We start from the raw sequence: 62,382 nt of genomic DNA on the forward strand, positions 1-62,382 counted from the left end.
AAAGTGTCCTATATAATAAACACTTAAGGTAACATATATCTGGTGGACAGCCTTTATTCCATCTCACAGAACACGCAAAGACACAAAAAAGGAGTTAATAGGAGTCTATAACCAATTGATATAGTTCCCTTTCTATCTCCAATACTTTTAATCCCAGAAACCATACCAGTCTTACACTTCTCCCCACTTCCTCAAAGGTAAATGAACTTGAGGTTGCCAGACAGCAACTTTACCTTCAGAGATGTGTCCAGAGACTTTACCTTCAGAGATGTGCCCAGGTCTATTCTCAGGTCTTGGATTCCCTTGGAAGGAAAATACACTTAGGGTTACTAGGTAAGCAACCCTTTCCTAGGATCTGCACTGTCAGTACAAATAAATCTTGATAATGGCCAAGAGCAAAGTTCCAATCTTTTGCTCACCATTTCAAGACTTAAACTCCTCTGCTGCGTCTCTAGCTTTGGGGATAACACATGTATACATCTACTCTTTCTAAGAGCCTGACATTGTTCAGGAACTTTCCTCTTTCTAGAAAGCTAGGGCTCAGAACTCTTGAATTTGGGATTAATAACAAGGCAATTGCACACTGACACTACTGAGGAACTTTTCCCCACATCTATCTAGAGGGTTGGGGTTCGGGAGCTTCCACCATTTGGGCCATGTAATTTCCCTTTTCTATGACTGACAGGTGGTTGAGAGTCTCTCTGGCCATTTGAGCCATGTAGTTTCCTTTTCCATGACTGACAGGTAGTTGAGAGTCACTCTGTCACTGTCTCTCTGGCGCTGATTACAGTGTTCTAAGTCCAATAACTCAGGATTCAGAAAGTCTAAATATTTCACCTTGACTGCTATCATATTGGAAAGGATAGTCAGTCAGTCCCTGAAGGGCCTATAACAAAGAGCAGGTGTCTCCCAACATGACCAAAGTACCCTCCATGGACCCTGGTCTCCAACCCCAGCTCAGAAAAGGGGAAAAGGCCAAAAAAAAAAAAAGGAATTATTACTTCCTATTATAGACTATCACAAAAGGCTAGTGGTACTTTCCAAAACAATACAAGCCAATCAAGTCATCCCAAGACTTATCTACTATGAGATGCCAAGGGGCATTAGGATGAAATAACTAAGGTCTAAACAAAATTCAGCTCTTTATAACATTACCAAGATAATCAAGGAACTCCCTCAATCAACTAGCTATGAGTGGTCTATCTAGATCACAGGATTCCTGGGTAATAACAGATCCATTTTGGGCAACTTTGGCAATGAGTCTTTAATGCTTTCCTCTTTTAAGGAAAAGATGAAAATTTCACTAGATCGCCCACATTTTCCTTTAGTTCCTATTCAATTGTGCCTCAATTACAGAACACGCACTGCCTGTGATATACACTATTGCAAGGCTAGTGGAGCTGTGAACTAATACAATCTCTTTGAAAAGCAATATGACATACCTTTTGAACCAGAGATACCACTACTAGGCTTATACTGGTGCTACAGGCAGCTAGAGGTCCAGAATCAGGATGACTTACGCTCAGATTTGGCCTTAGACACTTACTGTGTGAGCCTGGGAAAATAATTTAACCTCTGTTTATTTCAGTTTCCTCAACTATAAAATGGGGACAATAACAGCACCTGCATCCCAGAGTTGTTGTAAAGATCAAATGAGATAAAATTTGTAAAGCGCTTAATATTTGTAAAGTACCTGGAATGTGGCAGGTTCTTAGTAAAGAGTTTGTCTCCTTCCTTGTGCTCCAAAGAGATCAAAGAAAGAGTATATTTCCAAAAGTATTTAGAGTAAGTTTCCTTTCAGCAAAAACCTGAAACAAAGGAACTACCCATCAACTAGAGAATGGCAGAACGTATCAAAGTACGTGAATATCATGAAATATCACTGTACTGCAAAAAGTGACAAGGGATGGATACAGAGCACCAGGCGACCTAAGCAGAATCCAAAAACCCAATTTTTATAACTACAACATTATAAAGGAAAACAACTGTGAAAGCTGTAAGACCTATGATCAATGCAATGGTCAATCACAACTCCAGAAGAATGATGATGAATGATGTTTTTCTCTCTTAGCGGACAGGTGATGGACTAGTAGTATAGGATAAGTAATAAATAAAATTTTGGATAAAGTCAAAGTCATACTTTCTGCTAAAAGGAAGGATTTTTTTTAAGAGAGAGGAGTTACAAGAAGAGGTTTAGTACTATTGATAATTTTTAAAAAAGAAAGAAAAGAAAAAAGTATCAGTGAATCATTACAAGAATAAAGAGTTGGAAGTTGAGATGGAGAATATTCTAGGAAACAGTAGATGGAATGTACATAGTAAAGAGGAAAGAAAACGAGACCTTTTTGCAGATGATATACGATGTGCTATCTAGAGAACCTAGGTGTCTAGAAGCAAGATGGACTATTTGACAGAAACAGGGTAGTTAAAAATAGGGGCCAGTTGGACACATAGGTAAGATAGTAAGTTCCACTATGCCCAAAGGGCTATAAAAATGTGCATATCCTTTGACCCAGCAATACCACTTCTAGGGCTGTATCCCAAAGAGATCATACAAATGGGAAAAGGACCCACATGTACAAAAATATTTATCTCAGCTCTTTTTGTGGTGGCAAAGAATTAGAAGTTGAGGGGATACTCATCAGTTGGAAAATGGCTGAACAAGTTGTGGTATACGAATGTAATGGAATACTATCATTCTATAAGAAATGATGAGCAAGTGGATTTCAGAAAAACCTGGAAAGACTTACATGAACTGATGTTGAGTGAAGTGAGCAGAACCAAAAGAACATTGTACATAGTAACAGTAACACTGAGTGACGATCAACTATGGCAGACTTAGCTGTGCTCAGTAGTACAATGATCCAAGGACTAGTGATGGAAAATGCTATCCACATCCAGAGAAAGAACTATGGAGTCTGAATGCAGAAGGAAGCATACTATTTTCACATTTTTGTTGTTTCCATTTTCTCTTTCTTGTGGTTTTTCCCTTTTGTTCTGATTCTTCTTTCACAACATGACTAATGTGGAAATCTGTTTAACATGATTGTACATGTATAACCTATATCAGATTGCTTGCTGTCTTGGGGAGGGGGAAGGGAAAGGAGGGAAGGAGAAAAATGTGGAACTCAAAATCTTACAAAAATGAATGTTGAAACTATCTTTACATGTAACTGGAAACAATACTATTAAGTGCAAAAAAAAGATACTAAGTTCTATTTTGGACGTGGTAAAACATCAACAGGACCTCCACATTTCAAAATATCCAATACATAATGAGGAAATGAAACTTAGGATAGAGATTAGGACTAAATATATGATCTGAGAGTCATTTGCTTAGAGAGAATAGTCAAACTCACAGGAAATGATGTCACCAAGAGATAAAAAGAGAAGTGAAGGAAAAGAAGAAATCTTAGGCGAGAGCCTTGAGGTGCTTTGAGTTAGGGGGCAAGGCCTGGATGACAATCAAGCAAAGGAGATTGAGAATGAGCTTGCAAAAAGAAGCACAACTAAAATAAAGCAGTATCGCAAAATCTAAAAAGAAAGGAATATCCAGAGAGAGAAGGTGGTTTATAGTATCAAATGTTGCAGAAAGCTCAAGAAAAATAAGGACCACAAAAAGACCACTGGATTTGGCAATTAAGAGAACACTGGTAACTCTGAAAGGAGCAATGTCAGTTGCTGGATTAGATGAGAAGCCAGATTACATGGAACTGAGAATCAAGTGAGAGAAGTAGAGTATAGAGAGAATAAGTATAGATAACCTTTTCTAGGAGTTTCACTGTGAAAAGGAAGAGGAATATAAGATGATAATCTGAAGGCACAGTAAGTAGGGTCAAGTAAGGATGGGAAGACCTTGGCATGTTTCTAAGTAGCAGGGAAGGTGCCAGTAGATATAGAAAGAATGAACGTAAGAGGGGGTGGTTGGTTATGAGGGCAGTCTGCTAGAGGAGATGGAATAAAGGTATATATTGACAGATTTTGGAGAGGAGAACCATCTCTTTTTCAGAGGCTGGAGCAAAGGAAGAAAGAATAGGGAATTATGTCAAGGGGTTTTGAGATGTAAATTGGGAAGAAGAAAAAGCACCAGGTGAATGGATCCCATTTTCTTATTAAGGTATAAGTCAAGGTCCTAGACTAAGAGAGTGGGACAAGGAGTGCTCTGGGAGGTTTGAGGACAGAAGAGGTTTCTAAGGGTTGTTTTGGCAAATGTCAATGAAAATCAATTAGGGAAGAATAAAATGGTTACCTTGAGGCATTAAGGGTTCAACTGAGATTAGATAATAAATTTGCAGTGGACCTAGTCAGCATGGTTGTGTGACTTTCTCCAGAAACAGACCAGCAGAATCATAGAGAGAGATGGTAAGAAGAATCCAGATTTGGGGTTTAACAAGGCTTGAGAATTAAGAGAACACATACAGCTTTATCTCTGGCACATAGTAGGTGTTTAGTAAATATCTGCTGATTGATAGGACAAAAGACGACTTCAGAGGAAACTTATTAACTATCAAGTCAAAACTGGGAAGGAAAGTAAAGAAAGTATAGATATGGTGGCTTATGAAATCTCTGGGGTAGGGTGGAGGAAATGGAAGTCCTGGTTAGGATGAAGACCAGATTAGGATGTTATGGATGGATAGAGATATTTCAAAAGTCTTGATTATAAAAGTGGAACACCTGTAGATGGTGATGAGGTAAAAGATGTGACCATCACTTTGTATGGTTGAGGTTGAGTGAAGGTGTAGGTAATGGGAATATCAATATATATACTGAATGTATGTACTGAAGTTCTATTTTATAAGGTTAGGGATTGGCAAATTGGAACAAAAATGAAAAAGGAGAATTCAAAATAACTGAAGATGAAATAAGTTAAAGATGAAACTATGAGAAACTATTTTACCTAATATATATACCAACAAAACTGATAAATGAAATGGATGTTTACAAAAATATAAAATACCTAGATTAACATAACAAGAGAAATTGATTATTTAAATAACTCAATACCAGAAACAGAAACTGAACAAGACATAAATGAATTCCCAAATTCAAAAATCCCAGGGTTAGATGGATTTAGAAGTGAGCCCTATTATTCAAAGAACAATTAATTCCAATTATTACATAAACAGTTTGCAAAAATAGGAATGAAGCTGATCTTTCCAAACTCTATTATATAAATATGGCCTTGATAACTAAACCCAGGAGAGACAAAGCAGAGAAGGAAAATGATAGCCTAACATATCTAAAGAAAACTGTTGCAAACCATTTAAACTATTAGCAAAAAAGCTATGACAACATATTTAAAAAATTATATGCCATGACTAGGTTGGATTCATACCAGAAATAAAAGGGAGCTTCAACTCGTCATTCTATAAAAATAACAAACTATAAAAAACTTATAAACATAATAGGCTATATAAAACTATAAATATAATAGACTATGTAAATAGAAAAATAATTAAAATCATATGATTATACAAATAGATGCTAAAAATTTTAACAAAATGCAACATTCATTTCTATTGGAAAACACCACCACCATCACCAGAAACCATAAAAATAAATGGAACTTTGATTAATATGGTAAGTAATATCTATCTATCTAAAACCATTAGCACATGTTATACATACTGGAGAAAAGTTAGAGGCCTTGCCAATAAAATCAGGGGGAAGGCACAGCTATCCTTTGTAATTGCTACTATTTAACATAGTGCTAGAAATCCTAGCTGTAACACTAGGGCATGAAAAAGATCTAGAGAATAAACACAGGCAAAAAGGAAACAAAACTAGTGCTTTTTGCAGATGATTAGGTAGATTATCTATCTAAAGAACCTAAGAGTCAACTGAAAAATTAATGGAAACAATACCTTTAACAAAATTTCAGGACATAAAATAAATGCACACAAATAACCAGCATTCCTGTATATTAACAAAAAAATCCCAGCAGGAGGAGTTAGAAAGTAAAATTCATTCAAAATAACTATACAATATATAACATATCTAGGGGTCCATTTGCCAAGATATACAGAGAAATTATATGGGTACCTTCTTTATAGAAATAAAGTCAGGCCTAAATAATTGAAAAATATTAATTGCTCATGAGTTGACTATAGCAATATAATAAAATAACAATACTACTTAATTTAATTTATTTACCCAGTGCCATACTAATCAAACTACCAAAAGATTAGAGAGGTGGGAGAAAAAGACAAAAGTCATGTGAAAGAAACGAAAGGTCAAGAATCTCAAGAGAAATAGTAAAAAAAAGTTGGAAAGGGGTTGGGGGTTGGGGAGGTCATAGCAGTACCAGATCTCAAACTATTCTACCAAGCAGAAACTTTCAAGATGATTTGGTACTAAATAAAAAAAAAAAACCAATGAGGTTGATCAGTGGAACAGATTAGGTACACAACATACAGAAGCATGCAAACATAAGAGCATAGTGTTCTAAAAACCCAAAGATACAAGATACTAAGGAAAAGACTCATTACTTGACAAAAATTGCTAAGAAAACTCGTAGAAATTAGGTACAGACCAATATCTCATTCCACATTACACAATAAGCTTTAAATGGATATATGGTTTAGACATTAAAAGGTAATATCATAAATAAATTAAAGAAGCAATGTGTGTGTGTCTATGTCCTTCACAACTAGGGACAGAGGAAGAGTCCATGGCCAAACAAGAATAGGAGGGGATTAAAGAAGATAATTTTGATTACACAAAATTTAAAAGATTTTGTACAAACAAAATTAATGCAGTTAAAATTAGAAGGGAACAATTAAATGAGGTGAAAAAAATCCTTTCAAAAAATTTCTTTGACAAAGGTCTCATGTCTAAGACATAAGGAACTGATTCAAATGCATAAGAACAAGAGCCATTCACCAATAGATAAATGGCTGAAAGATATAAAGAAAGTTTTCAAAGGATATAATCTAAGCTATCAATAGCTACATGAAAAATGCTCTAAATCACTAATCAATAGAGAAATACAAATTAAAGCAACTCTGAGGTTCCATTTCACCCTCATCAGATCAGCAACCATGACAAAAAAAAAATGATAATTGTTGGAAGGGTTCTAAGAAACTGGGTACATACTACAAATTAATCTAGTCATTCCAGAAAGCAGTTTGGAATTCTGTCCCAAAGTTACTAAACTGTAGATATTCTTTGACCTATGCCCTAGGCCCTAAAAAGATGAAAGAAAAAGAGGTGCCCATGTTGACAAAAATATTTACATCACTTCATTTTTTATATAACAAAGAATCAATTGGAAAATGGCTGAAAAAATTAGTCATTTGCATGTAAAGAAATATTATTTTGCTATAAAAATGATGAAATATAAAATTTCAGAGAAAACTAGATAGACTTGTATGGATTAGTGCAGAGTTAAATGAGCAAATCTAGGAGAAAAATTTATATAAAGTCAACAACTTTGAAAGACTCTGATCGATGATATCATCAATTATGATTCCAAAGGATCCATGATAAAGCATGCTGCCCACCTCCTAACAGAGAGGTGATGGGCTCAAGAGGCAGAATAAGACATAAATTTTGAGATACAACTAATGTGAGAATTTGTTTTGAGTGACTATGCTTATTTGTTACCAAACACTTTGTTTTTTTCTTCTTTTAATTGAGGTGTTGCTAGAAGGCAATAAGGGTTAGCTATAGGATAGGGAAAAAAAGAAAGAAAACAGAATTATTGAAGTATTTTTTAATGCACAGAAGAGAACAGAAAGGCCAGAAACAATTACTGACATGCAGGACAGCTTGGAAAGATATTATGTTGAACTTATATATTTTAAAAATATATATATATGTATATATATAATGTTATATGTATAAAACATATTTTTAAAAGAAAAAAGTTATACATAATTCACTGTTTCAAATAGGTGGTGCAATAAATGGAGAGAGTGCTGGATGTGGAGTCAGGAAGATCTGAGTTCAGATTTAGCCTTGGACACTTCTTAGCTGTGTGTCCTTTAACAAGTCACTTAACCTCTATCTTGCCTGAGTTTCCTGTAAAATGGGCATAACAATAGCACCTACCCCTCTCCCCCAGTGTTGCTGTGAGGATGAAGTGAGATAACATTTGTAAAGTACTCTGCAAACCTTAAAGCACCATATAAATACTACCAATCATTATAATCGCTCTCTTCTACTGTATATGGAAATGTTCATTTTATTTGTGTTAAGTTCAGAATTTTTTTAAAAAAGGGTAGAGTTTGGATTGGAAAGAAAGACTGTGAGACAAGTACTAAAATCCTGGAAAGAATGACCTAGTGAGGAGTTGTCAAAAGGATTTGAATAAAGTGATAAGTGTGTTCAGAGTGAACTTCAAAGGTGATGAGGTTGTGGGATGATGCTGGCAGAGAACTAATCTTAAATCAGCAAAAGCGAGCGGGAGTATTCTTACTTCTGAACCATCCTGTTGTTGGAAGACACCTCAGGAACCATCCATTCCAACTGTCATTTGACAGATGAGGAAGTGGAGGCCTAGACAGAAATGACTCGTCCAAGGTCACCCAGGTAATAAAAATAATAAGTAGTATTTAAATAGTGTTTTAAGATTTGCAAAGAGAAAACTGGGAAGACTTGTATGGATTGATGTAAAGTGAGCGGAACAAGGAAAACTATACAAAGTTTGAGCCTCACAACAACCCTAGGGGGCAGGTGCTATTTTTTTCTATACCCACTTTACAGATGAAAAGGCTGAGGGAGGTGTTGTGATTTACCAAAAATCACAACAGCTACTAAATATCTGAGGCAAGATTTGAAATGAGGTCTACGTAAGTTTCAAATCCAACACTGTATTCACTGTGTCGATTTAGCCATCTATTAATTAAAGAGCAGTGCTGAGATTCGGACCCAATCCCTCTGATACTCAATCCAGGGCTTTCCACCAAATCACACTGTTCCAAAATAATAATAAGCCACACTTATATGGAGCTTTAAGTTCACCAATGACTTTATCCAGATTTTCACCTTTGATCCTTACAATAACACAGTGAGGTAGGTGCACATAAAGAGATGCAAAGTGAAGAAGGCAAAATCAGAACAATTCAGTCATTTGGTCATGTCTGACTCTTCGTGACCCCATGGACCATAGCACCTTCTATCCCCCATGATCTCCTGAAGTCTGTCCAGGCTCATGTTCGTGGCATCTAGGATACTATCTATTTATCTATCTCATCCTATGCCATCCCCTTTTCTTTTTACCTTCAATCTTTCCCAACATCAAGGTCTTTTCCAATGAGTCCTGTCTTCTCATTATGTGGCCAGAGTATCTAAGCTTCAGCTTCAATATTTGACCTTTCAATGAAATGCCTGAATTAGTTTCTTTAAGTATTGACTGATTTGATCTCCTTACTGTCCAAGAGACTCTCAAAAGTCCTGTTCAGCACTACAACTCAAAAGTGTAGATTCTGTGGTGCTCAGCTTCCCTTATAGTCCACCTTTTACACCCATACGTTGCTATGAAAAATCATAGCTTTGGATCTTTGTTGGCAAGGTGACGTCTTTGCTCTTTAGTATGCTGTCTTGATCTGCCGTAGCTTTCCTTCCAGGTAGCAAGCATCTTTTAATTTCATGGCTGCAGTTGCCGTCTGCTGTGATCTTTGAGCTCAAGAATATAAAGTCTGACACAGCTTCCATTTCTTCCCCTCTGTTTGCCGTGAAATGATGGGACCAATTGTTAAGATTTTAGTTTTTGTGTTTTTTATGTTAAACTTCATGCCAGCTTTTACATTCACCTCTTTCCCCTCATCAAGAGCCTTCTTAATTCCAATTCACTTTCTGCCATCAGAGTGGTATCATCTGCATATCTGAGATGATATTTTCCACAGCAACCTTAATTCCAGCTTTCGATTCCTCAAATCCAGCATTTCATATGATGTACTCTGCACATTAAGTTAAATAAATAAGGTAACAATACACAGTCTTATTGTGTTGCTTCACATTTGGTTCTAACCGCTGCTTCTTGACCTGAGTACAGGTAACTCAGGAGACAAGATGATCGGTACTCCCATCTCGTTGAGGACTTGCCACATTTTGTTGTGATCCACACAGTCAAAGGCTTAAGTGAAGTCAATGAAGCAGAAATAGATGTTTTTTCTGGAACTCCCTTGCTTTCTCCATAATCCAGTGAACGCTGGCAATTTGGTCTCTAGTTTCTCTGCCTCTTTGAAAATCTGCCTGTTCTTCTGGTGATTCTTGGTTCCCATACAACTGAAGCCTAGTCTGAAGAATCTCAAGCATAATCTTGCTGGGGTGTGAAATAGGCATAATTATTTGGTAATCTTAACATTCTGAACAACACAAACTGACTACAACTATCTGAAAATAACAACAGCAACAATAATAATTAACATTTATATAGTTTTTACTGAGTGCCAGGCACAGTGCTAAGTTAATTGCTATCTCATTTAATCCTCTCAACAGTGGGAGATAAAGTGCTAATGATGAGGATGGGATCTAGACCCCAAAAAAGAAACCCTGGACTTTCCCACATGGCCAAATCTCTGGCGTTCTCCTGAGGTTATAGTTCCATACCTTCCTATGGCCCCAGACCACTTCCCACCCTTAATCCATTCTCCCTTGGCCACCCCTGGAGTTCTATTACCTCATAGACTATTTGGCCACTCCTAGATCCCTCCCATAGTCTTTCTGTATATAAGGTCCATCTTTTCTCCATTAAGATGTTTAGATTCTTAAAATCTAGCCATTGCTCAGATTCTTATAATCTAGCCACAGCTTACTAATGTTCAGACTCCTTAAGAGTCTGCCCAATATGATGGATGATGGATGTTCTAATAAACCTTGTCTTTGGCTGAAAGGAGGCTTGGGTCGAATTCTTTCGGGCAGGAACCGTGTGTTGTGATGTTGGGGTCCCAGGACCCCTGAACCTCTAAATCGCATGTGGAAACTGAGGCAGGTAGCATTTAAATGACTTGCCCAGGGTCACTCAGCTAATATCTGAGGCCAGATTTGAACTCAGGTCCTCCTGACTCTAGGTCCAGTACTCTAGCCACTGTACTTTACCCACTTTCTAACACAGAAGAAAAATAGTTCAAAAGGGTATACTGCCACATCTCATAGGCCTCCTGGCCCTAGATCTAATCATTCAGCAAGCAGACCTCTCCTGTATGTATGTGCTGACTCTCTTAATGGGAATATAAGCTCTTGCAGGATGGATTTACATTCCCAGTGTTTAGCCCGGTGCTTTACACACAGTAAGGGGATATATACATAATAAAGTTTTTTCCATTGCATTCTATTTTATCTTGTTAAAATACGGTTTAAAGACCTATAAATAAAGAGTTTCACGTATGACTCTTGTCTTGCTGTTGATATATTTGAATGCTTTTTTTTCTTGATGGTTAATAAGTTTAAGATAGGATATATTCATTTCTCAGAGAAATATGTCCTTAATTTTAAGTTTAAGATAGGATATATTCATTTCCCAGAGAAATATGTCCTTAATTTTTTTTAAATAAAAATCCATGGAAAAATAAGATTTGGTGTATAAAAATCCACTTCACTGGCAATTTTAAAAGTGTTAACCCTGAGATAACTTTTTAAAAATACATACACACACATTTAAGGATGTAGCAAATCTTTTAAAAGCACGTATTTCAAAGTAACTTCAGAATACATTTTTTTATTATAGAAGATTAACAAAAAGTTTGCTGCGGTTATTTTTTACATTTGGCACATAACTAACAAAATCTCTGAACTGAAGCTGAGCTTTGGTCAAACCCTCTCTTCCTAATAATGCACAGAAGATAAACATTTTAATATCCCTGGGTTGTTTGGGGTTTTGAGCATTTTGTGGAGATCTAGGGATTTTAGAAATGGACTGATTGCCCTGGGCTATGGAGAAGGGAAATGCCTCCATTAAAAACCCAGCAGTAAGTATATATATATATTTGGCGGGTAATGGAGGAAAAGCCCAGAGCAGCTGAGGCTGGGCTTGGGGAAAGGTTAGAAGTCTTTCTACCTGGGAAGGAAAACAGGGACTAGAGACCCCATGAGACGGCAGCAAGGTATCCGTGTAAGGACGAAGCAAGTGGTCAAAGATCCAGGAGGCCCAGCCCTAAGCCAGGATACAGAAGCCAAAACAGAGGCCACAGCCAAGCATACAGCACAGTCCAGCGGACAATCCATGGGGAAGTCAGTCACCAGCTTCCTCTTCTTCAGCCTTTTCTTGAGGATAGGTGCTCTGGCCATGGCCAGTCAAGGAGACAGTCTTGGATGACAACAGTGGGTACCTGCCTTTTAGGTCAGGAACTGAAGCCAGAAAGGGCTCTCTCTCCTGGGAGGAATCTTGCCTGGAGCCTACCCAGTGCAGCAGTAATGGAAGCCTTAGGAGAACATATTTAATGAAATATACAGCACAACAGGACCTGAACATTCTGTAAAAAGTGGCTTCAGGTAACGTATGCTGAACGTGATCTATTAAAAACCAATCTGTCAGAGATTTTCGTGTGTCCTGGTCTCTACGGTGGAATTAAGCTACATAAAAGAGATTCTCCATTTGGAGGAGAGATAGGCTAATGAACAGGGTTCTTAACCTGGCTTCAGGGGGTAGATTTCAGGGAGTCCTTCAATTTAGGTGGGAGTGGGGGAATTACATTTTTATTCTCACCAATCTCTAAATGAAATGTAGCATTTCCTTCAACATGATTATGAGAAGGGGTCCAGAGAGGTTTCACCAGACCATCTTATAGGGATCCATGGCAGATAAAAGGGTTTAAGAACCCCTGGTCTAATGGGTAGAAGACTTCATGATATTGGATGTAATAGACATGGCCAGGTAGGATTAGGTTATTATATTGCTTTAAAAAATACTGTTTTAGATTACATATTTGTGTATTTTGTCTCACGTCAAAGGTTATGCATTTTCAGCATCACCATCACTCTAGTTAGCCTACAAACCGCATCCCTGGACTGATTTGGAAACATAAATTATATGCCCAGAACCCATCGAGTGAAAAATTAAATTGCCCGTTTAACTTTTTTTTTTTAAGGCACATACTTTACACAACAGCTATGCTCCTGAAAAAAGTGACTCGATAATGGTGTTCTTTTTTTTTTCTAGACTTAAACGTGGTAACTTTGGAAAGGGTCTCTCTTCTCTTTGAATGGTCCTCAAGCAGCCCGAGGCTCCTAATTATTTTTATTTATTTATTTATTTTTTTGCTTTATGTCTTCCTCCCCCCCACTCCCTCCCAGCCACTCAGCTCCACTAATCCAGGCCCTGTGTGCCCTGACCCTTTTTGAAAAGCAAATCATTTTTTTTCTTTTGCAAAGTCAAGAATTCCCCAATTCACCTCCACCCTCTCCCCTCCCATTTTATCTCTCCAGCCGTCTGCCATTTGGGATTTTCTACTGCCACCACCCTCCCCACCAGCCCCGCACATGGCCCAGGGACTTTGTTTCCAAGCTGGAGGGTGAAGGCGTCCTTGTAACTTTTTTATTTTTATTTCTTTTAAAAAAATCCAATCTCCTCACCTGGAACTGCCAAGATGAAGCTGACATTATCTAACACAATGTCCAATATGAATCAGTAACCAAGAAGTAGCCGGTTACATTCCCTTCCCTGCTTTCTTTAGTGACCTTGCATTGTGGATACAAGCCAGGCTGAGCGTGAATCAGCCAGCCAGCCGCTACGAAAGCGCTCAGAGAGTCTGGCCGGGCTTTCACTACTGGAGGGCGGGACTTGCGTGTCTTGTTTTCTCCTAAGTCTGGGCGCAGCTCTACAAGACTGTCCTCCTCCTTCCCCTCCCCCTCCCTTCCTCCCTTCCCTCCAGTAGCCTGTGGCTCCTAATTTTTTATTGCTCCTCCTTTCCCCCATCTCCCTCGCCTCGCCACCTCTCCCTTTCCTCCAGTAGCCAGTGGCTCCTAATTTTTTTTACTGTCCCTCCCTCTCCCCATTCCCCTCCCCCCCCTTCTTTTCCCCAGCCTCCCTACCTCCTCCCTCCTTCCCCTTCTAGACCTCCAGTTCTTTCAGCACGCCTGGATTTTTGCTTATTTCACCCCCACCAAGTAAGGCCGATGAAAAGAACTTTAGGGGCTGATGAAAAGAAAATCATCATTAAAAAACAGGTCAGGGAAGTAGATTTACCAGGAGGGGCCATAAAGATTCATTGCTTCAAGACACACCAAACCAAAAAAAGTAACTCCAGGAAGTTAAAGAACACGACACACACAATACAACAAAACAAAAAACCAACGGATCCTAATCTTATTTTTAAATCTTATTTTTTGTTTTCTTTTAAAAAAAGGTTTTGTAGTTTTCCATCCTAACACCAGAAATATCAAAGGAAACTGGTGAATTTTTTTTAAAAAAGAAACTGGGGTGGGGGGGAATCCTCCCCTCCACCCCCCCTCCCGGAAATCTGCCTGGGAGACGCCGGCAGCAGCGCAGCTGCAGAGGCTGCAGCAGCACATGGAGAGCCCTCCCCTGCAAGAGAGTGTGCGCCGCAGCCCCAGGCGCAGCCATTTAACAAACCAAGGAAGTACAGAATGTGCCACGTGAGGCCGGCCTTTCTCCGGTTACAACCATCTGAGCGCAAAGTTTCTCAAACAAAACCATTGGCTGTTCCGACAGGCCCCGGCCCTGTCTGGGCATTACAAGCACTGCATTCAGAGAGCGCTGTCTGGAAAAGGGCCGGGCCCCCGAGTTACTTAGTGCCACCCAGTGTTGGCAGGGAGAAAGGAGAAGGTTAAGTGCCGACGGCGAGCGCTGGCTCAGATCAACCCAGGAAAAATAGAATCTGGCTGTTGCTTACTGGGTCAGGGGTCAGTTGTTTGTGTTTGTGTGAGCTATTATTTCATGGAAGCTGATGCAGCATTAAAAAAACAAAAACCCAACAACACTTTCCACCAGCCAAGATGCCTTCTTACTTACCTGTGTTTCTTAAGTTCCTTAAAAAACAACCATTTATTTATCTTCTTCATCTTTTACCAAGAGTCCCCCGGGCTGTGATAAGTCCTTTTAGCAGTGCACGCCGGCAGTACTCTCAGGCTAGATGGGGAGTTCATTCCTCTCCTCCCTGCTCCACTCCCATCTCTCTAGTCTCCTTCATTTTGACATTCACAGATCTGCATAGAATACTATTATAAGAGTTATAGTTAGATGTCTGAGAATTCATGTCGGAGAAGTCTCACAGATAAACACCTATACGCCATTCTTCTCGGAGACTGAATCTTTTTAGCCTGAAGAAACCAACTCCTTTCAATTGGAAAACCCCCACCTGTTACATAAAGACTGTCATTAAAGAGGAAGGCCCTTTAAGAGTGTGTGTGGTTTTTTTTAACGTAACAACAGGAGTGTGTGTGAGTGTGTGTTTCAAGCTTAGATTAGGTGGGAGGTGAGGAAGAAGGTTACAATGTTTTGTATTACAAGGTTTTGTGACCTTAAGCTAGACATTATTTCACTTCTCACCCTCGGTTTTGCTCCATTGTAAAATGGAGTGTGGGGCCAAATGATCCTTGCAAAGCTGAAGGAGAAAGAGAATAAAACAGACCGGGGGTAACTCGAACAGGGGAGTCTGGAGAGGGAAACAGAGCTCTAGTAGTTAAGTAGCTAGACGCTCATAAGTAGGGGAGGAAAAAAGAAGTATACTCACTACCTTTTCTTTTTTTCTTGGTGAGGCAATTGGGGTTAAGTGGCTTGCCTGGAGTCACACAGCTAGCAAGTGTTATGTGTCTGAGGCCAGTTTTGAACTCAAGGTCCTCCTGACTCCAGGGCCAGTGTTCTATCCACTATACCACTTAGCTGCCCCCCACACCCACTACCTTGTCTGGAGGTGTGTAACCAAGCTCATGGAACTGGAGAATACAATTTGGCTTTTCTTCCTAATTTGTCCTGGAGACCCAAATTTGTCTTGCAGAAGAGATAGGAGGTCAGAAATGAGGACTGTACAGTTGAGCAGTGACCAGACAGGTGAACAGAAGTGATTTAGTCAGAAATTCTTATCAAATGGGTAAGAATCCTCTTATCTTCCGACTCTGTACCTAACCCTACTAGTGTTTACAGCTGGGTATAGCTAGAGGGGAAAGAGCTGTCATGGGTACACTACAGCTGGGGGTGGAGTATGGGGAAGGTACCCAGGGCACCACAGTTCCCTTTCTGGTCCAGGTGGCATTTCCTGGGAAACTGCCAACACATGGATAGCAAGGTATCTGAGTACTGTCTTCACTTAGGTCTGATACTTGTTCTGGACTGTCTGCGCCAAACTCCCCCCGCACTCCATCGGCCCCAAAGGCTGCCACAGCGCACTTACTGCTCACAGGAAAGCTACTAGCTACTTCTCATTGCTCCCAGGTGAGGCCCTGGAAGTTACAGAAGAGTTGGTGATCTGATCAATCCCAATGAAATGAAATCAGTCGCCTGTACCAATTAAAAAAAATTTTTTAAAAAAACAACTTAACAGTCTCTCTGTTCCTTCCAATTTCAATATAAATAACAATTGTTTAATTGTGTCCCAAGTAGAGGTATAGAGGAAAGTTGGGGAAGGTTTTTTTGTTTATAATACTTTACCCTAGATTGCTAAGCAGTTCCATAAGCAACTTGACTAGATGGTTTCATTTCATAGGTTCATAGGATTGAAGGGGGGCGGGGGGGGGGGGTGGCCCGGAATGGAGATGACAACGACACTTTCAGATGATCTAATCTGGTTCTCAAGCTTTTTAGTCTCAGGCAAGACTTCTTTATTTATTTATTTACTTTTAGTTTTCAACAATCATTTCTATAAACTTTTGAGTTTCAAAGTTTCTCCCCCTCCATTCCCACCTCCCTCCCCAAGACAGCATGCAATCTGATATAGGCTCTACTTATACATTCCTATTAAACATATTTTCATATTAGTCATGTTGTAAGGAAGAATTAGAACCAATAGTAGAAACCACAAGAATGAAGCAACAAAACAAAACAACAGAAGAATAGGAGAGCAAATAGTATGCTTCCATATGCATTCAAACTCCATAGTTCTTTCTCTGGGTGTGGATAGCATTTTCCATCATGAGACTTTTGGAGATGTCTTAGATCCCTGCATTGTTGAGAAGAGCTAAGTCTATCAAAGTCATCCCACATTGTAGCTGTTACTGTGTACAATGTTCTCCTGGTTCTGCTCACTTCACTCAGCATCAGTCCATACAAGTCTTTCCAGGTTTTTCTGAAGTCCACTTGCTCATCATTTCTTATAGCATAATAGTATTCCACTACATTTATATGCCCCAACTTGTTCAGCCATTCCCCAATTGATGGGCATCTCCTCAATTTCCAATTCTTTGCCACCACAGAAAGAGCTGCTATGAATATTTTTGTACATGTGGGTCCTTTTGTCATTTGTATGATCTCTTTGGGATACAGCCCTAGAAGTGGTATTGCAGGGTCAAAGGCTATGCACAGTTTTATAGCCCTTTGGGCATAGTTCCAAATTGCTCTTCAGGCAGGACTTCTTTACATTTACATTCTTTACATTACTGAGGACCCCAAAGAGTTTTTGTTTATGTGGATTATACCCATTGATTTTTAGTGTATTAAAAATTAAAATGGGTAAATTTTAAAAATGTTTATTCATTAAAAATAATACACCCCATTACATGTTAACATAAAATAGCATGTTTAAAAATTTTTTTTTCAAAACAAAAAATAGTAGTGTGACATTTTTTACACATTTTTACAAATCTCTTTTATGTCTGGCTTAATAGAGGACAGCTGGATTCTCATATCTGCTTCTGTGACAATCTGTTGCAATCTGTTGTTTTGGTTGAAGTATATGAAGAAAATCTGGCCTCACACAGACATGTAGTCGGAAAAGGGAGGTATATTTTAATGGACAAATAATGTCTTAATATTATTATGAAAATAGTTTTGACCTTGTGAACTCCCTGAAGGGCTCTTAGTGATCCCCAGGAGTCCACAGACCACACTTTGAGAATAGATGATCTAGTCTAATCCTCTCATTTTATAGAGGAGGTAATTGAAAGAGTGGTCACATAGCTAGTTAGTAGAAGGCATTCATTGAGTATTCAAATACTATTTATTCAGGCAGTGTAGTATAGTGGGGAGAAAGCTCAATTCCCAGTCAGAGGATCTAGATTCAAATCCCACCCTTGCTTCAAATCCTACTTGCATGAATTTGGGCAAGTCACAGACTCTCTGGGCCTCAGTTTCCTCATCTGTCAAATGAGGAAGCTAGACTAGATGACCCCTAAAGTAACTTCCAGCTCTAAATCTATGTCCTATGATTCTATGACCCACAGTGTCAAGGCACTGTGCTGTTCTATTGTGGCAAATAAAAGCCATAATCTCTGACTTCCTGGATCTTACTCTCCCTAGAAGAGATAAAGATACACAAAATATTCCATAAAGAAAGGCATGCTGAGAAAGTGCCATGCTGGGTGAGAATAAGCAAAGCTTTACTTCTGATTGGGGGCTATCTGGAAAGGCTTCATGGAGGAGGTGGTATCTGATCTAGGCACTGAAGGGAGAGAGGAAAATGAGCAGGTGGGTATGGGGAGTATGAAGGACATTCTAAGAGGAGGAAATAGATGGAACATAGAGGAAATATTTACTCACATTTAATAATAAAAAAAAGCTAATATCTATATAGCATTTACTATGTGCCAGGAACTGTGCTAAGCATTTTTACAATTATTATTTCATTTGGTCCTCACAATACACCTAGGAGGTAGGTACTATTAGTATCTTCATTTTTACAGATGAGGAAACTGAGGCAAACAGGTTAAGTGACTTGCCCAGGGTCACACAGCTAGTAAGTATCACAGGCCCCATTTGAACTCAGGTCTTCCTGACTCCAGGCCCAGCACTTTAGAGGACTTTTCTTATAATAAGCCTGTGAGATTGGTAGTGTGGGCACTATTTCTAGGCACACACACACACACACACACACACACACACACACAAGCTTTCATGAAGGAAATGACATTTGAGTTGGGCCTGAAGGAGTAGTAGAATTTTAACTGAGGAAAATCAGAGATCACCATGTTCTATGCATGTTCTATACCTCCCCTCCACCTGAAGTTCTTTCCAGGAAAATCGGAATTTGGCTTTTATATAGGTCACTATAAGAAAAGGAAAAAGGTCCTAAAGTTTCCCTGCAATGACTCAGTCTTACAAGAAAATGAATATAGAAGAAGTTTTATGTAGACAGACAAAAAATGCAGAGGACTTCCACCAGAGTCCCTAAACAGTTAAACACCTCTCCTTCCTTTTCTGGTGAACCCCTCTTCCCAAAGGACCTCTATAGTCCTCCCAGACCTAGAGTGCTGTCCTGAGAAGGCCCCTTAATCTCACCTTAGAAAGAAAGCATCCAAGCAACCTAACCATCTCTCTTTCGGGTGAGATTTTTCTAGCAGAGCTCTTAGTATTTTATTACAGTGCTCCTGTGTTATAATACTTACTACTATGGGACTGAGTCCTCCCCACAAAGGGCAAACCACCCAGGGCCATTAAAAAGCTGACTGCCTTCTCCTAGACCCAGTTCACAGTACCAGGGAACAGCAAGGCCAGGGTTTACTCCCTGGCTATCTCTGTTTTGCTGTTTCTTGGTTTTACCTCCCACTTGGTCCAGGAAATCCTCCACCGCTCAGCCTGGGCTGTTTATATTCTAACAGGTGCTGGCTTGGCTCCAGAGCTCTCCATTGCTCCATCTCTGCCCCTCTCTGCTCCCACCCCTACCCTGGGCCACAGGCTTCCTTGAAGCACAAGGTTGCCTCAGAGGGACCACATGAATCCGTGGAGGAGCCGTCTGAAGGTACAAGCTTCGTCTCCTGGGAGCCAATCTCTGTAATCCCTTTTCTCTCTGTCTCTTCCAATGGATCTCCAAGGGTATATACAAGGTGTATGAACTGGCCATCAATCAATCATCCCCTCTCAGTTTCCTCATCTGTAAAATGAGGGAGTGGAATTCGATTTCCAAGGTCCCTCCTAGTTTAAATTTTTTTTTTAAATTTAAGATTCTGTAACTCTCATTATGGTATTAAAGAGACAAAAGGAAGACCCAGGCCAGGGAAGGCCTCATCCTATCATAGAGCTAATTTTGTCATGGGAATTTTAACATCTCACTAAGAAAAAAATGAAAAGGATTCAAGTGGGTTTAACTAAGCATCTCCTGGGTATATTCCCTACAGTTAACTACAGAACCCTAGATAAACTGTACATATCTAGTGCGATTCCCCCTTATTTTACAGGTGAGGAATCTGAAGCTTAAGGAAGTTGGGTCCTTGCTTAAAGTCAGATTTCATCAACACTTTCCATCATCGCTCCTCAGACCCAGAGAACAGAGTTAGGACAGCAGTCACAGTGAGCCACCTGTGATCAGCTCTTTCCCTTCTACACTCAAAAAGGAACAGAGCCAAATGATATTTACAGCTATGTCAGTAATAGAGTGACAAGGAAAATAACCAGGTGTTTTGATCTGTTGACAGAGGATCTCCGAATCATGATCATATTCATGTTGGAACAGACTCAAGAGGCGATCTACCTTCTACAAGCCTTACAAAAATACCTCAAATATTTTACAGAATCCTAATACTTCTGAGTTAGAAAGGCCCTCAGACGTTGTCGAGTCTAACCCATTTCTGAACAGAAATTCTCTCTACATTCCTGACTCTGCTCATCCCCTAGAAGACCTATGTACTAAGTAGCCCACTCCTTCCCAGGCAACACATTCTACTTCTGTGAAATTCTAATAATAGGAAATTTTTCCTTGTATCAAGCCAAAATCTGCTTCTGGAACTTCCACCCTTTGCTTCTAGCTCCTTCTGCCCTCCAGGGCCGCATAGAACAAGTCTAATCTCTTGTCCATGTGACAGTCTTTCAAACACTTAACACAGCTATATCATCTCTCCCCTAAGTCTTTCTTTCCCCAGGCTAAATCTCCTCAGTTGCTGTGGTGATAGGGTGCTGACTCATAACAGATGCCAAAAATATGAATGACAGTTTTGCAGAGAGGGTCAAAGCACTTTACTGATCAGGCCAACATGTTTACTAGCTTACTCAGTGTTCATCAGCTACACACATACACACACCCACATACACACACACACACACACACACACACACACACACTCACCATAGCAGTGATGCATGGGAGGGCAGTCAGTGTTCCATGAATTCACTGGAAGCACAGTACCAGTGATGTACATCAAATCACAAATGTGCATTCAAATTTTTCTCTAACCATGGTCCAATTAATTTCAATCCCAGGCTAAATTCTTTCAGGTCCGGGACCTTTGGACTTCTGATAATTTGTTAACTAATAGGGTTAGGTTGCAGGTGAGTAGTTCTCACCCGCCCCCCCCCACACACACATAGGGGAGATTCATGGGTGGTCCTGGAGAAAATTGTGAAGGGCTTGTTGTGGGAAGGGATGATTTATTTTAGGCTTCTTCTAGGTCCTTTTTTTTAAAAAAATGGTTAGTGTTTTTATATTACAAAAGCAAAATATTGAAACAAATGACAAAATTGGGACATATCCATCTGAAACTATAGAATAATAAAAGTATTAGACATGTACAACATGGATAAAAATGATCATATCATATATACAAAGGCAAGCTCATACTTTGGGTAAATTGGTTAATATTTCATATCTGGAAACAAAAAGGGTCACAATGTTGTTCTTAAAGCATTGATATTTGAATTGCCATCTTGGTTTGAAATTAACTTTCAAGGGATCTTTTCAATCAAAATAACCCAGTAAATATTTGAACTATCATTTTCTGAGATATTCTTCCCTAGTACTTGTGAGTGAAAGCAGAATAATATGTCCAGATCAAATAACTGGGCACTGGTTGGTATGGCTTAAAATTTAAACTAATCTGGGGCAACGAGGTGGCACAGTGGACAAAGCTCTGGCCTTGGAGTCAGGAGGACCTGAGTTCAAATCCGGTCTCAGACACATGAAACTTACTAGCTGGGTGACCCTGGGCAAGTCACTTAACCCCAATTGCCTCACCAAAAAAAAAAAAAATTTAGACTAATCCAATGCCAACAAATAAATAAATAAAAGTTGGGCTTGGTTCATAAATGTCATGTTGTATTCTCTAAGTAAAACATAATCTGTTTGAGGGCAGCAGCTATCTCAATTCCATATTTGTACATATTCTGAGCACCTAGCAGAGTAAGTACTCATGACATTTAGCTGCTACTACTACCTATTAAATAGGTTTGCTTACAAAGACAGATATAACTTTAAAATAGATATTCCAACTTGAAGTATCACTTTAAAGGGTAGGGGAAAAAGCTACATTTGTTGTATTAAAATTCTTTATTATGACAATGATATCATACAATTTTTATGACCTTAGTCTTTCCTCCTTGCCTTTATACAAGGCCAGAAGGGAAACACTGGTGATTTTCACAACCTTGAATCGACTTCAGGAATGTCATCAACTGCATGACCTTTCACGATCAAACTTAGCAAACCAAACTTCATCATATGCCTTAATAAAATTTGGGAACAAAGGCATTGATATTTCTTTTTTGTAGTTCTTAATTAGCTGGACTTTGACACACTTCAAGATGGCAAAATTGGGTTGCTCACCTTTCATACCACCTTTTTCTAAAATAATCCCTTTTTCAAGGGATGCTGCTCCAAATAAATTGACCTTCAGGGCAGTGCCCAAATGGACTTTCTTTTACGGTCTGTCATGTCACTTTTGGTCTCTTTTGTTGCTGTAAACCTTTCTATATTTTGGTCTGTGTGTTGTCTCCCCTGTTAGATTATAAGCTCCTTGAGGGTAGGGACTGTCTTTTGCCTCTTTTTGTACTCCCAGCACTTGCTATGTGCCTGGCACTTAGTAGGTACTTAATACATGTTTATTGACTAAATCCTTATTTTTTTCTTATATTTAAATTTTTTTTTATTTGCACTCTTATTTATTTTTGTTTTCAACATTTACTTCCACAAGGTTTTGAGTTCCAAATTTTCACCCCATCTCGCCCGTCCCCCCACCCCAAGATGGCATGCATTCTAAATACCCCTTCCCCTAGTCTGCCTTCCCTTCTATCTCTCCCTCCCTTCTCTTATCCCCTTCCCCTTCAATTTTCCTGTAGGGCAGGATGGATTTCTGTACCCCATTTCCTATATTTCTTATTTCCCAGTTGCATGTGAAAACATTTTTTTTAAACATGTGTTTTTAAAACTTTGGATTCCAAATTTTCTCCCTTCCTCTCTCCCCACCCACCTTCATTGATAAGGCAAGCAACTAAATATAGGTTATATATGCGCAATTATGCAAAATACTTCCATAGTAGACTGTGAAATGCTGTGAAAAACTAACTCTATTTCCCTTAATCTTATCCCGCCCACCCATTTATTCTATTCTTTCTTTTGACCCTGACCCTCCTCAGAAGTATTTGCTTCTGATTACTCCCTTTCCCAATCTGCCCTCCTCTCTATCATTCCCCTACTCTCTTGTCCCCTTCCCCCCTATTTTCCTGTAGGGTAAGACAGATTTCCACACCCAATTGAGTGTGTATGTTATTCCCTCCTTAAGTCAAATCCTATGAGAATAAGATTCACTCATTCCCTCTCACCTTCCTCCCTCCACTGTAAGAGCCTTTTCTTTTCTGTTTCGTTTTGTTTTTGTGGGATAATTTACCCCATTCTACCTCTCCCTTTCTCCTTCTCCTAGTATATTCCTCTCTCACCTCTTAATTTTATTCTCCAGATATGACCCCTTCATTTTCAACTCACCCTGTGCCCTCTGTCTATCTATCTATATCTATATATATGTACATATAATTTTTTCCCCTCCAACTACCCTAATACTGACAAAGGTCTCATGAGTTACAAATATCATCTTTCCATGCAGGAATGTGAACAGTTCAACCTTAATAAGTCTCTTATGATTTTCTCTTTCCTGTTTACCTCTTCATGTTCCACTTGAGTCTTGTATTTGAAAATCAAATTTTCTATTCAACTCTGGTCTTTTCATCAAGAATGCTTGAAAGTCCTCTATTTCACTGAATGACCATTTTTTCCCATGCAGGATTATACTCAGTTTTGCTGGGTAGGTGATTCTTGGTTGTAATCCTATCTCCTTTGCCCTCCGGAATATTATATTCCATGCCCTGCAGTCCCTTAATATAGAAGCAGTTAAATCTTGTGTTATCCTGATTGTGTTTCCACAGTACTTGAATTGTTTCTTTCTGGCTGCTTGTAATATTTTCTCCTTGACCTGGGAACTCTGGAATTTGGCTACAATATTCCTAGGAGTTTTCCTTTGGGGATCTCTTTCAGGTGGTGATTGGTGGACTCTTTCAATTTCTATTTTGCCCTCTGGTTCTAAAATATCAGGGCAGTTTTCCTGGATAATTTCTTGAAAGATGATGTCTAGGCTCTTTTTTTGATCACGGCTTTCAGATAGTCCAATAATTTTTAAATTCTCTCTCCTGGATCTATTTTCCACGTCAGTTGCTTTTCCAATGAGATATTTCACATTGTTTTCTAATTTTTCATTCTTTTGGATTTGTTTTACAGTGTCTTGATTTCTCATAAAGTCACTAGCTTCCAATTGCTCTATTCTAATTTTTAAGGAAGTATTTTCTTCAGTAATCTTTTGGACTTCCTTTTCCATTTGGCCAATTTTGCTTTTTAGGGCATTCTTCTCCTCATTGGCTTTTTGGACCTCTTTTGCCATTTGGGTTAGGCTATTTTTTAAAGTGTTATTTTCTTCAGTATTTTTTTGGGTCTCCTTTAGCAAGCTGTTGACTCGTTTTTCATGATTTTCTTGTAACACTCTCAGTTTTTCCTCTACTTCTCTTACTTGCTTCTCAAAATCCCTTTTGAGCTCTTCCAAGACCTGGGACTGATTCATATTTTTCTTGGAGGCTTTGGATGTAGGAGCTTTGGCTTTATTGTCTTCTTCCGGTTGTATGTTTTGATCTTCTCTGTCACCAAAGTAAGATAATATAGTCTGACTCTTTTTGCGCTGCTTACTCATGATCCCGGCCAATTACTTGAGTTTTAAACTCTTTGTTGAGGTAAAAGTCTGCTTCCAATGTGGAGAATGTACTGTCCCAAGCTTTGGGGGTTTGTACAGCTGTTTTCAGAGGTACTTCTAGGGACCTGAAAATTTTCAGTTCTTCCAAGGTGCTATGATAAGGGGCGAGGTGTTTTCTCTCCACCACCACAACAAGCTCCACCACTCCAGCATTCCTCCTTGCCCCAGGACCACCCCTCAGAACTGTGACCCAGATCCAAGCACGGGCAAAGCAAGAGATTCCTGCCTCAGCACTGGCAAAGAGATCTCTGCAATCCGCCTCTGATCAGCCACTCGATTCCCCCTCAGTCTGTGGGCGGAAGCTCAGGAAAAAGCCGTGGCTCCGGGCCACACTCGAGACTTGCAGCTGAGACCTAGCTCCTCTCTCATCGCAGTCCAGACTTTTCCCACTGACCTTCTAAGTTGTCTTTGGCATTCAGGGGTTGAGAAGTCTGGAAACCGCCACAGCTGCCCGCCATTCAGTCCTCTGAGGCCTGCTCCAGGGTCTCTGCGGCCTGTGCGCCCACGCCAAACTGTGCTCCTCTCCCCTCCCGGAGCGATATACCTTTCTGATCAACCATCCAGGCTGTCTTTGGCTGGAACTTTGTTTCACTCTATCTTTTTGTGGGTTCTGCTGCTTTAGAATTTGTTTAGAGCCATTTTTAATTGGTATTTGGAGGGCTTTGGGAGAGAGCTCAAGACAGTCTCTGCTTTCCCTCCACCATCTTGGCTCCCTAGGTGACTAAATCATTATTGATTAGAGAATTGCAAATCAAAATAACTCTGAGGTACCACATCACACCTATCAGATTGGCTAACATGACAAAATGGGAAAATGATAAATGTTGGAGAAAATGTGGGAAAATTGGAACACTAATGCATTGTTGGTGGAGTTGTGAACTGATCCAACCATTTTGGAGAGCAATTTGGAACTATGTTCAAAGAGCGATAAAAATGTGCATACCCTTTGACCCAGCAATAGCACTTCTAGGGCTATATCCCAAAGAGATTATACAAATGGGAAAAGGACCACATGCACAAAAATATTTGTAGCAGCTCTTTCAGTGGTGGCAAAGAATTGGAAATTGAGGGGATGCCCATCAATTGGGAAATGGCTGAATAAGTTGTGGTATATGAGAATACTAGTATGCTATAAGAAATGATGAGCAAGTAGACTTCAGAAAAACCTAGAAAGACTTGTATGGATTGATGCTGACTGAAATGAGTAGAACCAGGAGAACACTGTACGCAGTAACAGCCACATGATACAATGACTAACGTTGATAGACTTAGCAAGGATCTAAGACATCTCCAAAAGTCTCATGATGGAAAATGCTGTCCACATCCAAAGAAAGAACTATGGAATTTGAATACAGATTGAAACATACTATCTGCCCTTTTTTTTTCTTCTGTTTTCTTTTGTTTCCTCTTTCTTGTGGTTCTTTCTATTGGCTCTAATTCCTCCTTACAACATGACTAATGTGAAAATATGTTTAATAGGAATGTATATGTAGAGCCTATATCAGATTGCATACTGTCTTGGGGAGGGAGATGGGGAGGGAGGGGGAGAAAAATTTGAAACTCAAAAGCTTATGGAAGGAGCAGCTAGGTGGTACAAGGGATAAAGCTTTGGCCTTGGAGTCAGGAGGACCTGAGTTCAAATCTGGCCTCAGACACTTAATACTTACTAGCTGTGTGACCTTGGGCAAGTCAACTTAACCCCAATCACCTCACCAAAAAGCAAAAAAAAAAAAAAAAGCAAAAAAGCTTATGGAAGTGATTGTTGATAAATCAAAATAAATTAATAAAAAAAAATAAATATCTATTGACTAAGTGACCATTGATTAGAGAAATGCAAACCAAAACAACTCTGAGGCACCACATCACACCTATCAGACTGGCCAACACGACAAAATGGGAAAATGATAAATGTTGGAGAAACTGTGGGAAAAATTAGAACACTAATGCATTGCTGGTGGAGTTGTGAACTGATCCAACCATTTTGGAGAGCAATTTGGAACTATGTTCAAAGGGCTATAAAAATGTGTATACCCTTTGACCCAGCAATAGCAGTTCTAGGGCTATATCCCAAAGAGATTATACAAATGGGAAAAGGACCACATGTACAAAAATATTTGTAGCAGCTCTTTCAGTGGTGGCAAAGAATTGGAAATTGAGGGGATGCCCATCAGTTGGGAAATGGCTGAACAAGTTGTGGTATATGAATGAATACTAGTGTGCTATAAGAAATGATGAACAAGTGGACTTCAGAAAAATCTGGAAAGACTTACATGAACTGATGCTGAGTGAAATGAGCAGAACCAGGAAAATGTTGTACACAGTGACAGCCACATTGTGGGATGACTTTGATAGACTTAGCTCTTCTCAGCAATGCAAGGATCTAAGATAACTCCAAAAGACTCAGGATGGAAAATGCTATTCACACCCAGAGAAAGAAATATGGAATCTGAATGCAGATGGAAGCATACTATTTGCTCTCTTTTTCTTTTGTTGTTTTGTTTTATTGCTTCATTCTTGTGGTTCCTCCCATCAGTTCTAATTCTTCTTTACATCATGACTAATGGGAAAATATGCTTAATATGAGTGTATAAGTAGAGCCTATATGAGATTGCATGCTGTCTTGGGGAGGTGGAAGGAGAGAGAGAGGGAGAAAATTTAAAACTCAAAATCTTATGGAAGTGAATGTTGAAAACTAAAAAAATTAATTATTTTTAAAAATGCTTATTGATTGATTGACAGTAAGACCATAGAACCTATCTGTGTTACCAAGAGAAAAAAAAAGCTTTATGTCCTTTTTAAATGCTTTTCTACTTTTGGCGCTCTCCCCAAAGTACATTTAGGGCTCTCATTCATCAGTCCCTACCCCAGCTATCTGACATGCTTTCTAATTTAGGTCTGTCAAACCCAGGGCAAAACACTCCTGAGTGGGCCAAAGTAGATTAAAATGTAATTGGGAAACATTTAACAAAATAAATGAAATACACTAGAACATAGAAAATGTTAATATAGAGTTTTATAAGTTAATTTGCTGCTTGTAGGGCTCTTTATGTACTGTTTAGTGGTCCCGTTTCTATTTGAATTTGACATTACTGCTGTATAGCAAGAGTCCCTAACTTTAGGTCTGAGGATTTGGTTTAAAAAAAAAATTGCCAACTGTATATGAACATCATTGATTTTCTTTCTAATTTAATGTATTTATTATATCTCAAAACATTTTTCTGAGAGGGGATCCATAGGCTTCACCAGATTGCCAAAGGAGTGAAGAACATAGAAAGTTAAAAACCCCTGCTCTAGACCTTTCCTGACTCCTCATCCACATATACAGAATAATCAAGAATCAGAGGTGGAGGAGAACTCAGAAGCTGTCTAGCCCAAATTGCACCTTAATAAGAATCTCCTCAAAGAGCTAGGGTCTCATAAGTAGTAAGTAGGACTTGATTTTGATTGATCTCTTCTAGAAGACCTCCAGCAAGGGGGAAGCCATACCCTCCCAAAAAGGCCATTCTGGTTTTTGATAGCTCTCATTTTCAGATTTTTCTTCCTATCTATCCAGAATCGGCCTCTCTGCAACTTTCTCCTATAGCCTCAAGCTCTGTCTTCTGGGACCAATCAGAACACATCCATTTCCTTTTTCACCAGCTAGCCCTTCAAATCCTTGTATAGTGAATATGTTCTGACCCATACTCCCAGAGCCAGACCTACTGCATCCCTTGCTCAAGGTCCTAAGGGTAGAGGGACTTTGGAAGCATCCATCTTTAATGCTATCAGCTCTAACCCTCCACTGGTGATATCCTTTTTCTCCACTGTTAGCTACCATTGCCTGGTGCCTCAGTTCCATATAACCACTTAACAACAATTAGCTTGTCCAAAGGGATATTTACTTCAGATACATAGCCATAACAAAAATACAAACACCGCCCCCCCAGCCCCTCAACAGGACATACTCCTTTATGTTACCTGGGTCTCTGGAGAGAGTGGGCTAATTCTTAGAAGTTTCTACATGACATTGGTCCTACCAAGGTCATGTCCAGATGAGGCACTGCTGCCTGACGAATCTTTGTCAAAGGTATTGCTGGGATAGTTCCTAAAGGTCACTCTCGAAGCTCACTCCTGGACTTTGGTACATCAAGATGCCTGGATGCTTGATCTCCTGACCTTTTACAATTCAGCCTGCAGATCTCTTTAACAAAAAAGCCAAGAGGGGCAGCTAGGTGGTACAGTGGATAGAGCACCAGCCCTGGATTCAGGAAGACCCAAGTTCAAATCCGGCCTCAGACGCATGACACTTACTAGCTGTGTGACCCTGGGCAAGTCACTTAACCCCCACTGCCCAACCCAAAACAAAAAGAAAAGGCAAGGCCTATTTTTCTGGGAGCCACAATTGTCTCTCACAGATTCTATCAGTGAAGGAGTGAAACCAAGAGACAGCAGCCAAAGAGAATGAGATGGGAGAGAAAATGGTAAAGGATCTAGTTATTATTGCTTTTTCTGGCTATGCAGCCAATCAAAAAGGTTTCTAACCATGCACTTGGCAGGCTGGAGTCTGTTACATAATATTTATGCATGCTCAGGGCTTTCCAAGGCCCTCTACAAAGCATCAGCAGGAACCTCCCAGAAAGAGACACCTCAGTCACCTCCACGTGGGGAGTACTCTGGTCAATGGTGTTTTCTGCAGGGCTGATTTCCCTTATATTTGAACATGGCTTTCAATTCTTGCTAAGTTCCTCACTTCTCCAGGCTAAATATTCTCATTACTTGTCCTGTGTCCCGTTCCCAGCTAATCTGGTAAACTAATCCATGCTAAAATGCCTGGTGGGTCCTCATGACTTAATAGATTACTCCTTCCTCATTTTTGCATTTTAACAGAGGCCTTCTGGAAAATAATCTCACGACTCTAATCATAGTGATTTCATACTGCTTTGAAAGCTGATGTGAGGAGAGATTTTCTGGCAGACTAGCCTTTTAGGATACCTTAAAAAAATCACACCACATCTCCTAGGTCATAGTAGAAAGACCACTGTATGGTGTGGGAACTGGGTTTGAGTTCCAGGTCTGCCATTAATTAACGGTGTGACCTCTCTGAACCTCAGTTCAATGTAAAGTAAAGGGGCTGGATTAGATAGAGATCCTTAAAGATCCTTCAAAACTCTAGGATTTTTCAGTGTGAGAAGCATGAAAATGCCTCAGCAAGTAGTGGGTTTCTTTCCTACTGGAAGGATTGGTAGATCTTGTTTTGGGAGGAGTCTCAGAGGCATTTCTAGTTTAATCTCATTTTGCAAAAGAGGAAACTGAGGCTCAGAGAGATTCAAAGTTTTGTTTCCAGGTAGTAAACATCAGAGGCAAAATTTGAACCCAAGTCCTCTAACTTGGGTGTCTGTGCTGCTTTTACTGTACTGAACTGAAATCTTCAAGGAAAGGCTGGATGACCGTTATTCTGGGAAGTCTTGTTCAGGTAGAGGCTGACTAGTCTGAGATCTTTTTGAACTCTGAGACCCTGGGACTCTAGAGTGGAAAGAGCATTGAGCTTGGAGTCAGAAAAACTGGATTTCTATCCTGGCTGTTAAATTAAGTATATGTCCCAGGCCTTTTTGAACTTCAGTTTTCCCATCTGTAAAATGAGGAGGGTTAGATTAGATGATGCCTAGGTGCCTTCTACCTCTTAACAGTCTATGATTCTGTGAGCTAGATGGCAAGTAGTGAAATTTCTAGGATGCTATATAGATTTATTTAGATGTTCTTTTTACTCACCTTCCTATTAGGAGTAGCTGGAGGCACTGTGGTGCCTAGAGCACTAGGTCTGGAGTTAGGAATACCCCCAAGTTCCCAATCGAGCCTCAGACACTTAACTAGCTGAGTGGCCCCAAGCCAGTCACTGTTTGCCTCAGTTTCTTCAACAGTAAAATGGAGATGATAACAGCACCTCCCTCCCAGGGCTGGTACGAGGATCAAATGAGATTCTTTTTGTAAAAAGCAAGTGGCACATAGTAGGCACCCTATAAAAGCCCTTCAGGCTTGGAACATGCTTTGATTTTGAAAACTCTTAAAAGAAAAGTCATTCCTCCAGTATCTCCATCTTCTCTTGCCTTTTTTCTTGCTTCCTACTGCTATAGATTGATACCTTTGGAATCCTATTGCCCTCTCTCAGTTGTTTGAGGGTTGATATTCCTAGAAGTGCTAATTTTGTGCAGCAGAGACCAGGCAGGTGGTGGGAAGAAGCTATTTGCCAATCACCTCTTCAGCAACCCAGGGACACTTTTCGATTGTTATCATTCAACACACTAGGGATGTTCAAGAGCAAAATATGGGGCCATGGGGTCAAAAGCCTATTGTTATTAATATGGTGGGAAAACCTGTACATTTTTCTGCCTCTCTCCTCTGAGCCTAAACAAGGATTTTACGAAGATAGAGAGCTGGAAGGAAGGGACCTCCAAAGTCAACTAATTCCACCCCATCCTTTTATAGATAAGGAAACAGAGGCCCAAAGGAGGAGAAATTACTTGCCCAGGGTCTCACAGGTAGTAAGTAGGACAGTGAGATTTGAACCACCATCCTCTGACTCCAAAGTTATTGTACCTTTCACTGGCGTTATATGTGATTTTAACAAACATGTTTTAGGTGCGTACTATGTGCAAGGCACTGTTGCTACAAAGATAAAACTAGAAAGTTCCTTCCCTTAAGGAGTTTACATTCTACTGGAAGGATACACTGATAAGTGCACAGATAAGTAAAAACAAGATAATTTGGGGAGAGAGAAAGCACTAAGAACTGGGGAAATCTGGAAAGGCTTCTGTTAGGTGGCAACAGGGCTGCTCTCTCCAGGAACAAAAAGATTACAAATATCTCTTTTATGACTGGGAGGTCCCTTCTAGCTCTGATATCCTGCTGAAGGAGCTGTCTACACTAAGACTGACCCAGAGGGACATGTACAAATTAATATAAAAGAACGATTTAAGGCAATCCTGGACACTATAGGGGAAACACTCTTTGACTCTAAGATTTTCCATGAGCTTCCTAGGCTCCTATCACACCTGTCTACTCTGCAATAATCTTCCTTTAAGGAGCTCAGAAAGGGGACAGACCCAATTAATGTCACACCCTTGCTCTGACAATGATTGGTATAATGAGTATAATCATCATAATAACAATTATTATTATGCATTAACTTAGAACTTTTAAGAAGCTCAAAACGCACTTTATAGATTTTATTTCATTTATTACCTAGCCTAATTGTTTGATTAGTGGGGGGCATAATGGTCAATGAACAGCTGTGTCAACTGAAGGGCTGCCTCATGCCTGTACCCTTGCTCCCTGGCATTATTGCTACCTCTGCAGCCAGAGCCACTGATAATTACTAACCGGGGAGGGTGGCTCCAACCAGCTTGGGCAGGTCTGTTTCTGCCTGGCTGGCCTCAAGCTCTTGAGCCTCAGGGTGCCTGCGTTAGAGTTACCTTTGTAGTCAATGTAAACCAAAGCCAGAACCACAGATAGTGAATGTTGCAGGGGAGGGAGCAGCCAATGAATGGCCTGAACAGAGGCCACAGAGTTGGAAAACACTGTGAAGTTACAAAGGCATTACAGTGGAAAAGTGAGCTGGGAGCCCCAGGAACAAATAAATGTAGCCTGGAATTTCTACAGGGCAGGCCCCAAATTTTTCAGTTTGGTACACTATGGTTATCATTTTCCAATTTTATGATAGAGGTTTATGAGAAAATAAGATTCATCTAACAGAAATTATATAATTTTCTGCAACACATCTATTTAATAAGTTAAAAAGTATACATATTTCTACCAGGTGGAAGGATCTTCTAAATATATACTTCTCAAGTTTTTTTGAAGGTGAGAAGGGGTGGTTTGGAGTCTAGTATCATTAGTATAGGGAATTCTTAGTTAGGAAGCTCTGTAATTTATGTCCTAGAAAGTTGTTTGAGACCCGGAGGGATCAAATCACTTGCCGAAGGTCAGTTACACAGCCAGTATATGTCAAAGACAGAATTTGAACCCAGGCTTTCCTAAATACCAAATTGGCTCTCTATCCACTATACCAAGTTGCCCTACTGAGTTTAGTGACAACCAAAGTATATCTCATTTTACAAATAGGGAGGCAGCCTAGTATTTTGAGAGGGCTTTGTAATAGGAATCAAGAGACCTAGGTTTCAATACTGTCTCTTCTGCTTATTAGTTATGTGACTTTGGGCAAACCACTTCTCTCTCTGGTCCTTAGTTTTCTCACTTGTAAATTGAGAGGGGTGGAATTGGTCCTTCCCAATTCTGCATCTTATGATCTTCAGTGGATACACTGCATTTACCACACTTTTCCACTAATCATAAATATTATTCATTGGGATGTTAGAGCCACCCTCAGGGCACAGCAGGGCAGCCATACAGCAATACTGCAGTACCAGCTGACAACAGGAAGTGAATTATTTCATTATAACTGCAGGGACAACTGAGATGGCCAGTTTGGGATTTAGGTAGGCATGGGCAGAAAAACAAAGGCCCTGAGCTCTGTTTGCTATGATTTTCTGCTACGTAAACATTTTCTCTTTTGAAAATGTCATCAAGTGTTTAAGGTTTTCACAGAGCTCAGAGAGCTGGGGTTTAAAATATTTATATATATTATACATTTGAATATATACAAGACATACATTTAAATATATATAAAATATACACATTCACATATATGCACATTTAAATAATTTTATATTTAGGTATATATACTACTACTACTTACTATCATTATTATAAATGATTTCATTTAAAATAACCTAACAGGCACCGTGCAGGTATGCAGATATTTTAACTTAGAAGAAAGAGGGGACAAAATATCAGCCTAGATGGATTCCAGGCAGCTCCCAACTAATGTTTTGACCACTAAGACACTCCTCCACTTCAGAAGCTGGCCAAGAGCAAAGATAAGAAAGCCGTGGGAAATTAAAATTGTTTTCTCTGAATGTGTGTTGAATTTGTCATTGCTTAAAGAATCTGGGGGCTGAGGCTACCCTAGTCATTTATTGGCCTATTAAGTGAGGAGAGAGTCTCTCTTTGAAGCTTTTATGTACCAAAAAAAAAAAAATCCAAACAACTCAACTCATTTTTGTAGAACTCAGTTTTTGTTTCCCCAGTGTAGCCACAATGTAGATTGTTAGTAAATGCTTGCTGAATTGAGCCGTATTAAATTAAATAAAGGGAATCAATCGATAGGTGCACGAGCATTTATTAAGGGCCTACAACGTGCTAGGTACTGACCTAGGCACTAGGGAGACAAAGAACGAAACAATTGCATCTCACTAGAAGCTTAGATACTAATACAAAAGCAGGACGACAATACACTGCCATTAATTTTATTCTTACATTAGTCAGGATTTAAGGACCACCCATTTTACCTTAAGTATGATTTGAAGTATATTGATGGACGATTTTGAAGCTAGCCCAATATCTACTATCAATCAATCAATCAACAAGTATTTATTAAGCGCCTACCTATGTACCGGGCACCGTGCATACAAACGCAAAGGATGAAACCATCTTTACTCCTTAGGAACCTATTCTACTAAGTTTCAGTTTTGGAGAGTTGCTTGGGGGTGTATGGAAAGGTTAAGCACCTAGGGTTACATGGCTTTTCTGGTAAAAAGGGCTTGAACCCCAGGCTTGCTGATTATTGGGATGGCTCTTTATCTACATGCTAGGGTGCCTAGGAAACAATACATTCTTGTTGATTCATTGCCTAATCACTTATTTAATACATGGTTGGCAATTTTTAAAAAAATGAATGAATGAATAAATGAATGAAAGCAGATTAAAAGGGGAATTTGGGATCAGAGAGTCCTACAAAGCCCAGCCAACATATAGGGATTACTTTCAGTGGCAGATTAATATATGAAGGGTTGTCTTTCACATATGCCCCACAATAAGCAAGGTTTGAGTCCTAAGTTGTGGGTTTTTAAAAAAAAAAATATTGGTGATGGGTTACTCTCATCCATTGACATCGTCTCTTCTGGTCTCCTTGGGATTTATAGTAGACAGTCAGTGGGCTGGGATGGCGAATCTAAGCTGTGGGTCCAGGTACTCAGCTGGCCCAGGTGGGATCTAGGCTGGGTGGGTGAGGAGGGCTGTGCTCTTCCCTGGGGGAGTTAGCCCTCCACCCAGGAACCACCCTCGTGTGCTCCAGGGGCTGATCTGTTTCCTGCCTGAAACCCTACAAGCAACGCTCTGGGCCTTTGCCTACAAGACCTGGGGCCTGACTCTTGCTGCCCCCATTGTCCCGGCGGGGCCTGGCTGCTGCCAAGCCCACTCTTTTGGGGCCGGGGGCAGGCTGGGCTGGAGCCGCAGCTGCTGTCGTAACCCAACAGGGCAGCCTCTTTCAAAACAGGGCATGTTGAGAAACTGAATTTCCTACAAAGGAATAACAGGGCCATTCCTTCCTCCAACTGCTTTCTGGGAAGAAGAGGAGAAGCACGTGCCCGGGGACACCCAGGCATCTCCAGGCATCCCCAGGGTGCGCAGTCCCGTGAGGCTGTCCTAGCACCGACGGGCCCCAGCTCCTGCACAGCAGCGAGCGGGCTCCCCTCCCCCCCCCCCCCCCCCCCCCCCCCCCCCCCCGCAGGCCTGGCTCCATGCAGGGCGGAAACTGAACGAGGTGAGGGACAGCAGGCACAGCGAGGGAACGGGCCCCCTGGGCCCCCGCGCCCCCGCCCCCTCCCCAGGCCTCCTCCTCCCCCTTCCCCTCCCCCTCCTCCCTTCGGCTCAGCTCCGTAGCCTCCATTTGGGAGATGGGAGCGGATTTCTGAAGCTGGGGAAGTGACACCTGCTGGTCGAGCCTGGCCCTGCATGTCGATGCGAACCCTGCGCCCTTCCCCCCGCCCCTCTCCAGGCTCCAGAGCTGTGACGTCACGGGGAGTCAGGTAAGGCGCTTCCCGCACTCTGCTCGCGAGGTGGGGGGTGGGGCAGGGAGAGGAGGACGGGGGAGGGGACGGTTAGCAGGGAAACCTTTTGCTTGGTAGAAATCGAGTCAGTGTTGGACTGATTGAGCACTTTGGTCCCATTTCGTATGATTAGAGACATTAGAAAGCTGGCAGTCCAGATTTTCTCCAGTCTCTTAAATTCTTATCGACCTTGCATATATACAGGGTGTCCCAAAAGTCTTAGTGCAAAGCCGGAAGCTGCATCAAGACTTTTGAGACACCGTGTGTCTATGTGTGTGTATACATCAATACACAGAGACACATACACATATATCTCTACCTAGACATATTTGTTGTTTAGTCGTTTTTCAGTTATGTCTGACTCTTCATGACCTCATTTGGGGTTTTCTTGGCAGATACTGACTAGACTGGTTTGCCATTTCTTCCTCCAGTTCATTTTACAGATGAGGAAACTGAGGCAGACAGGGTTAAGTAACTTGCCCAGGGTCACAGTTAGTGTCTGGGGTCACAGTGTCTGAGGCCACATTTGAACTCAGGTCTTCCTGACTCCAGGCCCAGTGTTCTATCCACTGCTTCACGTAGATGTCCCACACATATACCTATTCCTGTTCCTATATACATGCCTGTACCTACACATATACGCATATATATCTATAATACACATATATGTATACACACACATAAACATACCCATACATACACATATATTTATACCATATATATACATACTTATATCTATAACTACATATCTACATATACATGTGCATATACATACCGATACATACACATTCACATATCCATATATACCTATACCTACAATATGTATATATACACACATATACCTGTACTTAAATAGACATACATATACCTAACCTACACATACCTATACCTAAACATATACTTATACCTATACCATATAAATACCTATTTTATATATATATACACACACAAATATACTTATCTACACACTTATACTTACACATACATATATACCTACACCTACACATTCATTCACATATCCATATATATGGGAATATATGGACATGTATATATACACATATGTGTATATATACACATACATACGTATATGTTTATATACAAATACCTATACCTACAACATATATGTATACACATATACACACTTATACTTACACAATACACATACCTATACCTACACATTCACATATCCATATATACTTATACACATATAAATACCTATACCTACAATATGTGTATATATACACATACCTATACTTACACATACACACATATACCTGTACCTATATATATATACACATATACCTATACCTCAACATATACTTACACCTATACCATGCAAACACCTATACCTGCTATATATATATACACATATACACACCTATACCTACACATATACCTATATACACACAAATACCTATACCTAGTATAATGTACACACACATCTATACTTATATATATATATACATTCAAATACCTATACCTATAATATGTCTATATACACATACCTATATTTACACATACACACATATACCTATGCCTACACATATACTTATACTTACATATATACACAAATATGTATACTTAATACATGTACATATATATACAAATACACATATTATACTTACACATTTACATATATCTGCACATGTCCACATACCTATACCTATATACATACCTATAACTATACCTACATGTTTACCTATACCTACACATATAGATATGTATAAACATGCACATACACACAATGTTGTGTTGGTAAATATTTAACAACTGGCTTTCTTAAAAAAATTGTATGCAAGACATACTTTTCAAGTGTAATCTGCGTTATTTAACATTTTCTCCATCACTTTCTCTAGACAATGAACAAAACAATAAATCACGCCCTGATTTGTACAGTTTACCCATTTCCAGGTATAAATGCTTACCCTGAAAATTTAACAATAGGGTTGAGAGCTGGTTCTACCTGGCTCTAGCACACATCTGTGTATGTTCTGTATATATGTGTATGTGTATAGAAATAAATATACACACACGTATAAAATTTTGTTTAGACTTGTGATTTCTTCCTCTTATGTAGAAACCTCTGATGAAGAACACCAACAGTAACATACAGTCTTAGATAGTAATAATAGCTAGCATTTATATAGTTGCCTGGCTCAATGAGGGATTAAATGATTTGCCTGCGGTCATTCAATCAGCATTTAATAAGGGCCTATTTTGTGCTAGGTGCTGGACATACAAAGACCAAAAAAACCCAGTTCCTATTGTCAAGAGCTTACATTTTATGGGAGGAGACAACAGGTCCACGTGTAAATACATTCAGAATAAATATAAATTCAAAAAACAAATTCAGAGTACTTAAAGACATTATATATATCAGAGGCAGGACTTGACCCAGGTCTTCCTTTTCCTGAGGTTGACCCTCCATCCCCACTAACTCTTGGACTTTTTATTTTTTATTACACTTTTATTTTGAGTTTCAGATTCTCTCCCTCCCAACTTCCCCTCCCCCACGGACTGAGAAAGCAAGACAAACAAAACGGCTACAAATTACCAATGCTGTATTTACCCTCCTCCCAACACCCAGCCATTCTCAACCATCCCCACCACACCTGCTGTTGTTACTTCCCATAACATTTGGTTAAGGACCCTTATAACATCCTTGCCACGCCATGCCATTCCTTAGAAAAGAGAGGGCAGAAGCTCATTACATTTCTTCTAGGCCTAATTTGATCTGAGTTCGTCAGGCTCATGTGAACCTACTTGGTTCTGAAGCTATAAACAGAGGGGGATTACTGTACTGTGGTTTCCATAACGTAATTTTCATTGAGGAGACGTTTGGGCATTATTCATTCCCATCAGTTTCCCTTAGATGGAATTGCTTGAACTTCCAGATTTTCTTTTTTCCTGTGAGGCATAAAGATTGACAGTCATAATTTACTAAAGAACACAAGCCGAGATTCCAACCATTCACAGAGACCAAAGAGGCAGGACTACTGGGAATTGGCTTTTTGCCGAACACTTGCGGTGTGGCTCCTCCCTGCTGAGCCAGACAGATTTACCAAGCTGCTTGAATATCGAGGCCTGGAAGTGGCTCATGAGATCGTCACATAATGCCACTCCAAAGTCCTTGTTTCCTCCTAAGGAGACCTTTAAATCAATTTTGGTCCCACCTTCTTAAGTTTGCCTTTTTTTTTTTTAATGGACTTTTCTTTTTCCTTCTTTCCTCTTTATAATCAGAATTTGCTGGGTGTCAGGACCCACTCACTGTCTTACTTTGGATCAGTGCGCTCAGAGCTGTCCCTGGAATGACCTGGCTTTGGGAAGTAGAAACCCTTGGTCCAGCTGCTTCTGGTTGACTATGTGGCATAATTGAAAAACAGTGTATTGAGAATCAGAGGATGTGGTTTCATATTCCATCTTTGCTGCTTGTGATTTACATGACCTTATGCAAGTCAATCGGCTTCTCTGGGTCTCGGTTTCCTCATCTATAAAATGAAGGGACTGGACTAAATAATATTTAGTCCACCTTCAGTACTAGACCAATGGCTAGAACCAGACCTTGTAGTTGACCTTTCAGTCTAGTATTTTTTTACTCAGGTATGAAGATGTGCATTACTTTCAGCAAACCCAATACACTTAAACGGAGACTTAGAAAGAACTGAAAATCAGGAATGGTTATTCACTTTGCAAAAGGACTCATGATAAAATTCCCTTAATATAAAGCTCTCTTAGTACATTGAGCAAAAGTTTATCATAGGTACAAACATTTGATCTATATGCAACTTTTCCAGAAAAAAGTTCTACTATGTAAAATGTATACCTATATAGGTGTCTCTAGCAAGACAATGGAATATCATTCCAACACCTTTACAACTCCTCTGTTGGGGTTCAATACTCCCTTGTGTACAGCTTCTGGGCAGGTATCTTGAATGGTTGCCCACCCACCTTTCTCACTGACATGCCTCCTTCTTGTGTACCCTCCCCCATTTGTCCTTTCTTGGACTTAGGAGATAATTGTCTTTGGTGATGTCAAAATGGAATTATGCTAATATATCAATACAACATTAATTCTGTCTTTTTGACACCAGAATTATTAAAAGGTACAACTAAATTTAGTAAAAATGACAATCCTCTCAGAATTAATTTGTAGATTTAATTAAATATCAATTAAAACAACAATGGCTTTCTCTTCAATTGATTTGTGATTCCCTAAAATATGGACGTATCTGGTTGTTCTTAATGGAGTTTTCCCTTTCAGCCTGAAGTACCCCAAATGGTGAGATTAGGGGGCTGCTCTGCTGTTCACTGGTGGATGCTCCAAGATGTCAGAATCCAGGGGGTATCTGAGCTCCTGGATTTTGTCAGGAGGGAGGCACAAACTTGGAAAAGATTATGGAAGCAAACAGATGGAGAACCACATGGAAAACGGGTTTCCTGGTGTGCTACTGAGCATCAGTGAGCTGGCCACTGAGGTTTAGGCTGAAGAGAGAGGAAGGAAAAATTGACAGTTGGCTCACCCTGTCTACTCAAGCACTGAGAAGTAGTTCTCCAAATGCTCATAAATTTTCCTTGTGAAGTTTCTTTCCCATTCACCACTTTTTGAAAACTAATTTTAATCACCAGTTTTGCTAATTTTCTTTGCCTTAATTAAGTGCTTTTGCATCTGTGTACCTGCTTCGTCTTTAAATAAGATAGCATTGTATTGGTGGAGGCTTACACTGTGATTTGCAAAACTGATTGTCCCAAATAGTTCATACGAAGTCTGGGGAAAGTAGTTAGGGGCTCCAGAGCCACGGTTTTCAGAGGAAAGGTTATATACCTCCATTTGTATAGACAGTAACCAATCTATACCTTTTCATTCTGTTAGACTCTTTGCCGTGTTCTGCCACAGCTAAATCCTTTACAGAGGAACAACCCAAAGTATTAGAGGCCTTTCTCTCTTTTTTACCAGTGTAATTTTAGGCCCTCATCTGTTTCCTTTGATTTTTCTACTAAACATTTTCTTATCATTTTTCCTTGATAATATTCCTTATATCACATCTTGCACACAGGTTATTATTGGAAATAGCTACTTACACTATTCATGAGTCACTCTATTGCCCTTTGGGTCACCTACTACGTCGATTCTTCAGAAACTGTGTTATTTCATTAATTGCAGCCATACAGTGTTGTCAGGAATATATGTGTTGTGTCTTTGTGTTGGGGATCAGCATGGGATCATCAAAGCCTAGTACAATTTCCCAAATGCAATCTAGCCTGCTTTATTTTTCTCCTCTTATTCAATTCTAGGCATAATTAATGATCTCTTGCAGTGCCTGTTCCACATATGTGTACTAATGTGCTAACTCAGTTGACTGGCTATCCAATTGCCTGTCACCTCTTGGACAATATGTATTTTTATCCACTTATTTTTCCCTTATGGATTATTAGGTCAGTCTTTTTCAACCTTAGATCTAATTAAGGAGACCCTATAACATTCTTGGGTTTGATGCAATCAGTACGATATCGTCTACAGACATGAAGGACTGGAGAACCTTACTATTTGTGAGGAAGTCATTTTCCTTTTGGATCCTGGGCAGGGCATCCTCCTTGACAATGGCTTATAATTGGAGGAGCACTACTTTTCATTCTTGTTCTTCTCCTATTTGTCTGACAACTCTTCCTCTATCCCCAAAATCCCCCTTCCAAATTTTCTTAGTTCTTTTATTTTTTTTTTAATTTTGGAGGCAATGGGGGTTGAGCGACTTGCCCAGGGTCACATAGCTAGTTAGTAAGTGTCTGAGGCTGGATTTGAACTCTGGTTTTCCTAACTCCAGGGACAGTGTTCTATCTACTGTGCCACCTAGCTGCCCCTTTTTAGTTCTTTTGGAAGGACTACCATCCTTCTAGTGTCCCAGGTTCATAATCTCCACATTATCTTCTACTCCTCACTCCCTTCTACCCCACATATACAGTTAGTTGCCAGATGTGCACTGTGTCTACCCACATCCACAATATCTTTCATATCTAACTCTTCTTGGCTCATAGAACCAGAAGTGCCCCTAGAGTATGGGGCCACACTTTTCAGGGGTCGTCTGTCTACATAAACAATTTGATTTAAAACTTTATAACAGAATTCATGGGTCTATGTGAGGTCTACTGATTTTTTTGATGAAGATTTAGAAGAATTAGCTTAGAATGTTTACTTTGTCATAAGTATGCTGAGCTGTATGTAGCAAAAATGACTGTTTAAATTTGTATTACTTTTATAGTCTACTGTACCTCTGAGGATACAGTTCCACACAGTTGCCTGACCACCAACAGTTAAAGAGTGAATCCCCCCATCTGTCCTCCCAGCTATTTAAAACACTGTTCCTCAGAAATTCCAGGAAAACGGTGGCTGCTCACCTCACTTCTGTGTTGGCCACAGTCCCTCAACACACCACAAATATCCATAACTTCATTTTCAGAAAGTATTTTCAAGACCATTCAAAAGCTAATACCCAGAAGTTAGAATACAGCAAATAGCCTGCTATCACTCCTCAATAATACCTATTCCAAGAAAAACTAAAAATGTTGCTCTTTTTGCAATAGCATGTGTCAAAGAATAAAACCTGGTGAATAAAAACTTTAACAGAGATTGAAACTCTATTTTGGTACATTTCTCGTGAGAAAAAAAGCCCTTCCTAGAAAGTCCTAGTAATAATATTTATTTTCACTAAATAAATAATTTCATAGATAATTTTTATTCTACCTTATGTGAAACTTTAGTTATTTTTAAGTATTGTTTGTTGTGTTGGCAGTCCAAATCAACCAGAAAATAGAATGTTAATCCTCTTTCCTTCATAGTATCCTGTTTTTTCTGAAACCCCAGATACTATAACTCTATCTTGAAATTAAAATAATAATCACTTTGCATTAAATATACAAAGTGCATCAGAATTATAACCTAAGAAAATGTAATCAAATGGTACTTTTCAATTGTTCATACAAACTTGTAACAATGTTTTCATATTAAAATTACACTATACCTTGATTTTTTGTACTATTTTTTGTGACAGTTTAAACACACACAAACATGAAAAATACAAATTAAAATATTCTTTTTTTTAAAAAAATTTTTTTTTTGGTGAGGCAATCGGGGTTAAGTGACTTGCCCAAGGTCACACAGCTAGTACATGTCAAGTGTTTGGTCTGAGGCCAGATTTGAATTTAGGTCCTCCTGACTTCAGGGCCGGTGCTCTATCCACTTCGCCACCTAGCTGCCGCTATTTTTTCTTTTTAAGGCAGTTGGGGTTAAGTGACTTGCCCAGGGTCACACAGCTAGTGGGTGTCAAGTATTTGGTCTGAGGCTGGATCTGAACTTAGGTCCTCCTGACTTCAGGGCCGGTGCTCTATGCACTGTGCCACCTTGCTGCCCCAAATTAAAATATTCTTGTCTGTGAAAAATGCTCTAACCTTTAAAGTAACATTATGTAACAGAAGGCACTATCCTACACAGCATGATTGAGCTAGTATATATGTGCACTTTGATGGCAGCCAACAGTCTGGCCGTTCTCTAGATAGGAGCATTTTAATATTTATAGTTACAGTAATACCATTTTATAATACATTTTAAGGCAAATTGGAAAAAAGAGTAGCTTATTTTGTGAATTATTAAGAACTTAGGTAAAGCACCCAGGATTTTAAAGCAGCTAATGTGGGATATCTTTGAAATGCTGAGAAGCAAATATAGGACATCAAAAGCAGTAGTTAATTGCTTAGAGCATAGAAAGTATGCTACTAATATCAATATTTAAAGATTTTAAAAATGAGTATTTTAGTGAGAACAAAAAGGGTTTTGTACCATTAATAAGAAGGAAGCTGGATTGTACAGTGGATAGAACGCCAGGCCTGGAGTTAGGAAGACCTGAGTTCAAATATGGCCTCAGACACTTACTAGCTGTGTGTTCCTGAGTAACTCTGTTTTGCCTCAGTTTCCTCACTTGTAAAATGAGCTGGAGAAAGAATGGCAAACCACTCCAGTATCTTTGCCGAGAAAATCCCAAATGGGGTCATGGAGAATCAGACGTGACTGAACAACAAAAACCAATAATAAATAAAATATTTTAAAATTGTTATTTAACCTTTATCTCCTGGTTTAGGAGTTATTGCTGAGGTTTTAAAGTGACTTGTCCATGGTCACACAGCTAACATGCGTCTGCTTTAAGTCAAATTGCCTCTCAACAAATCCTATGTTGAGCTGAAATCTGCATCAGTGAAGATTATACCCGCTGCTTCTAGTCCCTCACTCTCAAATAATAGAGAATGAAATAATTTGTTTCCAAATTCAAATTTACTATTTCCAAGGTTTCAAAGATAATGATGTGAGTCATTTAGTCTAGATGGTACAAGGGAGAGTGCACTGGTCTTGGAAGTCAGGAAGACCTAAATTTATAATCCTGCTTCAGGAGCAGCTAGGTGGTGCAGTGGATAGAGCACTGGCCCTGGCATGGGGAGGACCTGAGTTCAAATTCGGCCTCAGACACTTGACAATTAGCTGTGTGACCCTGGGCAAGTCACTTAACCCTGATTGCCTCACCCAACAACAACAAATAAGTAAATAATCCTGCCTCAGACTCTTATTGCCTGTGTGACCCTGGGCAAGTCACTTAATCTTTCTCATCCTCAGTTTTCTCACCTGTAAAATGGGGATAATAATAGCCCCTACTTCTTATGTTAAAAAGATTAAATCAGATAACATATAAATGGCTTTGCAAACCATAAAGTGCCATGCAATAGTAGCTGTTGTTATTGATGATGATGGTGTTTAGGTCTTCATTTTATACTTGGTCCCATTCCATGTGTTTTGGGAGCATGAGGGAAAGAAGCACTAGGAAAAGGAAGTAGACATGAACATGAGGATACATTTACCTCTTTCATCCTGTAGTCTGAGAGAAGATGAAAGATACCTTTGGATTTGACATTTTTCTCCACTACCTATGCAGACTGACTTTCCAAATTCCGTGGAAGGCCATTTCCATGTAGCATGCTGGCACAGGCCCTTGGCTCCACTGCCAAGACATCCCCTGGACTACATGGACAGGTCTGGGGTTACCTGAAAAAATCATGCTGAGACAACTGAGGATCAGCTCGAGACTGATCCAGGCTCAGCCCCTTGTCCTGATACATTGATGGAAGTGGGGTGGGGAATACATCAGGTCAAGCCTGAACTGGGGTTTCTGGGCAGAGGGGAAGGTTTCCTCTCCCCTGACTCCCATCCCTGCCTCAAGTTCCTGGGGCAGCAGTGGCTGCAGGGGCTGGCTTTGAGGGGGGTTAAACTGGATTGGATAAATCCTAACAACTCATCTTGGGAAGGGAAAAGGCTGCTGGGCCTGGTATGAGAGATCCAGGCACCTTAGCCATCAGTAGCTCAACTCCCTTAGCTTTGACCCCCTTGATAGCACAGTATGCCCTCTGGAATCTCAGCATCCTGCACGATCCCATCATCTCCTCAGTCTGGAGGGGCCCTTGGGGGTTCCTTCATCCCTCTGCTTGGAGAAGATGGAGGGTGGACAGCAGAGAGTTCCTCCCAGATCTTCTGTTTAAGGAGGGCACCCTGGCCAGACATCTCATCATTTCCCACCCCGCTACACTCCTCTGGACTTTCATCATGGCCCATTTGGGGTACCCTCTGTGGTCTTTTCAACTTTCTTTGTGTTGTCTCCCTCCCATTAAATGATGAGCTCCTTAAGGACAGGGACAGTCTTTTGCCTTTCTTTGTTTCCCCAGTGTTTAGCACAGTGCCTGGCACATAGGAGGCACTTCATAAATGTTTACTGACTGATTCACATAATCCAGAACCATTGACTGGCTTAATTTCGATGTATTCATCCCTTCCCATATCCCACAGAGTATGTCCTAGACAAATATGGCAGTATTCACTTGGTTGTGTAAGTCAATGGTGTTAAACTCAAAGAGAAAGATATTCCTGCTGACTGCACATTGACTTAGAAAACCACAAATTATGGGGGCAGCTAGGTGGCGCAGTGGATAGAGCACTGACCTTGGAATCAGGAGGACCTGAGTTCAAATCCAGCCTCAGACACTTAACACTTACTAGCTGTGTGACCCTGGGCAAGTCACTTAACCCCCATTGCCCAACTGAAAACAAATAAACAACAAAAAAAGACCTTTCAAAAAAAAAAAAGGGCCAGCTAGGTGGCGAAGTGGATAGAGCACCACCAGCCCTGAAGTCAGGAGGACCTGAGTTCAAATCTGGCCTGAGACCAAACACTTGACACTTGCTAACTGTGTGACCCTGGGCAAGTCACTTAACCCCAATTGCCTAAAAATAAAAAAAGAAAAAAAAAAAAAGAAAACCACAAATTAACATTATCTTTGTTGCATTATATTTTTATTTATTTTGTTAAGCATTTCCCAGTTACATTTTAATCTAGTTTGGGCCAAAGTAAGATTTGAGGCCTGTTGTCAGTTATGGCTGGGAGGAAGGTGGTAGTATAAGTGTGACACTTAATAGGTAATTTTTTTTCCCTGCATATTTCATTTTTATCTTAATAACTTTTTCATTTTATAATTTATTTGTTTTGTTTTATTTTATCTTAACTTTTTATCTGAGCCTGTGATGATCAGGTTCCTCCAAAACAGGAGCCCCTAAGGCCCTGCTTGCTGAGGTCAAGGGTAGTGCTGCATAGGGCAGCTTCCTTAGTTCAGGTCATCATTCCCTCTTGGCCTAGATTATTGCAAAGGTCTCCTAAATGATCTCTCTGCTTTAAGTCTCTCCCCACTCCAGTCCATCCTACGCATGGCTGCCAAAGGAATTTTCCATGAGTACATATCTAACTCTCCTAGTCATTTAATTCCAGTGGCTTTCTGTTGCCTCTAGGATAAAATATAAATTCCTCTGTTTAGCTTTCAAAGCCATCTAGAACCTGGCCCCAGACAATCTTTCCACCTACTCTGTAGATCCAGCCAAACTGGCTTTCTCTCTTTTCCTCACACAGGACGATCTCTCACCTCTGGACCTTTTCATTAGGCATTCACAATGCCTGAGAGTCCTTAACTCCATTGTATGGAGTATCCCTTTTCCTTTAAGACCCAGCTCAAACTCCATCTTCCTGATCTCCCGAACTCTGAGGGCTCTACCTCCCAAATTACTTTGTATTTAACCTTTTTTATTTATACTGTCCATATGTACCGGTTGTTTCCCCCATTAGGATTTAAACTCCTCATGAATCGGAATTTTTTCTTTGTATTCCTGCCTACCTCACACAGGGCCTGACATTTATCAGCCACTTAACAAATGCTTGTTGATTGATTAAATCCTGTATGATTTTAACATATACATCAGAAATTCCTTGTTGAAAGAAACCCTTTAAGTCTGTGGTTTGGCTTTACAAAATTAAAAAAATTATTATAGAACAAAATATTCAGTAAGATCTGGTATTCTTTGTACCTTTCAGTCAGCTGTACAGCAATGAGATCTGCTGTGGAAAATTACTTGTAAAAATTTGTCTGTTCTCTTCTCCAGTTTGCACTATGGATATACAATAATATGGATTATTCACATAAAGATCTGTTGAGACGCATTGTGGCAGTGGAGTTGGCCTTGTAGTTGAGAAGACCCAAGTTCACGTGCTGCATCAATGCTGACCTGCATTGAGAGAAGTTGAATATTGGGAATGCTCTACAGTGAGGAAATCATAGTTCCAGTATTATTTTTTTTAAAGATTTTATAAAGATAAGAAATATATGAGTTTGTTGTTTATTATTACCTTTTTTAGATCCACAATTTTTCTATTTTTTTCTATATTTTCTTTTTGAGATATTTTATACGATGACCCCTCAATTCTTTGAAGATTGTGTCAAGTTCACTATATACTTTCTTGGTGTATATTGTATCTGGTCTGGCCACTCTTTGCAAATTTGGGTCCTAGGGTCAACCTTCTTGTATGACACATCTCTATGGGGACTAAGATTGGGGGATCTAAATCTGGTGATTCTGTTATCATTGATGATGAAAAATCATTATTGATCGTATTTGTTAAATTTCTGTTCTATTTGCTATATTCTTCCCTGTTTCATCCATGAATGTTCTTGGGATGATGTCACTCTGTTGGGATCTCATGCTAAGCTTTCTATACATTTATTTTCACTTCTATTGCTTTTTGACTTTTTTATAAGGTGACATTGCTCATTAAACTTTCACCATTCCCCTCCACAGTGATTTATAAATAATTTTGTATTCTAAACCGGGGCTGCTCTTAATAACCAGATATCTCTACATGGCATGGAGATCAAATATTTTGGGGCTAAGAAGATTTCTGAACTTTTTTGGCCTCCTAGTTGTGACAACTGTTTTACAGAACTTGAAATTTGCAGGAAATGATGACAATCAAGTCAATATCTTCCCTTTCCTCAGGCTCATTTAAATAGGTCAAGGCAAAGCTATTGCAGTTTCTTGTTCAGAGTATCTCTCCATATTCTTGCTTTGAATTTGATTTTGATTTTAAACTCTGTTCTAACTAGTTGAAGACTGCAATGTAGACAGCTTTCCTGTTCCTTAAGGTATAACTAGTAGCATTTTTTGTGATAATATTCAATACTCACCATGTTTTCATGTCGGAAAGAAAATATTCATAAAGTGTAGCCAGGAGGCTATGAGTAGTCTGCAGTCGTCATTTGTATTGAAGACCTGAGTCACATTTTGCAGTGTACTTTGCACTATTTTTACCTGAGCTCACGTTCTAATTGAAGTCATTGAGTATCCAAGTGTATACCGACTTGACTTCCAGAATCTTGTCAAATCTTTATAGAATTTCTCTCTCTTTTCTTCCTCCGCAACAGATGTTGGTATATAAACAGCATTTATCATCATGGTTCTTCACCACTTAATTCTCTTCATGAACACTAAAAGACAAAATGATATTTCTTGTTGTCTTTGAATACACAATGAAACGGATTCTTCTAATTCTTTTCTTAGCATCTCTAAGCTGTCATCCATCCTTCCATTTAGTTACTGCAAATTCTTTTTAGTTCTCTTTATCACAAAAATATTGGTATTGACATGGCTCGGTTCTCCAATAGTATGTTAATTTGGATTTGCTCTCTTAGACTTTAAAATGTAAAAGCAATTTCATCTGTAATTAGGAGAGGACAGGAGGGTAGAAATGGCCAATGAGGGCTCAGTTCTGGGAGTACGTGCATTTGGTGAGTTTGCTTCTAGAACAGCCTGATTATATGAAATTGAGGGGCCCAGCTCTCCACTTCAGAGCACATGTAAGCATTCTCTGAGTTGGACGTTTAGATTGGCTGTTGAGTCAGAACTGGGTGTCCATTCAAAAGGGACTAGCCATCTTTCTCTTTGATTCCTGGCTGCATTGAGGGAAGACATAAAGTATAAGCCTCCGGGTAAGGAGAGAAGCCTTAGTGCGCCCATCCACTCCAATCTGGGTAGACATGTGGACTGTTCTTTGTCTGTTGGTGCTTGTTCCTTCCTTCTTTTAGGTGGAGGAGTATTAGAGATAGCTGTGACCTTGTGAGCTGCAAAAAACTGATGGAGCAGAGGTCCAGCCATGGAAGGCCATGTTAGAATTTGGTTGGTCCAGCAGACTAAGGGTTCAGAGGGTTGACACCACTTTCTCATTGCCTACATACAAAAGCAGCCATGGGGACCTGGGAAAATCCCTGAGGTTGGGCTGGATCTCAATGGTCAACTCAGCTTTGCTCAGCTCAATCAATTTGAGGTGTCCTCAAAGCCTATCCTTGTTGAACATCCATCTCTTTGCTGTTGCTCACTGGATCTCTTGTGGTTAGATGCTGAATAGCTGATGAATGTCTCATTTTGTTCCAGTTTCGAACCTCAACTGTCAGTGGTCTGACTTGAGTCAGGCTCAACTTAGAACACTACCTTTGTAAAAGCTAATTGTTGTTCAGTGATTAAATGATCTTGGGGTGCTAATTGCCAATATCCATGATATTAAGGAAATACAAACTAAACCTCTCTGGCTATTGATAATGGGGAAAACACACCAGGATGAGGAATCAAGCCAAAAGCATTAGAAAAAACCATACTATCCCCTGAGGGCTACTTCTAGAACCCTGAGAGTGAAATGTAGTTAGCTGTGCTCTAGGGACCTAGCTTTTCGGTTATAGGAAGATGAGATTGCAGCTTCAGAGCATCCATATAGTACACATCAAAAGTCAGTCTGTCAATAAGCATTCATTAAGCTCACATGTCAGGCACTGTGCTAAGTACATCTGAAAAGAAGGAAGGAAGGAAGGAGGGAGGGAAGGAGGGAAGGAAGGGGAAATTAGATCGACAGAACAAAACTGGAATCTCAGAGGTAAAGATAAATACATAACTGCTGTAAATCTGCTATCTCATCACCTTCACCTGAAGACGAAATGACATACTGATAGTCAGATAGAGTGACTGATGACTATCTATGAACAAAGTTTTTAACTTCGAAGGAATTCTACCAACTTTTGTGTATAGGGCTATCTGACCTGAGTATTCAAAGGAGGCTAGCTTACCCTACTTTGGGACATCTGCCTCCCTTTGTCTGTCTTCGTATAAAACCATCTAAAATCTGAGGGCCATCCAGAACCATTCAGTTGCCCTGACTACCCTGGTTGCCTGGGATTGAGCCACAAACTTAAATGTCTCATTTCCTTGGACCTGGCCAGAGTGGGGAGTATTTCTCTTCCCTCCCCTCCCCTCCCCACACACACTGTGAGGTGGGCCCATACATCTCATTTCTTTTTTGGGATAAATGAATGTGTATTCTTTGTATTATCAGTAACCCTATGGTTAGATCAATTTATTGAGAAGTAGAGTTGAGGAGAAATTGGTACACTCACACTTTCTTAGTAGAATTGCAAAGTGGTATTTTTTTTTGGAGGGCAATATGACAATATTAAACAAGTTGGGAAAAATTATCTTGCACTTTGAGCTATAATATCAGTATTGGGAACATACTCTAACTGTATTATCCTAAAGAAAAACAAAGCTATTGAAAACATATAGTAGCATGTGTAATTGCAAAAATCTAGAAACAACCTAAAGATTAATGGTGGAATAAACTATTATATACTAATATAATGGAACTCTTTAGTGCTATTAAAATGATAGATATTAGGAATATAAATTCATTTTTAAAAGTTTTATAAATATATTTCATTTTTAACACAACAAATACTTACAAATTAACCTTATTCCATGAAAGGAGGGAAACAAATATTTATTAAGTGCCTACTGTGTGCTAAGCACTTTATAAAATATTATCTCATTTTCTTTTTACAGCAATTCTTGGATGTAGGGATATCACTACCCCATTTTATAGATGAGGAAGCTGAGGCAGGCAGCAGTAAAGTGATTGTCCAGAGTCACACAGCTTGTAAGTTTCTGAGGCTGGATTTGAACTCAGGTCTTCCTGATTCCGGGCTCAGTGTTCCTTCTACTTCTCTACCTCGCGACCACTTCTGAAGGGTCTCCTGCAACAAAGACCATAAAGCAATTAAATAAAAATAAGAATACAGTGACTTCATCTGAAAGTGCATGCAACATTTCACATCTGTAGCAATGCCCCCCTTCCACTATTTTTAATTTAAAAATTAACAGAAATCTATTTACTCTTTCTTGTCCTTTCTACTTCATCCCATGGAGGTGGGGAAGCGTGAGGAGGGAAGAAAAGAAAAACAATTCTGTTTTAACAAATATGCATAGTCAAGCAAAATAAATTCCTTTAGTGGCTATATGCAAAAATATCTACGTCTCATTCTGTACCCTAAGTCCATCCCCTCTCTGTCATGGATAGCATGTTTCATCATTGGTCTTCTGGAATAATGACTGGGAATTGTATTGATTAAGGGCAGTTAGCTGGTGAAATGGATAGAGTGCTGGGCCTGGAGTCAAGAAGACTTATCTTCCTGAGTTCAAGTCCAGCCTCAGACACATCCTAACCATGTGGCCCTGGGCAAGTCACTTAACCCTAATATGCCTTAGTTTCCTCATCTGTAAAATGAGCTGGGGAAGGAAAATGGCAACCGCTCCAGTACCTTTGCTCAGAAAACCCCAATGGAGGCATGAAGAGTTGGATATGACTGAACAACAACCACCATTGTATTGATCATAGTCCTTGCACTTTCAAAGTTGTTTGTTTTTAACAGCATTGTTGTCATTGTATAAACTGTTCTCTTGATTCTGCTCACTTTATTTTTTTTCAGTTTATAGAAGGCTTCACAATTGTTCATTTTTATTAATATTGATGTTATAATATAGTATAAATTATTCTTCTCCTTGGACTCGCTTTACTCTTTATCAATTTATATGGCTTTCTATGCCTTTTGGATATAATTTATCCCTCATTTCTTTCTTTGGTGAGGCAATTGTGGTTAAGTGACTTGCCCAGGGTTACACAGCTAGTAAGTGTCAAGTGTCTGAGGTTTGAATTGAACTCAGGTCCTCCTGACTCCAAGGCCAGAGCTCTATTCACTGCACCACCTAGTTGTCCCTCCTCATTTCTTACAACACAATAGTACTCTATCACATTAGTCACAGGCAAGTATGTACCAAAGCAGATGGAGAGCTGGGCCTAGGGTCAGGAAAACTTTAGTTTAAATCTGGCTTCAGATACTTAATAGTTGGGTGACCTTGGACAAGTCACTTAACCTCTGCTTGCCCTAGTCTCCTTAATTGTAAAATGGGGATAATAATAGCATTTAGTTCCTTGGGTTGTGAAGATCAAATAAGATAATATTTGTAAAGTGCTTAGCATAGTGCCTGGCACATAGTAAGCACTATATAAATGGTATTGTTGGTGGTGTTATTATTATTATTATTCATTATTAATATATCACAACTTACCTAGTTATTCTTCAATTGATGGGCATCCCTTTAGTTTTCAATTTTCTGTCACCACACAAAAAAAGCTGCTAATAATATTTTTGTACGTATAGGACCTTCTCCTAGCTAATAGCTTTGAAAAAATTGTTTTTGACCTTATACAAAGAACAGATTAGGCACTATGTAAGTGGGAAACTAGATAAAAAATACAGAGATCAATGGATTAACAAAACACAAAGAGAAACAGAAGAAGTAACCAATAAGTTATTAGGACATACTATATTTATAACTTTTAAAAATCTAAGTATTTGGGGCAGGTAGGTGGTGCAGTGGATAGAGCATGGGCCTTGGAGTCAGGAGGCCTGAGTTCAATTCTGCCCTCAGACACATAACACTCACTAGCTGTGTGATTCTGGGCAAGTCATTTCACCCCCACTGTTTTACAAAAGAAAAAAAAAATCTAAGTAGTCACCAGTGTATGTTTAATTGCCTTTGTTTTTGTTGAAAGTCAAATTCATGAGAAAGCATGTTTAAGAGACAAAATAAAAATAGTAATACTTGCCCTACTTATGTCACAGAATTGCCATGAAGAAAGCCCTTTTTATTTTCTAGCGGAGGAAACCAATATTCAAAAATGACTTCATCCCAATCATAGGAATCTTAGGTTCTCGAGCTGAAAGGGACCATCCATACAGAGATCACTTGGTGAAGTCCCCTCACTTCACTTATGAGAGCTGAATGAGGCCCAGAGAGCTTAAGTGATTTGCCCAGTAGTAAATAGCAAAGCCATATTTGAAACTAGCTCCTCTGATCCCAAGGTTGAAGTCTAGGACTGACATTCAACAAATGCATTTTTAAGAGGCAAAGTTGTACATGTGAAGTGTACTTTAAAGCTAATTTATTCCCCCAGATGACTCAGCATTTGGTGATGTGTATATATTACAGTTGACTAAGTTCAGAAACATGTTTAGCCATCTAATTAAGATAGAGCCCCCCTACAATTTATTTCCATTAAAATATTCCTAAAATGAATGTATTTTACATGGAGTGTGACATTTATTTCTAAGCTGGATACAAGTTGGATTTCCCACTATACTTCTGCTGACGGTTCCACAGCTACAAGCATCAAATTGCTGTACAATTTTTGATAAATTTGCTGGTATGCACCAATTGATTCTGCATAATTGGTTAGATCGGCACAATTCTGTATTTAGCTCCAGCAACTCCTTGCAGAGGTGAGACAGGATAGTGAGCAGGTAATGCAAGGTTAGGAATTAAGTGGGCTGGCCTTCAAATCTAGCCACGTAGAAATAGTTATTTTAGACCTGGTAGGTGGAGAGGTTCAGTGCAGCCTATGAACTGAGTGAAATGGGAAAAGTTGATAGGTTGGAGGTTTGGGTCCGGGTGGGAGGATGAATGAAGCTTTTGTGGATGTGATGGGAAAATGAGAGAAGTAAAAAAAATTGTGTCTGGAGAGTGAGAAGGTCTGAGGTGCAAGAGTCAAAGCAGATGAGGGCCTAGGAGGCCAAAGAATCTGAAAAGTGTTCAGTATGGATGTGGAGATCCCTTAGGTCTTGCTGTCAACCCCTCCCCCCTTCAAGATCTTGTTATAGTTAAAAACAAACAAACACAAATGCTGCTAAGATAAGGGTGTTATATCTTATTGGGAGAGTCTGTTTCCTAGACTAAAGTGACCTCAGGTAATTCATTTGTATGGTGGTGTTGGTTTTTTTTTTTTTTCTTGTTCCCCTCCCCCTGGAAGCAGCCTTACCATTTTGTTTTAGGCATCTCTGCATTTCAAGGCCAGGGTGTGTCAGTACTTGTCGGAGATCGACCTGTACCTGTGGAAGGCAGAAATCTAGATTCTTCAGTAGTTGTTGCCATCCTTCTCTCCATGAATTCCTCTCCATGGTTAGAGGGTGTTGAGCTGCAGAGCAGATAAAAATCCAAGGTCTGTTTATGGTCAGGAAAGCACTCTATGTGCTTTTTGCAAGAGAACGGGGGTAATAAAACTTGTTTCCTGGCAAAGTTTCAGGTTGGGTAACTACAGCCTGCCTACCCAAAAATTTACACTTCAGTTTTAAACAAGTATTTTTCTTTCACTCATGTTTTAAATAAGCCTACTGTTGCTGTGTCCTTTGCCACTCAGGCCACATTTTCTGCCTAAGTCAGCTCCAGGTCAACAGTGGGTGATTGTGGAGAGATCTGAAGTCTTTGGGGGATGAAAGGCACTAAACCAGGGCCCCTCAGACATTATTATCATCATTAATTATTAGTAATATCACAGCACTCATTCTAGCACTCCCACAACATCTCCATTAGCAGGAAAGCCCAAATCAGACCCTGACCCTTAATCTGACAAGAGACCTCCCAGAATGAGTACATTAGCAATTAAAAGAAGAAAGATTTTCCCCTGCTCTCTACCACTGTGGTTGCTGCTGCTTCTGATGTTTCCAGAGCCTGCCCAGTTACAGAATTTAGCTTCAAAGCAGATCTTCAATCTTCTATTTGTACTTACTGTTCCCATATTTAGAAGAGAGCAGCACATACTTGTCTATTGCTTCAAGGCAAAAGCGAATTCTAAAGATATTTAAATGGGAGCCTTACATAAAAACAAGCTTGCCCAGAAAATCTCATGGGCTGCATAGGCTTTGTAGGTCCTAAGTATCCTAACAAGTTAGGAAGTAGAAACTTTAAAAATTAGAAATAAGGAACCAACCTGTAAAACCTTTGATAAACTGAGGGATTGATGACATTATTATTATTATTATTATTATTATTATTTTTAAACCACGCAGTTCAGTCTGTGAGGTTTGGTTTGACTTCCTTCACAGCAAGTAAAGGCCTTGTTTCTTTGTAAACAAGCCCAGGCAGCTACAGGAGGGCATACAAGGAGAGAATTATTTAAAGTTTTTCCAGAGCTGCTCTCTACAGAGAGATACCATCAATTCCATCATTAGGAGCTTAGTATTCAAGTGAAGTGTGATTTTAGAAATTTTGAATGGTGATATCTTTTGTTTCACCTCTGCTTGTATGTGTCTTCATTTCAACAGATTTGAGGTGAAGAGTGCCCCTGTACTTCCTGTTGAAAAGCCAGGATTATTCCACAGGGAGTGTTTTCCTTCATTTCTGGAGATGAAGCTCCTTGCCAATACAATCCTACTTTGTTGTTTTGGTAGCTGAGCCATTCAGAATTTTTTCACCCAGGTCCCTTATGTATCTGGCTGGAGTTTTAAAGTATAATCTCTAGGCAAGAACAGTGTTTTTTTTGTCCTTTACAAATTTAATTTTTCTGTTCATGAGATTGTACCTGTGACCCTGGCCTTTTTATCACCGTGATCTTAACCAATAGCAATCATAAAATGAGATCCCCTGAAAGTGACCCTAGGCTCAAGGCTCTTTTGGATCAAAATCCACTTAAAACCATATAGCTTACAAGCTCCCATCAATGAGTTTCTTTTAACCAAGCATAGGACAAATAAAAGATTCTCCCTGTGTAAACAGGGATATACTCTCCCACAGGTTACCACATCATGGGGGGGGGGGGAAGGGCTTCATACTAGAACACGCATGGCCTGGGAATATGCATATCTAAAGGGAAAATTTGTAGCCAAGGCAACTCAGGTCTAAGGTAACATCCTTGTTAGAACCTCTTGTTCTTCCAAATACTTCTGCTTTCTCCCTCTGGTCATCAGGCTTCCAGTGGTGAAGTCACAGACCTGTTCTCTGCTTCTGTTTGCTCTTATCTCTGCTGAGCACTGGTCTCCACTGGTCTTCAGCTGCTGTGCTGTCTCTGCCCCCACCAGCTCTTACAGATCCTAGCTCCGGGGGCTATCTAACTCTTCTATAATTTTCCATTCTAGCCAGTTACCCCTATGCAGCTAGCTAGAGAAAGCCTTTAGGCTTTTGAACAGAACTCCCCTGCCCGCCATTCATACAGCTTCAGTTTAAACTATTTATTTGAGTTGTGGTGAGAAAATTCCTTTGAACTCCTATCAAACCCAGGATACCTGGGATCTTTACAAATCATTCTAGAAGTTCTGCTTAACAAAAACTGCAACGCAGCTGGGTGGAACTGGGTGTGTGAATGGGAGATTCCTTTCAGTCCCCGTTGCTTTTTCAGTCATATCCAACTCTTGGTGATCTCATTTGGGGTTTTCTTGGCAAAGATACTGGAGTGGTTTGCAGTTTCCTTCTTCAGCTCATTTTACAGATGAGAAAACTGAAGCAAACAGTGTTAAGTGACTTGCTCTTGGTCACATTACTAGTAAATGTCTGAGGTCAAATTTGAACTCAGGTCTTCCTGACTCCAGGCTAGGCGCTGTATCCACTGTGCTACCTAGTTGTCCATCATGTACCAGGTCTATGTAAATCACCTTAGGAGCAAAGCTTGAAAGAGGCTGGTAGATGATGCTGGTGACCTTGTAATATTTCCCTTCACCAACCCATTTCTATATTGTGAAGTTGGTTAACTTGGTCCTACTTTCCACCAGCAACGAAAAATCATTGTACTCTCTGAATATGCTTTCTCTAATGACCTATTTCAAAGCTTCGTCATGGCATCACCATGACCCTGAATTCTCAAAGTCTATGCCCCCCAGAATACAAGCCATTAGTTCTTATCAACTAAGGCTTTCAGTAACCATCCTGACATAAACTTTTGTGTCTGTCATTGTAGAAAGGTCCAGCTAACTTAAGTGAATTTGGAGTCCATGACCACTTAGGAAGATGGTCTGCTAAGATGTGAAGTAACAGTGCTGATGAAATCATAGATCTTTTTTAAATATTGAAGAATATCTTAGATATAGCACTTTGTACTTTTCAAAGGCTTTTCATGTCCATTACTTCACTTAGTCCACCGGGCTAGTTATAAATAGGATCACTTGAATGTGTCCTTAGAGAAGGACCTTAGAAACTACTGGACACAGATATAGAGCTACCCTTTTCCAGTCCCACAATGTTAAAAAAATTAGTATCCTCAAAGACTACTGCAGTTTGTTTTTATTCACTCCAAGATGAGAAACATAAGTGGTTGGATTTTGGGGAGTTTTCATTTATGATTCTCTTCCTCTTCATTTCTCGCTCTTGGCTTTCTTGAAGTCCCAGCTAATATCCTAGCTTCTATGAGAAGTCTTCCCTAGTCCTCCTTGAGGCTAATGTCTTCTCTTTGAGACTGTCTACAGTTTATCCTGCTTCTATCTTGTTTGTTCGTAATTGTTTACATGTTGATTCCCCCTATTAGGCTGTGAGCTATTTGACAGCAGGGGCTGTTTTTGCCTTTCTTTGTATGCCCAGAACTTAGCACAGTGGCTGGCCCATAGTAGGAGTACATAATAAATACTTGCTGACCTGACACTTTTCCTTATATACTTTTTTTTGAACATGAGGTAATTGATACCCTTTGGAAGTTTCATTACACTGTTGGCATTATTACCTTACAAGAAGCACTTTATCCACCAGTGTGTTTTTGGAAGTTAAGTGCATGGTGAGAAGGGTATGTTTATCTTGGAGTTAACTAGACTTGGAAACCAGAATGTAATAACTTTAACACTAGCTGTGATATATTGCCTCCCCATTTGGGATTCTAGACCTCAGGTACACATGTTAAGCAGCAGTAAATTTAAAAGGTTAAAGGACTAAGTGTGAAAGAGTAGAAAGGAGAAAGGGGAAGAAAGCAGAATAGCCATTTTCCATTATTTTAAATGAAGTCAGAGCTGGTAACGTGTCATATTTATCACGCCAAGGAGGCTTTAGAATTCCAACCTCCATAGCTCTCCTGCCCACTACTCTGCTAGATTAGCTAATAGTCATCAGCAATGTATGACCAACCTCAAACATAATCTTTATATGAGCTGAAAATGGAACAAGGTGTAAAATATGAGACTTTGGGCAACCTCAATTGAGTAGCATATGGAATAGTGACTGAATGCATTTGGCCTCAATGAGCAGATAGCAGAGGGGAAGGAAGAAGGAAAAACACCCAGTATTTTCTGTTTAGGTCAGGCAGGTAAACAATGTTATTTCTTATTATCGACTACAGGTAGTAACTGGGATTCATATTTTGCTTTAAAGTTTTCGATGTACTTTATATACATAATCTCATTTGAACCTCTCACCAGCACTCTGAGGTTGGTACAGGGATTATCCTCTTATTCAGAGATTGAGATTGAGTCTCCATAAGGGGTCTATGGCCAAGGCAAATAGATAGCTGACACAGGGGTCACTGGCATGTTACATGTACTGTAGGAAATATACACATATGGGGATAGATCTATCCACCATCTATCATCTATCCATCCATTGTCTACCAATCCATCCATCATCTATTATCTTTCTATCTATCCATCATCTACCTATCTCTGTCTTTCCAACATCTATCATCTATCCACCATCTATCTATCCATCAGTATCCATTCATTTATCTATCAAACTACCATCTATATCTATCTATCTTTCCAGCATTGTGATGTTGACTAAAGACATAATAAATGAAGTACAAGGGCCTGTCTAATGGTAAACCCATTCAATCATAGGCAGCACATTTTTACTTCAAGTAAAAATTGTCTTTCAAGGGAACTCTAGGCAATCTCATATTCAGATATTATGATTTTAGGGGAGTTTTGGAGCAGGAAATGGGGAGAAGGGGAGAAAGCCTATAAAGTTGCTCTTCTCTTTCCAGACTCTTATATTTCATTTCCCAGCTCCAGTCTGAGACCCTGGGGTGATAAGGAGACTAATTTTTATTATTATTTTTTTGCAATGGGAAACATCTCTTTGCTAAACTGGGAGCCTATTTTTGGAAATCAAATTAGGAATAGAATATGAGGGACAAGAAACTGAAAGAGACCCAAAGATAAGTGGACACACTTCCCATCCCCCCTACAGTCATTCGTTTCCATGATGGATGCCTACTTAATATTCTTCAAAACTTCCTTGTTTTTAGTACTTTCAATCTTCTGATAATATTAAAGTTCTCCATTAAAAGATCTAGGAGCTGGTACTAACCTTGCTTGTTAACACCTTGCCAATTGGCCCAGATTAATTAAATAAAGGCAGGGACTACAGTGGGCACTAATCTCTCTGCTTAATGACTTGGTCCCTGAAGCAATTAATCAAGGAGGAATAAGGTCACCTCTTAGGTCTAGGAGTAACAATTCCTTTCAAAGCTAGCCCTATATGTAGTGTGAATTCAGAGGCTCAAGAAGTGCCTTCTTGCTTCCAGTAATCTCCTCTTCTGGTCTATTAGAGAACCTGAAATTCCAACATTAGAGTCATTTATTTGGGTTAAGGCGTCATACCTATAGATGGTCCCTCTTAAAATGAAGTGGGAAAATACTTTCATCTATTAAGAGCCACCAACATATTAATAATGAGTTAATTATTAATTAATAATTAATAATTCAGGCCTAGAGGGAATGGATATAGAACAGGTAAATTTTGGTAGAAGATGAGAGTTTATGTAAAATCTAAAACAGGATACTTGTTGGATATTATGGGGAGGAATACTAGGTAATTAGATGAGTAGAATGAGAAGACAGGGCCTGTATTCCTAATCTTTAAAATGGGGATAATATTTTTACTGTCTAACTCACAGGCTTGTTATGGGTTCAAATGAGAAATGTGAGAGTTCTATGAGCATAAAGTACCACACAAATATAAAATAACAAAATAACAACAATAATAACAATGATAGCAGATGAAGGTACATGCAGTATTAGAAAGAGCACTCAATTTGAAATCAGGGGACCTGAGTCAAGTCATTTGCTTGAAGGCTATTATACTTTTATAGGGATCGTTCTGACCTCATTCTTCCAGAATAGATAGCTGACACAGGGGTCACTGGCATATTACATATACTGTAGGAAATGTACACATATGGGGATGGATCTATCCACCATCTATCATCTATCCATCCATTGTCTACTAATCCATCCATCATCCATTATCTTTCTATCTATCATCTACCTATCTCTGTCTTTCCAAAGTCTATCATCTATCCAGCATCTATCTATCCATCCATCAGTATTCATTCATTTATCTATCCAACTACCATCTATATCTAGTATATGGTAACATGTCTCCAATGAGGTTCTAGAGATACCTCTTAGGGATTGGGAATGTTTATATATAGTACTGTCATCTCAGTACTGTGTTACTAGCATCGTTAGGCACTAATTATAAGCATCCCAGTTCCATTTAACCAATTAATATAGATTAGCTTTTATAATGAGATATTTGTTGTTGTTTGTCCTTCATTTTGAGTAGGACCAATGACATCACAAGGTGATGTGTTGACTTGATGTTTTGACTCATTTATGAATTGGATTTAAGTGAGGCAGAATTGCACAAACTCATCAGCCTCACTCTCTTTTCCAGAGTCATGGAAGTCCAGTGTCAAGGCAAAAGTCAGGACAGTTGGTGATTGCCCAGGTTGCAGTGGATGACCATGGCATCTTCCATGCTGACCAAGCTGTAAGCACTCCACAGTGCCCGCTTCAGCCATGTTCATGGCCATTGGAACAAATTGTTCTTATCTGCCCATTTCACTGTGGGGGCGAAGGTAGGGAGACTTCACATGCTTGGGGTAGATACCCCCAACTCCTGGGTTTGAGGCCTGTCAGTTACTCACAACCTGATTTAGCCAGTCTGCCAAGATGATTTACCAGGGTGTGGCTGCTTCAAATGCTACAGCTTCTTGGAGCCACAGGTGAGAGTTGGGTGAAAGGTGGACACCAAAGGTGGATGAGCAGCCCTGAAAAGGGCTGAGCAATCCCTCACACCAGAGGTGCTCCTCCTCTCCAAACATCCCATATACCCCAAGGGGATATTTACCTTGAAGATATAGCAAAAACAGAAGTATAAACTGCAATTCCCTCTACTTGGGGTCCCACTCTCCACTCTGCCACCTTGATCCCTGAGGAGAGTGGGTTCAGATGTAATGTAGTTTCTACATACCATTGGCCCTGCCAAGTTCAACCCCAAATGCAACATTTCTGGTAGGCTAGTCTATGTCTCAAGTACGGATAGGCTGGATCTGGAAAGTCATGTCACTCCTTGGGCCATCACACTGGTCTAGTTGGCTACAAATCCTGGCATGGACAGGACTCTAGCACTTCTCAAAGTCCACAGGGTCATAGTCATTTCCAGTTTCTACCTAAAATGAAAGAACAGATGCTGCAGCAAAGAACCTTGGCTTCTGTTTCATAAGCCATATGCTGGGCTCAGATGGGGAGGGCCGGAGGTTCCACAGCACCAGCAGCAGTGCCTTTTGAATTCCTCTCCACCTCTCCCAGGCCAAATCATAGCAGACCAGACTCACTTCTAGAATGTCGATCCATGCTCTAAAGTCTACCTGAGGATTTCACCAGCCAAACATTTTGTACATGCTCATGAGGGCTAGGTTCATCAGCCAGTCCCCTGTTACAGTCATTAGAGGCACAGTAAACTAGACTTGTTTAAAGACTAAATGTGTACAATATAGACACTTTATATATGTGTGTATGTATGTGTATATATATATACACATCAACATATATAGACATATATGTATGTATGTGTGTATATATATGTGTAAACACACAAAAA

General features: G+C 39.7%; 1 long non-coding RNA gene across 1 annotated transcript; it reads right to left on the reverse strand.

Annotated features, from left to right (window-relative positions):
• Positions 1 to 51,184: 51,184 nt before the first annotated feature.
• LOC114054372 lies at positions 51,185 to 55,270 on the reverse strand. The gene is made up of 3 exons (XR_003570470.1): positions 55,222 to 55,270; positions 54,569 to 54,724; positions 51,185 to 51,446 (listed from the first exon to the last, which is right to left on the reverse strand). It is a non-coding gene; the product is annotated as an uncharacterized LOC114054372 (long non-coding RNA).
• Positions 55,271 to 62,382: the final 7,112 nt, after the last annotated feature.

This window comes from Vombatus ursinus, unplaced genomic scaffold (genome assembly GCF_900497805.2).
Source record: "Vombatus ursinus unplaced genomic scaffold, bare-nosed wombat genome assembly UNPS02014813.1, whole genome shotgun sequence".
NCBI lineage: Eukaryota > Metazoa > Chordata > Mammalia > Diprotodontia > Vombatidae > Vombatus > Vombatus ursinus.